This window comes from Scyliorhinus torazame, chromosome 24 (genome assembly GCF_047496885.1).
Source record: "Scyliorhinus torazame isolate Kashiwa2021f chromosome 24, sScyTor2.1, whole genome shotgun sequence".
NCBI lineage: Eukaryota > Metazoa > Chordata > Chondrichthyes > Carcharhiniformes > Scyliorhinidae > Scyliorhinus > Scyliorhinus torazame.
In genome coordinates, this window is record NC_092730.1 from 40877155 (window position 1) to 40948292 (window position 71138).

At 46.1% G+C, this 71138-nt stretch overlaps 15 non-coding genes across 15 annotated transcripts; 14 read left to right on the plus strand and 1 right to left on the minus strand.

The window, feature by feature from the left end:
* Positions 1–13406: 13406 nt before the first annotated feature.
* Positions 13407–13474, minus strand: trnas-uga (transfer RNA serine (anticodon UGA)). Its single transcript has one exon. It is a non-coding gene; the product is annotated as a tRNA-Ser (tRNA).
* Positions 13475–27916: 14442 nt separating this feature from the next.
* trnam-cau (transfer RNA methionine (anticodon CAU)) lies at positions 27917–27988 on the plus strand. The gene has a single exon. It is a non-coding gene; the product is annotated as a tRNA-Met (tRNA).
* Positions 27989–36507: 8519 nt separating this feature from the next.
* On the plus strand, positions 36508–36590 carry trnal-cag (transfer RNA leucine (anticodon CAG)). The gene has a single exon. It is a non-coding gene; the product is annotated as a tRNA-Leu (tRNA).
* Positions 36591–37292: 702 nt separating this feature from the next.
* Positions 37293–37375, plus strand: trnal-aag (transfer RNA leucine (anticodon AAG)). Its single transcript has one exon. It is a non-coding gene; the product is annotated as a tRNA-Leu (tRNA).
* Positions 37376–38050: 675 nt separating this feature from the next.
* Positions 38051–38122, plus strand: trnag-ucc (transfer RNA glycine (anticodon UCC)). The gene has a single exon. It is a non-coding gene; the product is annotated as a tRNA-Gly (tRNA).
* A 1161-nt stretch (positions 38123–39283) lies between these two features.
* trnal-aag (transfer RNA leucine (anticodon AAG)) lies at positions 39284–39366 on the plus strand. Its single transcript has one exon. It is a non-coding gene; the product is annotated as a tRNA-Leu (tRNA).
* A 675-nt stretch (positions 39367–40041) lies between these two features.
* Positions 40042–40113, plus strand: trnag-ucc (transfer RNA glycine (anticodon UCC)). Its single transcript has one exon. It is a non-coding gene; the product is annotated as a tRNA-Gly (tRNA).
* Positions 40114–41274: 1161 nt separating this feature from the next.
* Positions 41275–41357, plus strand: trnal-aag (transfer RNA leucine (anticodon AAG)). Its single transcript has one exon. It is a non-coding gene; the product is annotated as a tRNA-Leu (tRNA).
* A 666-nt stretch (positions 41358–42023) lies between these two features.
* Positions 42024–42095, plus strand: trnag-ucc (transfer RNA glycine (anticodon UCC)). The gene has a single exon. It is a non-coding gene; the product is annotated as a tRNA-Gly (tRNA).
* A 1161-nt stretch (positions 42096–43256) lies between these two features.
* Positions 43257–43339, plus strand: trnal-aag (transfer RNA leucine (anticodon AAG)). The gene has a single exon. It is a non-coding gene; the product is annotated as a tRNA-Leu (tRNA).
* Positions 43340–44014: 675 nt separating this feature from the next.
* Positions 44015–44086, plus strand: trnag-acc (transfer RNA glycine (anticodon ACC)). The gene has a single exon. It is a non-coding gene; the product is annotated as a tRNA-Gly (tRNA).
* Positions 44087–45247: 1161 nt separating this feature from the next.
* trnal-aag (transfer RNA leucine (anticodon AAG)) lies at positions 45248–45330 on the plus strand. The gene has a single exon. It is a non-coding gene; the product is annotated as a tRNA-Leu (tRNA).
* Positions 45331–46005: 675 nt separating this feature from the next.
* Positions 46006–46077, plus strand: trnag-ucc (transfer RNA glycine (anticodon UCC)). Its single transcript has one exon. It is a non-coding gene; the product is annotated as a tRNA-Gly (tRNA).
* Positions 46078–47238: 1161 nt separating this feature from the next.
* trnal-aag (transfer RNA leucine (anticodon AAG)) lies at positions 47239–47321 on the plus strand. The gene has a single exon. It is a non-coding gene; the product is annotated as a tRNA-Leu (tRNA).
* A 676-nt stretch (positions 47322–47997) lies between these two features.
* On the plus strand, positions 47998–48069 carry trnag-ucc (transfer RNA glycine (anticodon UCC)). The gene has a single exon. It is a non-coding gene; the product is annotated as a tRNA-Gly (tRNA).
* Positions 48070–71138: the final 23069 nt, after the last annotated feature.

The window sequence follows — 71138 nt, forward strand, 5'->3', positions numbered from 1 at the left end:
AAAATGAATTCCCATCACATTCAGGGACTTTTTTGAATGGACTGATGTGAAACACTTCAATATTATTTCCAATATGTTTCCACACAGTGTGAAAGGCCCCCGCTGAAAGACTGGAATCAACCAGCATTTGACAGCAAAAACAAACGCTCCTGGCTTCACAGAGGAATCCGTCGATCATCGGAACACACATTTCACGATGGACATTTTCTGATCATTCAGTTACAGGTTTCTACTCCTGCCTGGCTTTATTCCCCAGGAAATAGGGATTATATTCTTTCAGCGAGTCGTGAAAGTATACTTGGAGCAGATTAATGATAAATTATTGTGGTACGATGAGACTATTGCTGGTTGAAAGGTAAACTTTCCAGAAAGTGCCTTCATATTGTGGTTGATAGCAAATCGGCACCACATTTAAAACAAAACACAGCTTAACTCGTAAACTTAAATTAAACTAATTAATTAATTAGTGATGGCTGGTCAGGTGATGTGCTTGAGCTGCTTGATATGGGAGCTGGCAGATCCCATTGCGAGCTGCAGCGACCACATCTGCAGTAAGTGTTGGCTGCTCGAAGAGCTCCGGCTCAGAGTTGATGAGCTGGAGTCTGAGCTTCAAACACTGAGGCACATCAGGGAGGGGGAGACTTACCTGGACACTGTGTTTCAGGAGGCAGTCACACCTGTCAGAGTAACTAGTTTAAATCCTGCCAGTGGCCAGGGACAGCAGGGTGTGACTGCAGGTCAGGCAGTTAAAGGGAACCAGCAGTCAGGAACTCAGGAGCCTCAGCCCTTGACCATGTCCAACAGGTATGAGGCACTTGCTCCCTGTGTGGATGGCGAACAGGGCTGCAGGAAGGATGAGTCAGCTGACCAAGGCACCATGGTTCAGCAGGCCATTCAAGGGGAGGGAGTAAATAGGCAAGTTGTAGTTGTAGGGGATTATATTATCAGGGGGATAGATAGTATCCTTTGTGAGGAGGATAAAGAGTCCCGCATGGTACGTTGCCTGGTATATCTGACCGGCTTGAAAGGATACTGAGAGGGAGGGGGAGGATCCAGTTGTTGTGGTCCATGTCGGTACCAACAACATAGGCAAGTCTAGGAAAGAGGAACTGTTTCGAGATTATAAAGAGCTAGGATTCAAATTAAAAAACAGGTCCTCAAGGGTCATAATCTCCGGATTACTGCCCGAGCCACGTGCAAATTGGCATAGGGAGGCAAGAATAAGGGAAGTTAACACGTGGCTGAAAGAGTGGTGTGGGAAAGAGGGGTTCCTTTTCATGGGACACTGGCATCAGCTTTGGGACAGGGGGGACCTATACCGTTGGGATGGTCTCCACCTGAACCGAGCTGGGACCAGTGTTCTGGCGAAAAGAGTAAATAGGGTGGTCAATAGGACTTTAAACTAAAGATTGGGGGGGGGGAAGGGAAAGTCAGGGAACCAAGCGGTGAAGTAATCAATGGGAAGCGTAGCTGCTTAGGAATACAAAAAAGCACGAAAAGACAAAACTCAGGAGAGGTTACGATAGTCCCCATCCCACAAAATATGACACAGTGTACGGAAAGGCTCAGTAAACCAAGGTCCACCACACTAAGAAAACAAAAGGGACGGTCAATAGAGAATTAAAGGTGCTATATTTAAATGTGCGCAGTGTACGGAACAAGGTAGATGAGCTTGTGGCCCAGATTGTGACTGGCAGGTATGATGTGGTAGGCATCACAGAGACATGGTTGCAGGGGGTTCAGGACTGGCATTTAAACATCCAGGGATTCACAACCTATCGAAAAGACAGGGAGGAGGGCAGAGGGGGCGGGGTTGCCTTGTTAATTAGGAATGAAATTAAATCAAAAGCACTAAACGACATAGGGTCAGATGATGTGGAGTCTGTGTGGGTAGAGTTGAGGAACCACAAAGGCAAAAAAACCATAATGGGAGTTATGTACAGGCCTCCTAACAGTGGTCAGGACCGTGGGCACAAAATGCACCGCGAAATAGAAAGTGCATGTCAGAAAGGCAAGGTCACAGTGTTCATGGGGGACTTCAATATGCAGGTGGACTGGGTAAATAATGCTGTCAGTGGACCCAAGGAAAGGGAATTCATTGAATGTTTACAGGAGGGCTTTTTGGAACAGATTGTGATGGAGCCCACGAGGGAACAGGCCATACTGGACTTAGTGTTATGTAACGAGGCAGACTTGATTAAAGATCTTAAAGTAAGGGAGCACTTAGGAGGCGGTGATCATAATATGGTAGAATTCAATCTCCAATTTGAAAGAAAGAAGGTAGAATCAGATGTAAAGGTGTTACAGTTAAATAAAGGTAACTACAGGGGCACGAGGGAGGAACTGACGAAAATCGACTTGGAGCAGAGCCTAGTGGGAATGACAGTAGAACAGCACTGGCAGGAGTTTCTGGGAGTAATTGAGGACACAGTACAGAGGTTCATCCCAAAGAAAAGAAAGATTATCAGAGGGGGGATTCGGCAGCCATGACTGACAAAGGAAGTTAGGGAATGCATCGAACCAGAAGAGAAAGCCTATAAATGTGGCAAAGAGTAGTGGGAAGTCAGGTGATTGGGAAGGCTACAATAACAAACAGAGGATAACAAAGAGAGAAATAAGGAAAGAGAGGATCAAATATGAAGGTAGGCTAGCCAGTAACATTAGGAATGATAGTAAAAGTTTCTTTAAATACATTAAAAACAAACGGGAGGCAAAAGTTGACATTGGGCCGATCCAAAATGACACTGGTAATCTAGTGATGGGAGACAAGGAAATAGCTGAGGAACTAAATAAGTACTTTGCGTCAGTCTTCACTGTAGAAGACATGAGTAAAAGCCCAACAATTCCGGAGAGTCAAGGGGCAGAGTTGAATATGGTAGCCATCACAAAGGAGAAAGTGCTAGAGAATCTAAGAGGTCTAAAAATTGATAAATTTCCGGGCCCAGATGGGCTACATCCCAGAGTTCTAAAGGAGATTGCTGAAGAAATAGTGGAGGCGTTAGTTATGATCTTTCAAAAGTCACTGGAGTCAGGGAAAGTCCCAGAGGATTGGAAAATCGCTGTTGTAACCCCCTGTTGAAGAAGGGAACAAGGATAAAGAGGGAGAACTATAGGCCAATTAGCCTAACCTCGGTTGTTGGCAAGATTCTAGAATCCATTGTTAAGGATGAGATTTCTAAATTCTTGGAAGTGCAGGGTCGGATTAGGACAAGTCAGCATGGGTTTAGTAAGTGGAGGTCGTGCCTGACAAACCTGTTAGAGTTCTTTGAAGAGATAATAAATAGGTTAGACCAAGGAGAGCCAATGGATGTTATCTATCTTGACTTCCAAAAGGCCTTTGATAAGGTGCCTCACGGGAGACTGCTGAGTAAAATAAGTTCCCATGGTATTCGAGGCAAGATACTAACATGGATTGACGATTGGCTGTCAGGCAGAAGGCAGAGAGTTGGGATGAAAGGTTATTTTACGGAATGGCAACCGGTGACGAGTGGTGTCCCGCAGGGTTCAGTGTTCTCTTTATATATTAACGATCTAGATGACGGGACTGGGGGCATTCTGGCTAAGTTTGCCGATGATACAAAGATAGTTGGAGGGGCAGGTAGTATGGAGGATCTCAATCTCCAGAAAGATTTAGACAGTTTAGGAGAGTGGTCCAAGAAATGGCTGATGAAATTCAACGTGGGCAAGTGCGAGGTCTTGAACTTTGGAAAAAAGAATAGAGGCATGGACTATTTTCTAAACGGTGACAAAATTCATAATGCTGAAGTGCAAAGGGACTTGTGGGTCCTAGTCCAGGATTCTCTAAAGGTAAACTTGCAGGTTGAGTCCGTAATTAAGAAAGCAAATGCAATGTTGTCATTCATCTCAAGAGGCTTGGAATATAAAAGCAGGGATGTTCTTCTGAAGCTTTATAAAGCATTAGTTAGGCCCCATTTAGAATACTGTGAGCAATTTTGGGCACCACGCCTCAGGAAGGACATACTAGCACTGGAGCGGGTCCAGCGGAGATTCACACGGATGATCCCAGGAATGGTAGGCCTAACATACGATGAACGTCTGAGGATCCTGGGATTATATTCATTGGAGTTTAGGAGGTTGAGGGGAGATCTAATAGAAACTTACAAGATAATGAATGGCTTAGATAGGGTGGATGTAGGGAAGTTGTTTCCATTAGCAGGGGAGACTAGGACAGGGGGGCACAGCCGTAGAATAAAAGGGAGTCACTTTAGAACAGAGATGAGGAGAAATTTCTTCAGCCAGAGAGTGGTGGGTCTGTGGAATTCATTGCCACAGAGGGCGGTGGAGGCCGGGACGTTGAGTGTCTTTAAGACAGAAGTTGATAAATTCTTGATTTCTCGAGGAATTGAGGGCTGTGGAGCGAGAGCGGGTAAATGGAGTTGAAATCAGCCATGATTGAATGGTGGAGTGGACTCGATGGGCCGAATGGCCTTACTTCCGCTCCTATTTCTTATGGTCTTATGGTCTTATATTTAGCGGATTCGTCCATGACAAGACTTAAGAACGATCACTGGTCTATCCAATCGGTGAGGTCTGCCTCAGCGTGAGACAATATTAACAGAGTGAGAACCAGGTTATTTAGATTCAGATCACACGGTTACAATAGAACTGAATCAGGAAAACCCCGCCTTCACAGCCTTGCCATTCGCCTGAGGTATCGTGATCCTCAGGTTAAATCACCATCAGTCAGATCTCACCGTCAACGGGGAAAGCAGCCTATGGTTATCAGGGACTGAAGCGACTTAATTTACTTTGGAACTGGATCAATTTATGATGTTTCCAGGATGCGACTTCCCTCAGACTGATCAAATGATTGGCAGCCGGAAAATTAGCGCCCATTGAGGAGTTACTGGTACCTGAGGCTTAGTTGGAGTATTGGTTTTAAAGATTAATCATGAAATCTCGAGATGAAAAGCCGGGAAAGTGGGCATGAGGATCATCATGAAATCATTAAAATGTAAAAGGTGGCCATTCGGCCCATCGACTCTGCACCGACCCTCTGAAAGAGTCCCTATGCCCCAACCACATCCCTGTAACGCACTACCCAACTTTATAAACACAAAGGGGCAATTTAGCATGGGCATTCCACCTAACCCACACACATTTGGACGTGCGAGGCAATCGCAGCACCCGGAGGAAACCCATAGACACAGAAAAAATGTGCAAACTCCATACAGTCAGTGACCAAAGGCTGGAATTGAACCCGGATCGCGGGCGCTGTGAGGTAGCCACTGTGACAACGTGCCACCGTATGAGGTCATCACACGTCACATATCAGATCAAGCATGATCTCATTGAAATACAGAGCACATTCGATAGGCTGAATGGTCTACTTCTGCTCCTCCGTCTTATACCCTGATATTGTGTAAATGTGTTCCGGTTCTTGTGTAAAACTCTTGTTAAAACAACACAGACACCGTATGTCGACTGCCTCTGATTATCTGGCGCAGAGAAGGTGATTGTGGAATACATGTCGTCCCCATCAAACTCTGCTACTCACCTGACTGAGATTTGTTCTGTATCTGTAAATCACAGGTAGTGTTCGCGAGTGGAGGGAACACTCTGCACCTCAGTCTCTGGAACAGATTGTGATAGCAGGATGCCTTTATTATGAGTCAATGTCTGGTACTTTTTGTGAGAGTGGAATTCAGTCTCTATCAGACATTGGTACTGAATGTCAGTGTGGAAATATTTCTGTATCTGTCAATCACAATTACTGTTTGGGAAAAGTAAGATGAATCCGTATCATCATCACGGCTGTGACAGACAGAGAAAGACACAGAGAAATGCAGGAAGAGACTATCAGGACACACACACAATGACACACAGAAAAGGTGCCGATATGAAGAAACTGTTTTTTTCGGAAAATGTGTTTTCTGCTGTGTAACTGTGCTCTCTGCTGTGTGACCGTGCTCTCTGCTGTGTAACTGTGCTTTCTCTGTCGGAACCGTCACTCTGCTGGTGACAGATCTTCACTGTGGTTGTGTCAAATCGTTCCCTGTTGTGCAAATGTGTTCCCAGTTGTGGAAATTGATCCGCCTGAAGCAGAACCTTCCTGCGCCATTACTGAGACGAAATTTCAATTCCAGATTTGTTAAATCTTGTTACCAAGGGTTAGTTCAGACCTCTGGATTCTCAGCCCAGCGACATAACCTTGCCTTCTTGTTGTGAAGACAGTTCATTCAGCATCAATCTTTTCCGATAATAGTAAGGAAGCGCCCAACATGAGGCTCGAACCCACGACTCTGGGATTAAGAGTTCCATGCTCTAACGACTGAGCTAGCCGAGCTGGTGCTGCATTGCCCATTAAACCTCTTCTTGTGGAGAGTGGCTGCGGTGCTCATTCGGAGGGTAAGTAATGACTTGTTGGGCCGAATGGCTTTCTGCGCTGGAGAATCTACGATTATATGAAGCAAGGAGGCTGATGCGTTCAAATGCTTCTGCTATAATGTCCACTCCTGACACCATGTAGAAATGGTCGTCTTTGAATGACTGGAAACCAAGGAGTTGTAATAAAAAATAATTGATTTAATAATTGAGCTGCTCCTCCTGGCTTGTGCTCTGACCGCGATCCGGGAAGAATTGCAGGAATCCAGACACGTGATAATTTTAGTTGCGTCATCACGTGACCATTCGGTCTCCACTGGTCTCCCTCGGTGCTCTAATTTCTAGATTCATCATTTTAACTTTCATCCAGACTGGGAAGTTTAGTGCTGCTGCATTTGAAAAGGAACATGAATTTCTAATATTTTTCCAATGTAACTGATGTTGTTACACAAACTATTTAATCAGTGGAATTGTGCGTTTAGGGAACTCAGATTTTCGAATATCTAAAGGCTTCTTTCCAAATCGAATGGTTATTTTCCACAAGATTCAACCCCTCCTCACATAAACCCCGGGGACGCTTTGATCGCTTGAATGCAATGACTTCCTGGAGTAATTCCAGGCCGGCTTTCGAATGTATTCTATCGACCAAATTACTGTTGAATGATGCAGCTGTGATGGCCGAGTGGTCAAGTCGTTGGACTTCAAGTCCAATAGCGTTTCCCACCCCCGCAGATTCGAGTGTGATTCGAAATGTTTATTCAACTCCCCGGAAAAGCTGCCGGCTCGACAATGAATCGGAATTTCGGTTGGTTGTCTGTTAACGGTGCTCACATTTATCGAATTCAGTTTTTTAGAAAAACGTTCTTTTTGGAAACTAAACGAAACATAAAGATAAATAAGGAGTTCACACTCAAAGCAACAATCAATAAATAATAAAGTTTCCTGCAACGTTCGGAAGGAGAAGCAGCAACGGCAGCGAATGGAAACGTGGTTTGGTTTCATTCTGGTGAATGTATTTCTGGGTAAAAAGATCGTGGCAGAAATGGAACATTTAAAAAAAATATTTTCTTGTTCTCTTTCTGTTGTCTCTCTATATGTTTCTTTCTCTCTCCCTCACTCACTGTTTTTGTGCTTCTCCGGGGACTGATTGGATACACAGTGAAACTCAGCCCCATCTCATCCCAACTCTTTTGGACGAATACGTCCTGGTGATGGACGGTCGTGAATCAGTGGAAGAATCGCAAACTATTCCATTCTTGCTCTGTAGGAAGTTCCATTCCTGGTTGTGAGGTGGCTCTGGGATAAAGGGATCGAAAGAGAACGAGTCTGACTCTTACTCTGCAAATCTGTTTTGTCCAGTAGTATGGGGAATCTATTTGGAGCGGGTGCAGTTGGTCAATATCTGTGCCTCTTGCTTGCCCAGCTCCCCGGGCAGCAGCAGCTCCATTCCTCGCCAAATGTGTGGACACAAACGGCAAACCCACGTTATTGTATCCCCGTGGAGGTTCGAACCCCGCTCGCAGCGGCTCTGCTCCGGAATATTTACTCAGCTCCATAAACAATCCACTGACCACACAAATGATCGGGGCTCCCTTTGCATCTCATTGATGGTTTTCACCCAATTTGGCTGTTTTGTGAATGAAAGTAAAAATTTATCGCGTCTGGTAATTAGTATTTTTAAATAAACTACACTAAACATATGAAACAATACTTAATAAATGATAATTAACGAATATTAATCATTATTTAAAAAGTGTTCTGCAACGATTGGCAGGAAAAGCCCATCCCATCAGATCAGGAAATGTTGGGAATGGACCGGAGTGAAACATTCCCAGACCATGTCCAACATGTTTCTCCTCAGCATGAAAACTCCCTGCGGAAACACTGAAACAGACACTCATTTGATCACATCATGATTAACATCACTCACACCTTAACCATGAGGCCACTGATGAAGTCATGATGACTTCGAATTTCTCCTAAAATGCCAACTGAACCCACTGACTGGCAGAAATACATTACCCAAGTGATTGGCGAAGCGCATCCACAGACCGACTTGCCGAGTGGTGCAAACTGACATCACTGCTTCTGATCAGCTCCAGAACAGAGAGATAAATGTCACATTGTCCTTTCATATTTCTAATTTATAATTGTGTGGGGAAACTGATGGGCTTTGGACGCAATTAAAAGTTGCTTCAAGTGTGATCAAATCAGCGGCTGGCTCGTTGGTCTGGGGAGACCCGTGCCACACAATGCAACAGAGTCTGCAGATAGAGAATGAATCGAATATTCACATGTCACACCAGAGAACACGTAGGAGAACAATTCAGCAGTCAAGGGCATTGAGCCTCTGATCTCCGGGTCAGCGTTCTGCAAGGCGGCCTTCAGGACGCGCGACAAGGAAAATCGCCGAACAAAAACTTCTAGCCAAATTCCGCATACATGAGTACGGCCTCAACCGGGACCTTGGATTCATGTCGCATTACATTTATCCCCCACCATCTGGCCTGGGCTTGCGAAATCCTACCAACTGTCCTGGTGTGAGCCAATTCACACCCCTTTAACCTGGGGTTAGCCCTATCTGGTTTAGCACAGGGCTAAATCGCTGGCTTTAAATGCCGACCGAGTCAGATCAGAAGCACGGCTCAATTCCCGGATCAGCCTCCCCGAACAGGCGACGGAATGTGGCTTTTCACGGTAACTTAATTTGAAACCAACTTGTGACAATAAGCGATTTTCATTTCATCTCTGGACCTGTAAAGACTTAATTACCTGCAAATGCTGGCATTCAAAGCATTGTCTTGCATTTTTGACTTTGCCTATATATATATGTTTCCGGAACATACCTCTTCATTCACCTGAGGAACGAGCATTGCTCCGAAAGCTAGTGTTTGAAACACACCTGTTGGACTTTAACCTGGTGTTGTCAGACTTGTTACTGTGCACAGCAGGGGCTGACATATAAAGAGTCATTCACCACCCAAATGTCTTTCTGCACCTCCCCCAACACACGCGCATGCCCACTGCCACTGAAAGTTTTGTCATGATTCTGATATGCAGACGTTTTAACGGAAACTAGCAAACAACATAATGATTTTATTCACTCAATAACAATATTAGAGATTGATCATTACAGATTTAGTTCAACCTTCACACAGATTTTCAGAGTATGAAAGATATTGAATGAATGACAGACTCTCATACAGTCCCAGAGACTCTCGCAAAGCGATTTAACTGAATCCCAAAGACAGATAGTTGCAGAAGATATGTAACAATCCGAAGAATGATTGGTATATTACAAATATGGAATGAATCTGACTCTGCGCTATAGTGTCAGGGACTGAAATATGCAGCAATTGTATTTCAAAATTGATCGCACTTAGCAGGGTGGTAGTGTCAAATAACCGGATGGTGCGAATCCTCAATGTGCAAATGGGACCTTGTCGCCACAAGGACTGTGTAATGGTCACTCTGAACGTCAAGACTATGGGAGACAGAGCGCCACAGACTGACTCCTACTTTCCACCGACCACCACTGACTGAATCATGGTGAATACCAAGAGCTGAATTATGTTGTCAACACTCATATAGAAATGGCACACAGAATAAAATGGCGAGATCATTGTGACGTGGCTCTTTATCTCAGAGCCACGTCACAACCAGGAATGGGACTTCTCACAGAGCCAAGAATGGAATAGGTTGTCGATTCTTCCACTCATTCAGGACCGCCCATCACCAGGACGTGTTGGTCCAAAAGAGTTGGAATGAGATGGGGCTGAGTTTCGCTGTGTATCCAGTCAGTCCTCGGAGAAGCACAAAAACAATGAGCGAGGGAGAGAGAAAGAAACAAAGAAACATATAGAGACGCAAAGGAAAAGAACAAGAAAATATTTTAAAAATATGTTCGATTTCTGCCACGATCTTTTTACCCAGAAATACATTCAGCTGAATGAAACCAAACCACGTTTCCATTCGCTGCCGTTGCTGCTTCTCCTTCCGAACGTTGCAGGAAATATTAAGACCATAAGACCATAAGACATAGGAGCGGAAGTAAGGCCATTCGGCCCATCGAGTCCACTCCGCCATTCAATCATGGCTGATTTCAACTCCATTTACCCGCTCTCTCTCCTTAGCCCTTAATTCCTCGAGAAATCAAGAATTTATCAACTTCTGTCTTAAAGACATTCAACGTCCCGGCCTCCACCGCCCTCTGTGGCAATGAATTCCACAGACCCACCACTCTCTGGCTGAAGAAATTTCTCCTCATCTCTGTTCTAAAGTGACTCCCTTTTATTCTAAGGCTGTGCCCCCGGGTCCTAGTCTCCCCTGCTAATGGAAACTACTTCCCTACATCCACCCTATCTAAGCCATTCATTATCTTGTAAGTTTCTATTAGATCTCCCCTCAACCTCCTAAACTCCAATGAATGTAATCCCAGGGTCCTCAGACGTTCATCGTATGTTCGGCCTACCATTCCTGGGATCATCCGTTTGAATATCCGCTGGACCCGCTCCAATGCCAGTATTAGAAAATAGTCCATGCCTCTATTGTTTTTTCCAAAGTGCAAGACCTCGCACTTGCCCACGTTGAATTTCATCAGCCATTTCTTGGACCACTCTCCTAAACTGTCGAAATCTTTCTGCAGCCTCCCCACCTCCTCCATACTACCTGCCCCTCCACCTATCTTTGTATCACCGGCAAACTTAGCCAGAATGCCCCCAGTCCCGTCATCTAGATCGTTAATATATAAAGAGAACAGCTGTGGCCCCAACACTGAACCCTGTGGGACACCACTCGTCACCGGTTGCCATTCCGAAAAATAACCTTTTATCCCAACTCTCTGCCTTCTGCCTGACAGCCAATCGTCAATCCATGTTAGTACCTTGCCTCGAATACCATGGGCCCTTATTTTACTCAGCAGCCTCCCGTGAGGCACCTTATCAAAGGCCTTTTGGAAGTCAAGATAGATAACATCCATTGGCTCTCCTTGGTCTAACCTATTTATTATCTCTTCAAAGAACTCTAACAGGTTTGTCAGGCACGACCTCCCCTTACTAAATCCATGCTGACTTGTCCTAATCTGACCCTGCACTTCCAAGAATTTAGAAATCTCATCCTTAACAATGGATTCTAGAATCTTGCCAACAACCGAGGTTAGGCTAATTGGCCTATAAGTTTCCATCTTTTTCCTTGTTCCCTTCTTGAACAGGGGGGTTACAACAGCGATTTTCCAATCCTCTGGGACATTCCCGGACTCCAGTGACTTTTGAAAGATCATAATTAACGCCTCCACTATTTCTTCAGCTGTCTCCTTTAGAACTCTAGGATGTAGTCCATCTGGGCCCGGAGATTTATCAATTTTTAGACCTCTTAGTTTCTCTAGCACTTTCTCCTTTGTGATGGCTACCATATTCAACTCTGCCCCCTGACTCTCCGGAATTGGTGGGATATTACTCATGTCTTCTACTGTGAAGACTGACGCAAAGTACTTATTTAGTTGCTCAGCTATTTCCTTGTCCCCCATCACAAAATTACAAGCGTCATTTTGGAGCGGCCCAATGTCAACTTTTGCCTCCCGTTTGTTTTTAACGTATTTAAAGAAACTTTCACTACCATTCCTAATGTTACTGGCTAGCCTACCTTCATATTAGATCCTCTCTTTCCTTATTTCTCTCTTTGTTATCCTCTGTTTGTTTTTTTAGCCTTCCCAATCTTCTGACTTCCCACTACTCTTTGCCACATTTATAGGCTTTCTCTTTTGCTTTGATGCATTCCCTAACTTCCTTTATCAGCCATGGCTGCCTAATCCCCTCTCTGATAACCTTTCTTTTCTTTGGAATGAACCTCTGCACTGTGTCCTCAATTGCTCCCAGAAACTCCTGCCATTGCTGTTCTACTGTCTTTCCCACTAGGCTCTGCTCCCAGTCGATTTTCGTCAGTTCCTCCCTCATGCCCCTGTAGTTACCTTTTTTTAACTGTAACACCTTTACATCTGATTCTACCTTCTTTCTTTCAAATTGGAGATTGAATTCTACCATATTATGATCACTGCCTCCTAAGTGCTCCCTTACTTTAAGATCTTTAATCAAGTCTGGCTCATCACATAACACTAAGTCCAGAATGGCCTGTTCCCTCGTGGGCTCCATCACAAGCTGTTCCAAAAAGCCCTCCTGTAAACATTCAATGAATTCCCTTTCCTTGGGTCCACTGGCAGCATTATTTACCCAGTCCACCTGCATATTGAAGTCCCCCATGATCACTGTGACCTTGCCTTTCTGACATGCACTTTCTATTTCGTGGTGCATTTTGTGCACCCGGTCCTGACCACTGTTAGGAGGCCTGGACATAATCCCATTATGGTTTTTTTGCCTTTGTGGTTCCTCAACTCTACCCACACAGACTCCACATTATGTCATTTAGTGCTATTGATTTAATTTCATCCCTAATTAAGAAGGCAACCCCGCCCCCTCTGCCCACCTCTCTGTCTTTTCGATAGGTTGTGAATCCCTGGATGTTTAAATGCCAGTCCTGAACCCCCTGCAACCATGTCTCTGTGATGCCTACCACATCATACCTGCCAGTCACAATCTGGGCCACAAGCTCATCTACCTTGTTCCGTACACTGCGCACATTTAAATATAGCACCTTTAATTCTCTATTGACCGTCCCTTTTTGTTTTCTTAGTGTGGTGGACCTTGGTTTACTGAGCCTTTCCATACACTGTGTCATATTTTGTGGGATGGGGACTATCGTAACCTCTCCTGAGTTTTGTCTTTTCATGCTTTTTTGTATTCCGAAGCAGCTACGCTTCCCACTGATTACTTCACCTCTTGGTTCCCTGATTTTCCGTTCCCTTATTATTTCCTGATTGCTGTTTTGGGTGTGAGTTCCTTATTCATCTGAATATTTCGTTCAGTGTCCCCCCCCCCCCCCGAAAATGTTAAATATCTGACTGAACTTGATTAACGTTGAAACCGCTTATTTACAAACAATCGGAAAACGTATTAATTTTCGAGTCAGCGGCTTGTGCGGGGAGTAGAACAAACATTTCGAATCACAGTCGCTGCGAGCAGGATTCGAACCCCATTGGATTTCAAGTCCAACGCCTTAACCACTCGGCCATCGCAGCTGCGTTTATTGCGTCATTCATTAGTTATTTGGTCGATGGAATACATTCTAAAACCAGCCTGGAATCACTCCAGGAAGTTATTCCATTCGAGCGACCAATAGTCGGCCGGTGCAGACACGGTGGGCCGAATGGCCTCCTTCTGCACTGTAAATTCAATGATAATCTATGATTAATCTAGGAAAAAGGTTCGGCACAACATCGTGGGCCGAAGGGCCTGTTCTGTGCTGTATTTTTCTATGTTCTAATAGTGTTTATGTGAGGTGGGGTTGAAACTTCGTGGAAAATGGCCATTGGATTTGGAGAGAAGCCTTGAGAGACTCGAAAATCTCAACTCCCTAAACGCACAATTCCACTGATTAAATAGTTTGTGTAACAACATCAGTTACGTTGGAAATATATTAGAAATTCAAATGGAACAGGACCACACTTCCCAGTCTGGGAGAAAATTAAAATGATGGAATCTAGAAATTACGGCACAGAAGGAGACCTGTGCAGGCCGAATAGTCACGTGATGACCTGATGACGCAACTAACATGATCACGTGTCTGGATTCGAGCAGTTCTCCCCGGATCGCGGCCAGAGCACAATCTAGGAGGGGCTGCTCAATTATTAATTTAATTATTTTTTATTACAAGACCTTGGTCGCCAGTCATTGAGAGACCAGCATTTTTACATGGTGTCAGGAGTGGGCAGTATGGCAGAAGGACTCCACCGCATCAACCTCCTTGTATCATCCAATCGTAAAATCTCCAGCGCAGAAGGAGGCCATTCGACCCAACGAGTCAACACTGACCCTCCGAATGAGCACCGCCGCTACTCTGCAAGAAGAGGTTTAATCAACAGGGCAGCACCATCCCCGCTAGCTCAGTCGGTAGAGCATGGTACTTTTAATTTCAGGATCGTGGGTTCGAGCCCCACGTTGGGCGCTTCCATATTAGTATCTTCAAATATTCATGCTGAATTAACTGTCTTCAATATATTATGTCGCTTGACTGGGAATCCAGGGGTGTGAACTAACCCTTGGTGACAAGATTGAATAAATCTGGAATTGAAATTTCGTCTCCGTAATGGCGCAGAAAGGTTCTGCTTCAGACGGATCGATTTCCACAACCGGGAACACATTTACACAACAGGGAATGATTTGACACAACCAAAGAACAAAGAAATGTACAGCACAGGAACCGGCCCTCCAAGCCTGTGCCGACCATGCTGCCCGACTAAACTACAACCTTCTACACTTCCTGGGTCCGTATCCCTCTATTCCCATCCTATTCATGTATTTGTCAAGATGCCCCTTAAATGTCACTATCGTCCCTGCTTCCACCACCTCCTCTGGTAGCGAGTTCCAGGCACCCACTACTCTCTGCGTAAAAAACTTGCCTCGTGCATCTACTCTAAACGTTGCCCCTCTCACCTTAAACCTAGTAATTGACCCCTCTACCCTGGGGAAAAGCCTCTGACTATCCACTCTGTCTGTGCCCCTCATAATTTTATAGACCTCTATCAGGTCTCCCCTCAACCACCTTCGTTCCAGTGAGAACAAACCGAGTTTATTCAACCGCTCCTCATAGCTAATGCCCTCCATACCAGGCAACATTCTGGTAAATCTCTTCTGCACCCTCTCTAAAGCCTCCACATCCTTCTGGTAGTGTGGCGACCAGAATTGAACACTATACTCCAAGTGTGGCCTAACTAAGGTTCTATACAGCTGCAACATGACTTGCCAATTCTTATACTCAATGCCCCGGCCAATGAAGGCAAGCATGCCGTATGCCTTCTTGACTACCTTCTCCACCTGTGTTGCCCCTTTCAATGACCTGTAGACCTGTACTCCTAGATCTCTTTGACTTTCAATACTCTTGAGGGTTCTACCATTCACTGTATATTCCCTACCTGCATTAGACCTTCCAAAATGCATTACCTCACATTTGTCCGGATTACACTCCATCTGCAATCTCTCCGCCCAAGTCTCCAAACAATCTAAATCCTGCTGTATCCTCTGACAGTCCTCATCGCTATCCGCAATTCCACCAACCTTTGTGTCGTCTGCAACCTTACTCAACAGACCAGTTACATTTTCCTCCAAATCATTTATATATACTACAAAGAGCAAAGGTCCCAGCACTGATCCCTGTGGAACACCACTGGTCACAGCCCTCCAATTAGTGCAGTGCAGTGCAGTTCTGTCACCGGCAGAGTCATTGTTCCACGACAGAGAGAACAGTCACACAGCAGAGAGCTCAGTTACACGGCTGAGAGCTCAGTTACACATCAGAGAGTACGGTTACACAGCAGGATATACATTTACAAACAGGGCCTCTCTGTGTGCAGCAGAAAACACATTTTCCTAAATACCCAATTTCTCCATCTCAGTATCTTGCTGGTTTGCACTGAACCTTTTCTGTGTGTCACTGTGTGTATCCTGATAGTCTCTTTCTGTGTGACTTTCTCTATCTCTTACAGCCATGCGGATGTTACGTATTCATCTCACGTTTCCCAAACAAGAATTGTGATTGATAAATACAGAAAGATTTCCACACTGACATTCAGTACCAATGTCTGATAGAGACTGAATCCCACCCTCACATACAGTACCAGACTTTGACTGAGAGGGAAACCGAGAATGGGAGGCAGTGTCATACTGGACTCGGAACTGTAACTTTCTCTCTCCACAGGTGTTGCCAGACCAGCCGAGTTATCCAACATTTTATATTTCTCTTTCAGGATTTTATGAAGAATCTCCATAGCGGCATTGCCCTTGTGCTCGACGCTTCTATTTATAAAGATTGGCCCCGGATGTCTATTGTTCTGTTCGCAGCGGAGGACAACAAACCAGAAAGAACCAAATTGACCCAATGACCCCGATAAGAAAAGCAAGGGACAAAAAAGAGTTTCTTTCGATTTTACTTTAACAACCAAACCAAATTGAACAGGAATTAAAAAGCCCATTGAGTTAATAAAATAAATTTTGCTTGGGAGGTAATGGTAAAATGGTGTCAGCGGCACGCTGACCACCGGCTGGCTCGTTGGTCTAGTGGGATGATTCTCGCTTAGGATCTTCTGCTGCCATAAAATGAGAGAGATCCCGGGTTCAGATTGCGGACTGTGCAAATAACTTTTTAAAATCTGTACGATCGATATGGTGCCATTGACTGAAATCGGGAGTAGTTTGGAGGAAAGGGAGGGAGGGAGCGAGGGTCATGTTTAGAGCTTAACCACTTCTTCACGCCAGTTCTTCGGCTGCCAACAGTACAGTCGAGGTGACCCAGTTGACCTCTTCCAGAATCCTCCTCTGCCGCTTCCACTGGATGAATTTCCTCATGTTTGTCCACTGGAGGGGTTCTTCGGCTACTTGTCTGTGAAAGCAGCACCGGAAGCAGCTGTGGAGACAGATTCCAATCTCCAGGATGCAACTCTCCAATTGGATACTTCACTTTGATCAGATCTTACACTCTCGTTTAGAGAATCATTGAATAGTTACAGATCAGGCGAAATCCATTCCGCCCACCGTATCCACGTTGGTCGCCGAGAGCTGGCGGTAGTCCCGTGATAAAAACAGAAAATGCTGGAAAATCCCAGCAGGCCTGGCAGCATCTGTAGAGAGGGAAACAGAGTATGAGAAGCAGGGTCATACTTGACTCGGAACTGTAACTCTCTTTCTCTCTCCACAGATGTTGCCAGACCAGCCGAGTAATCCAACATTTTCCAATTCTCTTTCAGGATTTTATGAAGAATCTGCATTATGAAGAATGTGCTCGACTCTCCTATTTATAAAGACTGGTCCCGGATGTCTATTGTTCTGTTCGCAGTGGAGGCCAACAAACCAGAAATAACCAAATTGACCCAATGATCCCGATAAGATAAGCAAGGGACAAAAAATAGTTTATTTGGATTTTACTTTAACAACCAAACCAAATTCAACAGGAATTAAGAAGCCCATTGAGTTAATAAAATAAGCTTCGGTTGGGAAGTAATGGTAAGATTGTTTCAGCTGGACGTTGATCAGAAGGTGGCTCGTTTGTCTAAGTGTATGATTCTCGCTTTGGCGATTCTCACGTAGGCAATTCTGCTGCCATAAAATACCAGAGGTCCCGGGTTCCAATCCCGGACGAACTCTGCAAAGCACTTTTTAACATCTGTGCGATCGATATGGTGCCATTGACTGAACGCGGGAGCAGTTTTGAGGAAAAGTAGGGAGGGACGTGTTTGGCGCTTAACCGCTCCTTGACACCTGTTCTTCGGTTGCCCACAGTACAGTCGAGGTGACTCAGTTGACCTCTTCCAGAATCCTCCTCTGCTGCCTCCACTGAATGAAGTTCCTCCTGTTTGTCCACTGGAGGCGTTCTTCACTGAGTTCTGAATTTGGTGCATTTGCGTGCTATAGTGAGAGTTTCGTGACTGAGGGTGTATAAGGGTTAATTTTGATCTAAAGTCTAGTCTTTCTTTTATTTAGTTAATTAACTTAACAGTTCCTGTTTGGTTGAGAAGGTGAATTTTCATCAAGCTTCAAACAAAGGTTCTATTTGTAGGTACTTGCAGCTGGAGCTTATTAATTAGCTAATTGGATTAGGCCAGTCTCCAGAGGCGAGATTCACGGTATAAAAGTGATCCAGCTACAGTGCACACTTTGTTTCCTCTGAGTGATGAATTTGGTGCATTTGACTGCTACAGTGAGTGTTTGGTGACTGAGGGAGTTAGGTGAGGAGTTAGTAAGGTGCTCCTTTAATTTCATTTCAGCAAAGAGCGAGAACGGAACCAGGAGTTTATAGAGTGTGCAGCTGACTGGGAGCAGAGTCAGAGGCCGGAAGTCCAGTTGATCCACAGGGCAGCTATATTCTGTAAGATAAGAAGGGTTGGAGGCTAGGGCAGTTACATGCTCATCCTGTAGGATGTGGGTGGTGAGGGATACGGTGTCCACGCTGACTGTACCTGAGGGAAGTGCACCCAACTTCAGCTCCTCAGAGACCGTGTTAGGGAACTGGAGCTGGAGCTGGATGAACTTCGGATCATCTGCGAGGCAGAGCGGGTTATAGAGAATAGTTACAGGGAGGTAAGCACACCCAAGGTACAGGACAAGAGTAGCTGGATTACAGTCAGGGGAAAGAAAACAAACAGGCAGACAGTGCAGGGATCCCTCGTGGCCGTTCCTCTTCAAAACAAGTATACCGTTTTGGATGCTGTTGGGGGGGGGGGGGGTGACCTACCGGGGGAAGGCCTTAGCGGCCAGCTCTCTGGCACTGAGTCTGGGTCTGGGGCTCAGAAGGGAAGGGGGAGAAGAGAAAAGTAATCGTAATAGGAAATTCAATGGTTAAGGGAATAGATAGGAGATTCTGTGGTCGCGAGCGAGACTCCCAGAAGGTATGTTGCTTTCCGGGTGCCTGTGCCAGGGATGTCTCGTATCGTGTCTTCAGGATCCTTAAGGGGGAGAGTGAGCAGCCAGAAGTCGTGGTGCACATTGCTATCAACGAGGTAGGTAGGAAAAAGGGTGTGGAGGTAATAAACGGAGTTAGGCTGGAAGTTAAAAGCCAGAACAGACAGAGTTGTCATCTCTGGTTTGTTGCCGGTGCCACGTGATAGCGAGGCTAGGAATAGGGAGAGAGTGCAGTTAAACACGTGGCTGCAGGAATGGTGTAGGAGGGAGGGCTTCAGGTATTTGGATAATTGGAGTGCATTCTGGGGGAGGTGGGACCTGTACAAGCAGGATGGGTTGCATCTGAACCAGAGGGGCACCAATATCCTGGGAGGGAGGTTTTCTAGTAATCTTCGGGAGGGTATAAACTAATTTGGCAGGGGGATGGGAACCGGATTTGTAGTCCAGCAACTAAGGTAGCCGATATTCAGAACGCCAAAGCGTGTAATGAGGCAGTGGGGAAGGTAACACTGACAAAGGAGAGTACTTGCAGGCACGGAGATGGGTTGAAGTGTGTATACCTCAACGCAAGAAGCATCAGGAATAAGGTGGGTGAACTTAAGGCATGGATCGGTACGTGGGACTACGATGTGGTGGCCATCACAGAAACTTGGATAGAAGAGGGGCAGAAATGGTTGTTGGAGGTCCCTGGTTATAGATGTTTCAATACGATTAGGGAGGGTGGTAAAAGAGGTGGTGGTGTGGGGGGGGGGGGGTGGCATTGCTAATTAGAGATAGTATAACAGCTGCAGACAGACAATTCGAGGAGGATCTGCCTACTGAGGTAGTATGGGTTGAAGTCAGAAATACGAAAGGAGCGGTCACCTTGTTGGGAGTTTTCTGTGGGCCCAAATATTAGCAGAGATGTGGAGGAACAGATTGGGAAACAGATTTTGGAAAGGTGCAGAAATCACAGGGTAGTAGTCATGGGTGACTTCAACTTCCCAAACATTGAGTGGAAACTCTTTACAAAGAACAAAGAGCAAAGAAAATTACAGCACAGGAACAGGCCCTTCGGCCCTCCCAGCCTGCGCCGATCCAGATCCTTCACCAAAACCTGTCGCCTATTTTCCAAGGATCTACTTCCCTCTGTTCCCCGCCCATTCATATATCTGTCTAGATGCATCTTAAATGACACTATCGTGCCCGCCTCTTCCAGCTCCGCTGGCAAAGCGTTCCAGGCACCCACCACCCTCTGCGTAAAATACTTTCCACGCACACCTCCCTTAAACTTTCCACCTCTCACCTTGAAATCGTGACCCCTTGTAATTGACACCCCCACTCTTGGAAAAAGCTTGTTGCTATCCACCCTGTATATACCTCTCATAATTTTGTAGACGTCAATCAGGTCCCCCTTCAACCTCCATCTTTCCAATGAAAACAATCCTAATCTACTCAACCTTCCTTCATAGCTAGCACCCTCCATACCAGGCAACATCCTGGTGAACCTCCTCTGCACCATCTCTAAATCATCCACATCCTTCTGGTAATGTGGCGACCAGAACTGCACGCAGTATTCCAACTGTGGCCTGACCAAAGTTCTAGACAACTGTAACATGACCTGCCGACTCTTGTACTCAATACCCCGTCCGATGAAGGCAAGCATGCTGTATGCTTTTTTGACCACTCGATCGACCTGCGTTGCCACCTTCAGGGTACAATGGACCTGAACTCCCAGATCTCTCTGTACATCAATTTTCCCCAGGACTCTTCCATTGACCGTAAAGTCCGCTCTTGAATTAGATCTTCCAAAATGCATCACCTCGCATTTGCCTGGATTGAACTCCACCTGCCATTTCTCTGCCCAACTCTCCAATCTATTTATATTTCCCGGTATTCTCTGACAGTCCTCCACGGTATCTGCAACTCCACCAATCTTACTATCATCTGCAAACTTGCTAATCAAACCACCTATTCCTTCGTCCAGATCATTTCTGTATATCACAAACAACAGTGCTCCGAGCACGGATCCCTGTGGAACACCACTAGACACCTTTCTCCGTTTTGAGACACTCCCTTCCACCACTACTCTCTGTCTCCTGTTGCCCAGCCAGTTCTTTATCCATCTAGCTAGTACAGCCTGAACCCCATACGACTTCACTTTTTCCAGCAACCTGCCATGGGAAACTTTATCAAACGCCTTACTGAAGTCCATGTATATGACATCTACAGCCCTTCCCTCATCAATTAACGTTGTCACTTCCTCAAAGAATTCTATTAGGTTTCTAAGTTATGACCTTCCCTGCACAAAACCATGCTGCCTATCACTGATAAGTCTATTTTCTTCCAAATGTGAATAGATCCTATCACGCAGTATCTTCTCCACAGTTTGCCTACCACTGACGTCAAGCTCACAAGTCTATAATTCCCACGATTATCTCTGCTACCCTGCTTAAACAAAAGGACAACATTAGCAAACCTCCAGTCCTCCGGGACCTCACCAGTGCTCAAGGATGCTGCAACGTTATCTGTTAAGGCCCCAGCTATTTCTTCCCTCGCTTCCCTCAGTAACCTGGGATAGATCCCATCCGGACCTGGGGACTTGTCCACCTTAATGCCTTTTAGAATACCCAAACTTCCCCCTTCCTTATGCCGACTTGACCTAGAGTATTTAAACATCCATCCTTAGCCTCAACATCCGTCATGTCTCTCTCTTTGGTGAATACCGATGCAAAGTACTCATTAAGAATCTCACCCATTTCCTCTGACTCCACGCATAAATTCCTTCTTTTGTCTTTGAGTGGGCCAATCCATTCTCTAGTTACCCTCTTGCTCCTTTCTACGAATAAAAGGCTTTGGGATTTTCCTTAACCCTGTTAGCCAAAGATATGTCATGACCCCTTTTAGAACTCTTTATTGCGCGTTTGAGATGTGTCCTACTTTCCCGATATTCCTCCAAAGCTTCATCAGATTTAAGTCGCCTAGATCTTATGTATGCTTCCTTTTTCATCTTCGCAAGTCTCACAATTCCACCCGTCATCCATGGTTCCCTAATCTTGTCATTTCGATCCCTCAATTTCACAGGGACATGTCTGTCCTGCACTCGAATCAAGCTTTCGTTAAAATACTCCCACATTTCAAATGTGGATTTACCCTGAAAGAGCTGCTCCCAATCCACATTCCCTAGTTCCTTCCGAATTTTGTTATACAAAGAACAAAGAACAAAGAAATGTACAGCACAGGAACAGGCCCTTCGGCCCTCCAAGCCAGTGCCGACCATACTGCCCGACTAAACTACAATCTTCTACACTTCCTGGGTCCGTATCGTTCTATTCCCATCCTATTCATATATTTGTCAAGATGCCCCTTAAATGTCCCTATCGTCCCTGCTTCCACTACCTCCTCCGGTAGTGAGTTCCAGGCACCCACTACCCTCTGCGTAAAAAACTTGCCTCGTACATCTACTCTAAACCTTGCCCCTCTCACCTTAAACCTATGCCCCCTAGTAATTGACCCCTCTACCCTGGGGAAAAGCCTCTGACTATCCACTCTGTCTATGCCCCTCATAATTTTGTATACCTCTATCAGGTCGCCCCTCAACCTCCTTCGTTCCAGTGAGAACAAACCGAGTTTATTCAATCACTCCTCATAGCTTATGCCCTCAATACCAGGCAACATTCTGGTAAATCTCTTCTGCACCCTCTCTAAAGCCTCCACATCCTTCTGGTAGTGTGGCGGCCAGAATTGAACACTATACTCCAAGTGTGGCCTAACTAAGGTTCTATACAGCTGCAACATGACTTGCCAATTCTTATACTCAATGCCCCGGCCAATGAAGGCAAGCATGCCGTATGCCTTCTTGACTACCTTCTCCACCTGTGTTGCCCCTTTCAATGACCTGTGGACCTGTACTCCTAGATCTCTTTGACTTTCAATACTCTTGAGTGTTCTACCATTCACTGTATATTCCCTACCTGCATTAGCCCTTCCAAAATGCATTACCTCACATTTGTCCGGATTAAACTCCATCTGCCATCTCTCCGCCCAAGTCTCCAGACAATCTAAATCCTGCTGTATCCTCAGACAGTCCTCATCGCTATCCGCAATTCCACCAACCTTTGTGTCGTCTGCAAACTTACTAATCAGACCAGTTACATTTTCCTCCAAATCATTTATATATACTACAAAGAGCAAAGGTCCCAGCACTGATCCCTGTGGAACACCACTGGTCACAGCCCTCCAATTAGAAAAGCATCCCTCCATTGCTACCCTCTGCCTTCTATGGCCTAGCCAGTTCTGTATCCACCTTGCCAGTTCACACCTGATCCCGTGTGACTTCACCTTTTGTACTAGTCTACCATGAGGGACCTTGTCAAAGGCCTTACTGAAGTCCATATAGACAACATCTACTGCCCTACCTGCATCAATCATCTTAGTGACCTCCTCGAAAAACTCTATCAAGTTAGTGAGACACGACCTCCCCTTCACAAAACCGTGCTGCCTCACACTAATACGTCCATTTGCTTCCAAATGGGAGTAGATCCTGTCTCGAAGAATTCTCTCCAGTAATTTCCCTACCACTGAAGTAAGGCTCACCGGCCTGTAGTTCCCGGGATTATCCTTGCTACCCTTCTTAAACAGAGGAACAACATTGGCTATTCTCCAGTCCTCCGGGACATCCCCTGAAGACAGCGAGGATCCAAAGATCTCTGTCAAGGCCTCAGCAATTTCCTCTCCAGCCTCCTTCAGTATTCTGGGGTAGATCCCATCAGGCCCTGGGGACTTATCTACCTTAATATTTTTTAAGACACCCAACACCTCGTCTTTTTGGATGACAATGTGACCCAGGCTATCTACACCCCCTTCTCCAGACTCAACATCTACCAATTCCTTCTCTTTGGTGAATACTGATGCAAAGTATTCATTTAGTACCTCGCCCATTTCCTCTGGCTCCACACATAGATTCCCTTGCCTATCCTTCAGTGGGCCAACCCTTTCCCTGGCTACCCTCTTGCTTTTTATGTACGTGTAAAAAGCCTTGGGATTTTCCTTAACCCTATTTGCCAATGACTTTTCATGACCCCTTCTAGCCCTCCTGACTCCTTACTTAAGTTCCTTCCTACTTTCCTTATATGCCACACAGGCTTCGTCTGTTCCCAGCCTTTTAGCCCTGGCAAATGCCTCCTTTTTCTTTTTGACGAGGCCTACAATATCACTCGTCATCCAAGGTTCCCGAAAATTGCCGTATTTATCTTTCTTCCTCACAGGAACATGCCTGTCCTGTATTCCTTTCAACTGACACTTGAAAGCCTCCCACATGTCAGATGTTGATTTGCCCTCAAACATCCGCCCCCAATCTATGTTCTTCAGTTCCCGCCTAATATTGTCATAATTAGCCTTCCCCCAATTTAGCACATTCATCCTCGGACCACTCTTATCCTTGTCCACCAGTACTTTAAAACTGACTGAATTGTGGTCACTGTTACCGAAATGCTCCCCTACTGAAACATCTACCACCTGGCCGGGCTCATTCCCCAATACCAGGTCCAGTACTGCCCCTTCCCTAGTTGGACTGTTTACATATTGTTTTAAGAAGCCCTCCTGGATGCTCCTTACAAACTCCGCCCCGTCTAAGCCCCTGGCGCTAAGTGAGTCCCAGTCAATATTGGGGAAGTTGAAGTCTCCCATCACCACAACCCTGTTGTTTTTACTCTTTTCCAAAATCTGTCTACCTATCTGCTCCTCTATCTCCCGCTGGCTGTTGGGAGGCCTGTAGTATACCCCCAACATTGTGACTGCACGCTTCTTATTCCTGATCTCTACCCATATAGCCTCACTGCCCTCTGAGGTGTCCTCTCGCAGTATACGTGGCCTTTCCCCAATTTAGCACTCTTTCTTTAGGACCACTCTCGTCTTTGTCCATGAGTAATCAAATAGTTTGGATGGGGTGGTGTTTGTGCAGTGTGTCCAGGAAGCTTTTCCAACACAGTATGTAGATTGTCCGACCAGTGGGGAGGCCATATTGGATTTGGTACTTGGTAATGAACCAAGGCAAGCGATAGATTTGTTAGTGGGGGAGCATTTTGGAGATAGTGACCACAATTCTGTGACTTTCACTTTAGTAATGGAGAGGGATAGGTGCGTGCAACAGGGCAAGGTTTACAATTGGGGGGAAGGGTAAATACGATGTTGTCAGGCAAGCATTGAAGTGCATAAGTTGGGAACATAGGCTGGCAGGGAAGGACACAAGTGAAATGTGAAACTTGTTCAAGGAATAGGTACTACGTGTCCTTGATATGTATGTCCCTGTCAGGCAGGGAAGAGATGGTCGAGTGAGGGAACCATGGTTGACAAGAGAGGTTGAATGTCTTGTTAAGAGGAAGAAGGAGACATCTGTAAGGCTGAGGAAACAAGTTTCAGTCAGGGCGCTGGAGGGATACAAGATAACCAGGAGGGAACTGAAGAAAGGGATTCGGAGAGCTAAGAGAGGGCAAGGAAAATCTTTGGCGGGTAGGATCCAGGTAAATCCCAAGGCCTTTTACACATGTGTGAGAAATATGAGAATGACTAGAGCGAGGGTAGGTCCGATCAAGGACAGTAGCGGGAGATTGTGTATTGAGTCTGAAGAGATAGGAGATGACTTGAACGAGTTCTTTTCTTCAGTATTTACAAATGAGAGGGGCCACATTGTTGGAGAGGATAGTGTGAAACAGTAAGCTCGAGGAAATACTTGTTAGGAAGGAAGATGTGTTGGGCATTTTGTAAAAGTTGAGGATAGACAAGTCCTCCGGGCCTGACGGAATATATACAAGAATTCTATGGGAAGCAAGAGATGAAATTGCAGAGCCGTTGGCAATGATCTTTTCGTCCTTACTGTCAGCAGGGGTGGTACCAGGGGATTGGGGAGTGGCGAATGTCGTTCTCCTGTTCAAAAAAGGGAATAGGGATAACCCTGGAAATTACAGTCCAGTTAGTCTTACTTCGGTGGTAGGCAAAGTAATGGAAAGGGCACTGAGCGATAGGATTTCTGAGTATCTAGAAAGACATTGCTTGATTAGGGATAGTCAGCATGGATTTGTGACAGGTAGGTCTTGCCACCAAGTCTTATTGAATTCTTTGAGGAGGTGATGAAGCATGTGGATGAAGGTAAAGAAGTGGATGTAGTGTACATGGATTTTACTAAGGCATTTGATAATGATCCCCATGGTAGGCTTATGCAGAAAGTAAGGAGGCATGGGATAGTGGGACATTTGGCCTGTTAGATAACGAACTGGCTAACCGATAGAAGTCAGAGAGTGGTGATGGATAGCAAATATTCAGCCTGGATCCCAGTTACCAGTGGCGTACCGCAGGGATCAGTTCTGGGTCCTCTGCTGTTTGTGATTTTCAATAATGACTTGGATGAGGGAATTGAAGGGTGGGTCAGTAAATTTGCAGACGATACGAAGATTGGTGGAGCTGTGGATAGTGAGGAGGGCTATTGTCGGTTGCAAATAGACATAGATAGGATGCAGAGCTGGGCTGAGAAGTGGCAGATGGAGTTTAATCCTGAAAAGTGTGAGGTTGTCCATTTTGGAAGGACAAATATGAATGCGGAATAATGGGTTAACGGTAGGGTTCTTGGCAATGTGGAGGAGCAGAGAGATCTTGGGGGCTATGTTCATAGATGTTTGAAAGTTGCCACTCAAGTGGATAGAGCTGTGGAGAAGGCCAATGGTGTGCTAGCGTTCATTAAAAGAGGGGTTGCATTTAAGAGCCGTGTGGTGATGATGCAGCTGTACAAAACTTTGGTAAGGCCATATTTGGAGCACTCGGATACAGGACTCTGGCTGGGGTTCAAAAGGAGGAAACGCATGTCTTGTTTGAAATGAAACGACGATGGAGATTGAATTTAAGTCGATTTGTGCACGGAGCTTAGTTTTGACGACGACGCATCAGGATGGCCAGGCGGTCTAAGATGCTGCGTTCAGCTCGCTGTCTCTTTTGGAGACGTGGGTTAGAATCTCTCTCCTGATATTCACTTTTCCTCCACGAGATTTAATTTCTCCAGACAGATTTTCAACCTCAGGAAGATCATTGGACAAGCGTTGGCCTGAGGTCATGGGATTGCTGCTTAAATACGCACAGCAAGACCCCACAGGCAAAAGCCCAGTTAATGACTCGATAATCTGCTTCAGTGACTCTGGTTGAGGAATTCATATTGATCCCAGGACCCCGTGTAAAATTCGTCTTCTCAACTTATAAATAGTGTGGCTGGTTAGATTGTTCACATGCGTCCGAGAGGGGAAGTTGGGATCTCGGTTTCTATTGTGATTTATTGCTCGATAAACCTTATTTCCTTATTGCCTCACTGTGAGGTATTACTGGATATCGTTATATATCAATATTGCCCCTCTGTGGAGTACTACTGGATAACGTTTCCCGTGCAGCTTTGACAAATTGTCACGTGGACTAGAAACGTTAGCTCTTTTCTCTCCCTGCAGATGCTGCCAGGCCTGCTGAGACTTTAAAACATTTTCTCCGTGGTTCCCTATGTGTGAGCTTTACAATGTTGCACTGTGTCATGCTGTCTCCTTCATTCTTGGGACTAATGTCGGGATGAGACTGCAAGAAATTTCTGATAGGTATTTGCTGCAAAGCAAACAGGAACGTGAGTTCTGTTTACTTTTGGTGCGAGGGAGAATGTAAATAGAAGAGAACAGCCTCGATTCCTCGTCCTCAGGGTAATGGCCCAGCACGGTTTCCCTACCGCACTCTGCTCCTTAAACCAGGAGGTACGTCATTACTGCCCTGCGGCAGCCACACAACTATTCACTTCCTCATTTTTTCTTTCAACAAGAATACACGTTTGAGCTCACTGATTCTGGTCAGCATGGTTCAGATAATTCAGTTTCGTGCTGAATGGTTGTTCTGTGAAGGTGACGTGAATTCTTCTGTGACGTTGATCAGATGGGAAAGTGGGGAATGACTGCAATCACCTTCATAGAATGACGTTCGGCGCGACAGATTCACCGCTCTGGGAACATTGATCACGTTGCTACTGATTTCTTCAAACTTTACCTCAAGTCCGACCCCGCAAAGGATCAACCACGAGCAGAGTGGCGCAGCGGCAGCGTGCTGGGCCCATAACCCAGAGGTCAATGGATCGAAACCATTCTCTGCTATTTATTTTCTAATTCACACCAAAAGCAAACAAGTCGCTATTTGTCAGCAACACATCTGCCTTTTTCTTTATTCGTATCAAAGTTTTGCTTTCAGTCTGATCCGCTCCTTGATACCTGTTCTTCAGCGACCCACAGTGCAGCGAGGTGACTAAGTTGACTTCTCCCAGAACACTCTTCTCCCTCTACTGGATGAACGTTCACCTGTTTGGACACTGGAGGATTTCTCTCGGCGACTTGTCTGTGCAAGCAGCACCGGAAGCAGCTGTGGAGAGAAATTCCAGTCGTCAGGATGCAACTCTCCAGTTGGATACTTCACGTCGCTCCGATCATAGACTCTCAGTGCCTTCGTGTGAGGAACGGATAGAGCCGGAATTCGGTCCTTGTTGATCGGAGCAACTGATCAATGCAGCAATGAGAAGCTGCTTAACCCCCAGCGGCTTGGGGAAGGATGGCACTCAGATACAGGACTCTGGCTGGGGTTCAAAAGGAGGAAACGTATGTCTTGTTTGAAATGAAACGACGATGAAGATTGAATTTAAGTCGATTTGTGCACGGAGCTTAGTTTTGACGACGACGCATCAGGATGGCCAGGCGGTCTAGAATGCTGCGTTGAGCTCGCAGTCGCTTTTGGAGACGTGGGTTAGAATCCCACTCCTGATATTGACTTTTCCTCCACGAGATTTAATTTCTCCAGCAAGATTTTCAACCTCAGGAATTTCATTGGAAAAGCGTTGGCCTGAGGTCATGAGATTCCTGCTTAAATATGCACAGCAAGACCCCACAGGCAAAAGCCCAGTTAATGACTCGATAACCTGCTTCAGTGACTCTGGTTGAGGAATTCATATTGATCTCAGGACCCCGGGTAAAATTCGTCTTCTCAACTTATAAATAGTGTGGCTGGTTGGATTGTTCACATGCGTCCGAGAGGGGAAGTTGGGAACTCGGTTTCTATTGTGATTTATTGCTCGATAAGCTTTATTTTCTTATTGCCCCACTGTGAGGTATTACTGGATATCGTTATATATCAATATTGCCCCTCTATGGGGTACTACTGGATAACGTTTCCCGTGCAGCTTTGACAAATTGTCACGTGGACTCGAAACGTTAGCTCTTTTCTCTCCCTGCAGATGCTTTCAGACCTGCTGAGACTTTAAAACATTTTCTCCGTGGTTCCCTCTGTGTGAGCTTTACAATGTTGCAATGTTTCATGCTGGACGCTTTGTTTCAGGATGCAGTCACACCCGGTAGAATAAGTACTGTTAATTCGGACAGTGGTCTGGGACAGAGTGGTGTGACTGCAAGGGAGTCATGTAGGAGGATCCTGAGTTTAGGAGTTGAGGAGCCTCTGCCCTTGACCTTGTCCAACAGGCAGGAGGTACTTACTCCCTGTGTGGATGAGGAAGAGGGCTGTAGGGAGGATGCGTTGACTGACCACTGCACCGTGGTACAGGAAGCCATTCAAGAGTGGCGAGCAAAAAGACAAGTGGTAGTTGTAGGGGATTCTATAATTAGGGGGATTGATGTCACCCTTTGTAAGCCAGATCGAGAGTCCCACATGGTATGTTGCCTGCCCGATGCCAGGGTGAGGGACATCTCTGATCGGCTTGAAATGATTTTGGAGAGGGGGAGGGTCCAGTTGTTGTGGTCCACGTGGGGACTAACAACATAGGTAAGACTAGGAAAGAGCACCTGTTTGGGGATTATCAAACACGAGGGACTAAATTAAAGAACAGGTCTTCCAGGGTTATAATCTCTGGATTACTACCCGAGCCACGTGCCAATTGGCATAGGGTTGAGAAAATTAGAGAAGTTTCCCGCACTGAAGGAGTGGTGCGGTAAAGAGGGATTCCATTTCATGGGGCATTGGCATCAGTAATAGGGCAGGAGGGACCTGTACCGTTGGGACGGACTTCACCTGAACCATTCTGGGACCAGTGTTCTAGCGAATAGGATAAATAGGTTGGTCACAAGGACTTTCAACTAGCAAGTTGGGGGGGAAGGGAAATGTAAAGCTCTGGACAGTATGATGGTTAATGGAGATTAAGGCAGCAGGTTACGTGACAGGTTATTATGTAGAGATATGGGTTCAAAGACAAGGAAACATGGGAGAAATGGTAAGAGGAAAAATAAATTGCGAAAAGTTACTGATCAAGGTGTTAGGATTCAGAACAAAGACGTAAGAAACAGCATAAGTGTACTTTACCTGAATGCTCGGAGTATACGAAATAAGGTAAATGAGTTGATGGCGCCAATCATCGTGAATGACTATGATTTAGTGGCCATTCCTGAAACATGGTTAAAAGATGGTGACGACTGGGAGTTAAATATTCAAGGGATTCAGACTATACGAAAGGATAGAATGGACGGTAAGGGCGGTGGTGTAGCGTTGTTGTTTAAGGATGGCGTCCGGGCAATAGTAAGAGATGATATTGGTGCTATGGAGGACAAGGTTGAATCAATTTGGGTGGAAATCAGGAATAGTAAGGCGAAAAGGGCACTGATAGGAGTAGTCTATAGGCCACCAAATAGTAACAGGATGGTAGGGAAGGCAATAAGCAAAGAAATAACAGATGCATGTAGAAATGGTACAGCGGTTATCATGGGAGATTTTAATCTGCATATCGATTGGTTTAACCAGGTTGGTAAAGGCAGCCTTGAGGAGGAGTTTATAGAATGTGCCCGGGATAATTTCCTGGAACAGTATGTAATAGAACCTACAAGGGAACAAGCGGTCCTAGATCTGGTCCTGTGTAATGAGGCAGGATTGATTAATGATCTCATAGTTCGGGATCCTCTTGGAAGGAGCGACCAGAATATGGTGGAAATTAAAATACAGTTGGAGGATGACAAGGTAAAATCAAACACTAGTGTTTTGTGCTTAAACAAAGGCGATTACAATGGGATGAGAGAAGAACTAGCTAAGGTAGACTGGGAGCAAAGACTTCATGGTGAAGCAGTTGAGGAACAGTGGAGAACCTTCCGAGCGATCTTTCACAGTGTTTCGAAAAGGTTCATACCGACAAAAAAGAAAGACGGTAGAAAGGGGATAAATCGACCGTGGATATCTAAGGAGGTGAGGGAGAGTATCAAATTGAAGGAAAAACATACAAAGTGTCAAAAATTAGTGGGAGACTAGAGGACTGGGAAGTCTTTAGGGGACAACAGAAAACTACTAAAAAAAGGCATAAAGAAGAGTAAGGTAGACTATGAAAGTAAACTGGCTGAGAACATAAAAGCAGATAGTAACAGCTTCTACAAATATATAAGACAAAAAAGAGTGGCTTAGGTAAATATTGGTCCTTTGGAAGACGAGAAGGGAGATTTAATAATAGGAGACGGGGAAATGGCTGAGGAGCTGAACAGGTTTTTTGGGTCAATCTTCACAGTGGAGGACACAAATAACATGCCAGTGACTGATAGAAATAAAGATATGATTGGTGAGGACCTTTGAGATGATTGTAATCACTAAGGAGGCAGTATTGGGCAAGCTAATGGGGCTAAAGGTAGACAAGTCTCCTGGCCCTGATGGGCTCCATCCCTGAGTGTTAAAAGAGATGGCTAGGGAAATTGTAAACGCACTAGTGCTAATTTACCAAAATTCACTAGACTCTGGGGTGGTCCCAGAGGATTGGAAAGTAGCAAACGTGACACCACTGGTTAAAAAAGGAGGTCGGCAGGAAGCGGGTAATTATAGGCCGGTAAGCTTAACTTCGGTTGTAGGGAAAATGGTGGAATCTATCATTAAGGATGAAATAGCGGGGCACCTGGAGGGAAATTGTCCCATTGGGCAGACGCAGCATGGGTTCGCAAAGGATAGTTCGTGTCTGACTAATTTGGTAGAATTTTTTGAGGACGTTACCAGTGCAGTAGATAACGGGGAGCCAATGGATGTGGTATATCTGGATTTCCAGAAAGCTTTTGACAAGGTGCCGCACAAAAGGTTGCTGCATAAACTAAAGATGCATGGCATTGAGGGTAAAGTGGTAGCATGGGTAGAGGATTGGTTAACTAACAGAAAGCAGAGAGTGGGGATCAAAGGGGTGTTTCTCTGGTTGGCAACCTGTAACTAGTGGGGTCCCTCAAGGATCAGCGTTGGGCCCGCAGTTATTCACAATTTACATAGACTATTTGGAGTTGGGGACCAAGTGCAATGTGTCAAAATCTGCAGACGACACTAAGATGAGTGGTAAAGCAAAAAGTGCAGAGGATACCGGAAGTCTGTAGAAGGATTTGGATACGTTAGGTGAATGGGATAGGGTCTGGCAGATGGAGTTCAATGTTGCCAAGTCTGAGGCTATCCATTTTGGGAGGAATAACAGCAGAATGGATTATTATTTAAATGGTAAGATGTTAAAACATGCTGCTGTGCAGAGGGACCTGGGTGTGCTGGTGCACGAGTCGCAAAAAGTTGGTGTGCAGGTGCAACAGGTGATTAAGAAGGCGAATCGAGTTTTGTCTTTCATTGCTAGAGGGATGGAGTTCAAGACTAGTGAGTTTATGCTGCAATTGTATAGGGTGTTGGTGAGGCCGCATCTGGAGTATTGTGTTCAGTTTTGGTCTCCTTACCTGAGAAAGGACATATTGGCACTGGAGGGACTGCAGAGGAGATTCACTAGGTTGATCCCAGAGTTGAGGCGATTAGATTATGACGCGAGGTTGAGCAGACTGGGACTGTACTCATTGGAGTTTAGAAGGATGCGGGGGGGGGGATCTTATTGAGACATATAAAATTATGAAGGGAATAGATAGGATAGATGTGGGCAGGTTGTTTCCACTGGTCGGGGAAAGCAGAATCAGGGGGCATAGCCTCAAAATAAGGGGAGGTAGATTTAGGACGGAGTGTAGGAGGAACTTCTTCACCCTAAGGGTTGTGAATCTCTGGAATTCCTTGCCCAGTGAAGCAGTTGAGGCTCCTTCTTTAAACGTTTTTAAGAAAAAGATTAATGCCTTTCTAAAGAATAAAGGGATTCGGGGATATGGTGAACGGGCCGGAGAGTGGAGCTGAGTCCACAAAGATCAGCCATGATCTCATGAAATGGCGGAGCCGGCTCGAGGGGCCAGATAGCCTACTCCTGTTCCTAGTTCTTATGTTCTTATGTCTTCTTCATTCATGGGACTAATGTCGGGATGAGACTGCAAGAAACATTCTGATAGGTATTTGCTTCAAAGCAAACAGGAACGTGTGTTATGTTTACTTTTGGTGTGAGGGAGAATGTAAATAGCAGAGAACAGCCTCGAATCCTCGACCTCAGGCTAATAACCCAGCACGCTTCCGCTGCGGCACTCTGCTCCTTAAACCAGGAGACACAACATTACTGCCCTGCGGTAGCCACACAACTATTCACTTCCTCATTTATTATATTCAACAAGAACACACTTTTTCGCACACTGATTCTGGTCAGCATATTTCAGTTAATTTACCTTCGTGCTCAGTGGTTGTTCTGTGAAGGTGATGTGATTTCTTCTGTGACGTTGTTCTGATGGGAAAGTGGGAGTGACTGGAATCACCTTCATAGAATGAAGTTCGGGAAGAAAGTTTCACCTCTTTGGGAACGTTGTTCACGTTGTTACTGATTTCTTCAAACTTTGCCTCAAGACCGACGCCGAAAAGCGTCAACCACGAGCAGAGTGGCGCAGCGGAAGCGTGCTGGGCCCATAACCCAAAGGTCGATGGATCGAAACCATCCTCTGCTATTTATATTCTCACTCACACCAAACGGAAACAAGTTGCTATTGGTCAGCAGCACATCTGCGATTTTCTTTATTGGTATCAAAGTTTTACTTTCAGTCTGATCCGGTCTTTGACACCTGTTCTTCAGCTACCCACACTGCAGTCGATGTGACTAAGTTGACTTCTCCCAGAACACTCTTCTGGCGCCTCTCCTGGGTGACCGTTCACCTGTTTGGACACTGGAGGGGTTGTTCGGCTCCATGTCTCTGAAACCAGCACAGGGAGCAGCTGTGGAGAGATATTGCAGTCGCCAGAATGCAACTCTCCAATTGGATACTTCACGTCTCTCAGATCTTAGACATTCAATACCGTCGTGCGAGGAACAGGTTGAGCGGGACTTTGGTCCTTGTTGATTGGAGCAAACTGATGAATGCAGCAATGAGAAGCTCCTTAACCCCCAGCAGTTTGGACAACGATGGCACTCAGATACAGGACTGCCTGGGGTTCAAAATTAGGAAAAGCATATCTTGTTTGAAAGGAAATGACGATGAAGATAGAATTTAAGTCGATTTGTGCACGGATCTTAAATTTGACGCGAGCGCATCAGGATGGCCGAGCGGCTAAGGAGCTACGTTCAGGTCGCAGTCTCTTCTGGAGGCGTGGGTTCCACTCACACCCCTGATTTTGACTTTTCCTCCACGAGGTTAAATTTTTCCAGGAAGATCCAATAGCTTCCTTTCAGTGGAAAAACATTGGTCTCAGGGCATCAGATCCCGCTTAAATACGCACAGCAAGACTCCACAGGCAAAAGCGCAGTTAATGACTCTATAACCTGCTTTAGTAAACTGGTTGAGGAATGAATATTGATCCCAGGACTCCGGGACAAATTCGTCTTCATTTCTTGTAAGTAGTCTGGCAGGTTGGATTGTTCACATCCGTCCGAGAGGGAAAATGGGAAATCTGTTTCTATTGTGATTCATTGCTCGATAAAGCTTTATTTCCTTGTTGGCCCCCTGTGAGTTATTACTGGATATCGTTCTATATCTATATTGCCCCTCTGTGGGGTACTGCTCGATAACGTTTCCGTCCAGCTTTGACAAAGGGTCACCTGGACTCGAAACGTTAGCTCTTTTCTCTCCCTTCAGATGCTGTCAGACCGTCTGAGACTTTAAAGAATTTTCTCTGTGGTTCCCTATGTGTGAGCTTTACAATGTTGTAATGTGCCATGCTGCCTCCTTCATTCCTGGGACTAATGTCAGGATGAGACTGCAAAAAGTTTCTGATAGGTATTTGCTGCAAAGCAAACATGAATCTGCGTTCTGTTAACTTTTGGTGTGAGGGAGAATGTAAATAGCAGAGAATAGCCTCGATTCCTCTACCTCGGGCTAATGGCCCAGCACGCTTCCACTGCGCACTCTGCTCCTTAAACCAGGAGCTACAACATTACTGCCTTGCGGTAGCCACACAACTATTCACTTCCTTATTTTTTCTTTCAACAGGAACACACTTTTGAACACACTAATACTGGTCAGCATAGTTCAGATAATTTATTTTCGTGCTGAATGGTTGTTCTGTGAAGGTGATGTGATTGATTCTGTGACGTTATTCTGATGGGAAAGTGGGGAGTGACTGGAATCACCTTCATAGAATGAAGTTCGTGACGGAAGTTTCACTCTCTGGGAACATTAATCACGCTGTTACTGATTTCTCCTCTGGAGACGTGTGTTCGAATCTCACTTCAGACATTCAACTTTCATCCGCGAGGATCCATTTCTCCAGCGAAGTGTTGAACCCGAGGATAATCCAATACCTCCGATTCAATGGGGAAGCGGTGGCCTCAGGACGTGAGATTCTTGCTTAAATACGCACAGCAAGACCGCGCAGGCAGAAGCCAAGTTCATGACGGGATGATCTGCTCAGTGACTCTGGTTGAGGAATTAATAATGATCACAGGTCTCCTGGTAAATTTTCACTTCCCTTGTTGGAAATAGTCTGGCTGCTTGGATTGGCGCAGGTGAATCCGTTGGCTTCTCCCAGAAAGTTCTTCTGCCGCCTTGACAGCATGAACTTCCTCGTGTTTGGACACTGGAGGCGTTATTCGGCTACTTGTCTGTGAAAGCAGCACCAGATGCAGCTGTGGAGAGAGATTCGAGTCGCAAGCATGCAACTGTATAATTGGATCCTTCACGCCGCTCAGATTTTAGACTCTCAATACCTTCGTGTGAGGAACAGGTCGGCGGGAGTTCGGTCTTTGTTAATTGCAGCAAACTGATCAATGCAGCAATGCGAAGCTCCTTAACCCCCAGCGGCTTGGAGAAGGACGGCACTCAGATAGAGGACTCTGGCTGGTGTTCAAAAATAGGAAAAGCACAACTGATTAAAAATGAAATGACAATGAAGATCGAATTTAACGTCCTTAGGTGAGCGATGGTGGTCTAGTGGTGAGCATAACTGCCTTCCAAGCAGTTGATCTAGGTTCGATTCCCGGCCGTCGCAGAAAAAACTTATTTCGAAAATTTGGGCAGCAAGGTAGCACAGTTGTTTCACAGCTCCAGGGTTCCAGGTTCGATTCCCGGCTTGGGTCACTGTCTGTGCGGAGTCTGCACGTTCTCCCCATGTCTGCGTGAATTTCACCCCGGGTGCTCCGGTTTCCTCCCACAGCATAAAGACGAGCTGGCTAGGGGAATTGGTCATGCGTAATTGCCCTTAGTGTCCAAAAAGGTAGGAAGGATTATTGGGTTGCGGGGTCAGGGTGATAGGATGGAATTGAGGTCTTAAGTGGATCGGTGCAGACTCGATGGGCTGAATATGTCTATTTGTGCACCGAGCATAACAGTTTCTGCAGCTCGTCAGGGTGGCCGAGCGGTCGAAGGCGCGGCGTTCAGGACGCAGTCTCCTCTGGAGGCGTGGGTTAGAATCCTACTTCTGACATTGCATTTTTTTCCACGAAGTTACGTTCCTCCAAAAATTGTTCAACCCCAGTAAGATCTCATACCTCCCATTCAATGGGGAAGCGGTGGCCTCGGGACGCGAGATTCGTACTAGAATTCGCACAGCAAGACCCCACAGTCAGAAGCCCAGTTCATGACTGGATGATCTGCTCAGTGACTCTGGTTGAGGAATTAATACTGATGCCAGGACTCCGGGTAAATTTCCACTTCCATTGTTGTAAATAGTCTGGCTGGTTGGATTGTCGGACGTGAATCAGCTGGCTTCTTCCAGAAAGTTCTTCTGCCGCCTTTACAGCATGAACATCCTCGTGTTTGGACACTGGAGGCGTTATTCGGCTACTTGTCTGTGAAAGCAGCACCAGATGCAGCTGTGCAGAGAGATTCCAGTCGCCAGGATGCAACTGTCTCATTGGATCCTTCCCGCCACTCAGATCGTAGACTCTTAATACCTTCGTGTAAGGAACAGTTAGACGGCAGTACGGACTTTGTTGATTGGAGCAAACTGATCAATGCAGAAATGAGAGCTCCTTAACACACAGCGTGTTGGAGAACGATCGCACTCAGATGCAAGAGTCTGGCTGGCGTTCAAAAATAGTAAAACCACATCTAGTTTGAAATGAAATGAAGATGAAAATTAAATTTAAATCGATTTGCGCATGGAGCATATCTTTGGCCACAGTGCGTCAGGATGGCCGAGCGGTCGAAGGCGCTGCGTTAAGGTCGCAGTCTCCTCTGGAGGCGTGGGTTCGAATCCCACTTCTGACATTCCCTTTTCCTCCACGTGGTTACGTTTCTCCAGCAAAATTTGCAACACCAGGACGATCCAATACCTCCCATTCAATGGGTAAGCGGTGGCCTCCTGGAATGAGATTCCTGCTGATATTCGCACAGCAAGACCCCACAGGCAGAAGCCCAGTTCATCACTGGATAATTTGCTCATGACTCTATTTGAGGAATTAATAATGATCCCAGGATTCCGGGTAAATGTCTCGTCTCTTGTTGAAATTTGTCTGGCTGGTTGGATTGTCGAGGTGTCTCAGTCGACATCTCCCAGAAAACTCATCTGCCGCATTTACTGGATGAATGTCCTCCTGCTTGGACCCTGAAGGGTTTTCTGGCTACTTGTTTGTGAAAGCAGCACCAGAAGCAGCTGTGGAGAGAGATTCCAGTCGCAAGGATGCAACTGTATAATTGGATCCTTCACGCCGCTCAGATCTTAGACTCTCAATACCTTCGTGTGAGGAACAGGTCGGCGGGAGTTCGGTCTTTGTTGATTGCAGCAAACTGATCAATGCAACGACGCGAAGTTCCTTAACTCCCAGCGGCTTGGAGAAGGCCGGCACTCAGATACAGGACTCTGGCTGGTGTTCAAAAATAGGAAAAGCACAACTGATTAGAAATGAAATGACAATGAAGATAGAATTTGAAGTTCTTCAGTGAGCGATGGTGGTGTAATGGTGAGCATAGCTGCCTTCCAAGCAGTTGACCTGGGTTCGATTTCCAGCCATCGCAGAAAAAGCTTATTTCGAAATTTTGGGCAGCAAGGTAGCACAGTTGTTTCACAGCTCCAGGGTTCCAGGTTCGATTCCCGGCTTGGGTCACTGTCTGTGCGGAGTCTGCACGTTCTCCCCATGTATGCGTGAATTTCACCCCGGGTGCTCCGGTTTCCTCCCACAGCAAAAAGACGAGCAGGCTCGGGGAATTGGTCATGCGTAATTGCCCTTAGTGTCCAAAAAGGTCGGAAGGATTATTGGGTTGCGGGGTGAGGGTGATAGGATGGAATTGAGGTCTTAAGTGGATCGGTGCAGACTCGATGGGCCGAATGGACTCCTTCTGCACTGTATGTTCTATGTCTATTTGTGCACCGAGCATAACAGTTTCTGCAGCTCGTCAGGGTGGCCGAGCGGCCGAAGGCGCGGCGTTAAGGACGCAGTCTCCTCTGGAGGCGTGGGTTAGAATCCTACTTCTGACATTGCCTTTTTTTCCACGAGGTTACATTTCTCCAAAAATTGTTCAACCGCAGGAATATCTCATACCTCCCATTCAATGGGGAAGCGGTGGCCTCGGGACGCGAGATTCGTACTTAAATTCGCACAGCAAGACCCCACAGTCAGAAGCTCAGTTCATGACTGGATGATCCGCTCAGTGACTCTGGTTGAGGAATTAATACTGATCCCAGGACTCCGGGTAAATTTCCACTTCCATTGTTGTAAATAGTCTGGCTGGTTGGATTGTCGGACGTGAATCAGCTGGCTTCTTCCAGAAAGTTCTTCTGCCGCCTTTACAGCATGAACATCCTCGTGTTTGGCACTGGAGGCGTTATTCGGCTACTTGTCTGTGAAAGCAGCACCAGATGCAGCTGTGCAGAGAGATTCCAGTCGCCAGGATGCAACTGTCTCATTGGATCCTTCCCGCCACTCAGATCTTAGACTCTTAATACCTTCGTGTAAGGAACAGTTAGACGGCAGTACGGACTTTGTTGATTGGAGCAAACTGATCAATGCAGAAATGAGAGCTCCTTAACACACAGCGCGTTGGAGAACGATCGCACTCAGATGCAAGAGTCTGGCTGGCGTTCAAAAATAGTAAAACCACATCTAGTTTGAAATGAAATGAAGATGAAAATTAAATTTAAATCGATTTGCGCATGGAGCATATCTTTGGCCACAGTGCGTCAGAATGGCTGAGCGGTCGAAGGCGCTGCGTTAAGGTCGCAGTTTCCTCTGGAGGCGTGGGTTCGAATCCCACTTCTGACATTCCCTTTTCCTCCACGTGGTTACGTTTCTCCAGCAAAATTTGCAACACCAGGACGATCCAATAGCTCCCATTCAATGGGGAAGCGGTGGCCTCCTGGAATGAGATTCCTGCTGATATTCGCACAGCAAGACCCCACAGGCAGAAGACCAGTTCATCACTGGACAATCTGCTCATGACTCTATTTGAGGAATTAATAATGATCCCAGGATTCCGGGTAAATGTCTCGTCTCTTGTTGTAAATAGTCTGGCTGGTTGGATTGTCGAGGTGTCTCAGTCGACATCTCCCAGAAAACTCTTCTGCCGCCTTTACTGGATGAACGCCCTCCTGTTTGGACACTGAAGGGTTTTCTGGCTACTTGTTTGTGAAAGCAGCACCAGAAGCAGCTGTGGAGAGAGATTCCAGTCGCAAGGATGCAACTGTATAATTGGATCCTTCACGCCGCTCAGATCTTAGACTCTCAATACCTTCGCGTGAGGAACAGGTCGGCGGGAGTTCGGTCTTTGTTGATTGCAGCAAACTGATCAATGCAACAATGCGAAGCTCCTTAACGCCCAGCGGCTTGGAGAAGGACGGCACTCAGATACAGGACTCTGGCTGGTGTTCAAAAATAGGAAAAGCACAACTGATTAGAAATGAAATGACAATGAAGATGGAATTTAAAGCTCTTCAGTGAGCGATGGTGGTATAGTGGTGAGCATAGCTGCCTTCCAAGCAGTTGACCTGGGTTCGATTCCCGGCCATCGCAGAAAAAACTTATTTCGAAATTTTGGGCAGCAAGGTGGCACAGTAGTTTCACAGCTCCAGGGTTCCAGGTTCGATTCCCGGCTTGGGTCACTGTCTGTGCGGAGTCTGCACGTTCTCCCCATGTCTGCGTGAATTTCACCCCGGGTGCTCCGGTTTCCTCCCACAGCAAAAAGACGAGCAGGCTCGGGGAATTGGTCATGCGTAATTGCCCTTAGTGTCCAAAAAGGTCGGAAGGATTATTGGGTTGCGGGGTGAGGGTGATAGGATGGAATTGAGGTCTTAAGTGGATCGGTGCAGACTCGATGGGCCGAATGGACTCCTTCTGCACTGTATGTTCTATGTCTATTTGTGCACCGAGCATAACAGTTTCTGCAGCTCGTCAGGGTGGCCGAGCGGCCGAAGGCGCGGCGTTAAGGACGCAGTCTCCTCTGGAGGCGTGGGTTAGAATCCTACTTCTGACATTGCCTTTTTTTCCACGAGGTTACATTTCTCCAAAAATTGTTCAACCCCAGGAATATCTCATACCTCCCATTCAATGGGGAAACGGTGGCCTCGGGACGCGAGATTCGTACTTAAATTCGCACAGCAAGACCCCACAGTCAGAAGCTCAGTTCATGACTGGATGATCCGCTCAGTGACTCTGGTTGAGGAATTAATACTGATCCCAGGACTCTGGGTAAATTTCCACTTCCATTGTTGTAAATAGTCTGGCTGGTTGGATTGTCGGACGTGAATCAGCTGGCTTCTTCCAGAAAGTTCTTCTGCCGCCTTTACAGCATGAACATCCTCGTGTTTGGCACAGGAGGCGTTATTCGGCTACTTGTCTGTGAAAGCAGCACCAGATGCAGCTGTGCAGAGAGATTCCAGTCGCCAGGATGCAACTGTCTCATTGGATCCTTCCCGCCACTCAGATCTTAGACTCTTAATACCTTCGTGTAAGGAACAGTTAGACGGCAGTACGGACTTTGTTGATTGGAGCAAACTGATCAATACAGAAATGAGAGCTCCTTAACACACAGCGCGTTGGAGAACGATCGCACTCAGATGCAAGAGTCTGGCTGGCGTTCAAAAATAGTAAAACCACATCTAGTTTGAAATGAAATGAAGATGAAAATGAAATTTAAATCGATTTGCGCATGGCGCATATCTTTGGCCACAGTGCGTCAGGATGGCTGAGCGGTCGAAGGCGCTGCGTTAAGGTCGCAGTTTTCTCTGGAGGCGTGGGTTCGAATCCCACTTCTGACATTCCCTTTTCCCCCACGTGGTTACGTTTCTCCAGCAAAATTTGCAACACCAGGACGATCCAATACCTCCCATGCAATGGGTAAGCGGTGGCCTCCTGGAATGAGATTCCTGCTGATATTCGCACAGCAAGACCCCACAGGCAGAAGACCAGTTCATCACTGGACAATCTGCTCATGACTCTATTTGAGGAATTAATAATGATCCCAGGATTCCGGGTAAATGTCTCGTCTCTTGTTGTAAATAGTCTGGCTGGTTGGATTGTCGAGGTGTCTCAGTCGACATCTCCCAGAAAACTCTTCTGCCGCCTTTACTGGATGAACGCCCTCCTGTTTGGACACTGAAGGGTTTTCTGGCTACTTGTTTGTGAAAGCAGCACCAGAAGCAGCTGTGGAGAGAGATTCCAGTCGCAAGGATGCAACTGTATAATTGGATCCTTCACGCCGCTCAGATCTTAGACTCTCAATACCTTCGCGTGAGGAACAGGTCGGCGGGAGTTCGGTCTTTGTTGATTGCAGCAAACTGATCAATGCAACAATGCGAAGCTCCTTAACGCCCAGCGGCTTGGAGAAGGACGGCACTCAGATACAGGACTCTGGCTGGTGTTCAAAAATAGGAAAAGCACAACTGATTAGAAATGAAATGACAATGAAGATGGTATTTCAGTGTGCGATGGTGGTATAGTGGTGAGCATCGCTGCCTTCCAAGCAGTTGACCTGGGTTCGATTCCCGGCTATCGCAGAAAAAACTTATTTCGAAATTTTGGGCAGCAAGGTGGCACAGTAGTTTCACAGCTCCAGGGTTCCAGGTTCGATTCCCGGCTTGGGTCACTGTCTGTGCGGAGTCTGCACGTTCTCCCCATGTCTGCGTGAATTTCACCCCGGGTGCTCCGGTTTCCTCCCACAGCAAAAAGACGAGCAGGCTCGGGGAATTGGTCATGCGTAATTGCCCTTAGTGTCCAAAAAGGTCGGAAGGATTATTGGGTTGCGGGGTGAGGGTGATAGGATGGAATTGAGGTCTTAAGTGGATCGGTGCAGACTCGATGGGCCGAATGGACTCCTTCTGCACTGTATGTTCTATGTCTATTTGTGCACCGAGCATAACAGTTTCTGCAGCTCGTCAGGGTGGCCGAGCGGCCGAAGGCGCGGCGTTAAGGACGCAGTCTCCTCTGGAGGCGTGGGTTAGAATCCTACTTCTGACATTGCCTTTTTTTCCACGAGGTTACATTTCTCCAAAAATTGTTCAACCCCAGGAATATCTCATACCTCCCATTCAATGGGGAAACGGTGGCCTCGGGACGCGAGATTCGTACTTAAATTCGCACAGCAAGACCCCACAGTCAGAAGCTCAGTTCATGACTGGATGATCCGCTCAGTGACTCTGGTTGGGGAATTAATACTGATCCCAGGACTCTGGGTAAATTTCCACTTCCATTGTTGTAAATAGTCTGGCTGGTTGGATTGTCGGACGTGAATCAGCTGGCTTCTTCCAGAAAGTTCTTCTGCCGCCTTTACAGCATGAACATCCTCGTGTTTGGCACAGGAGGCGTTATTCGGCTACTTGTCTGTGAAAGCAGCACCAGATGCAGCTGTGCAGAGAGATTCCAGTCGCCAGGATGCAACTGTCTCATTGGATCCTTCCCGCCACTCAGATCTTAGACTCTTAATACCTTCGTGTAAGGAACAGTTAGACGGCAGTACGGACTTTGTTGATTGGAGCAAACTGATCAATACAGAAATGAGAGCTCCTTAACACACAGCGCGTTGGAGAACGATCGCACTCAGATGCAAGAGTCTGGCTGGCGTTCAAAAATAGTAAAACCACATCTAGTTTGAAATGAAATGAAGATGAAAATGAAATTTAAATCGATTTGCGCATGGCGCATATCTTTGGCCACAGTGCGTCAGGATGGCTGAGCGGTCGAAGGCGCTGCGTTAAGGTCGCAGTTTCCTCTGGAGGCGTGGGTTCGAATCCCACTTCTGACATTCCCTTTTCCCCCACGTGGTTACGTTTCTCCAGCAAAATTTGCAACACCAGGACGATCCAATACCTCCCATTCAATGGGTAAGCGGTGGCCTCCTGGAATGAGATTCCTGCTGATATTCGCACAGCAAGACCCCACAGGCAGAAGCCCAGTTCATCACTGGATAATCTGCTCATGACTCTATTTGAGGAATTAATAATGATCCCAGGATTCCGGGTAAATGTCTCGTCTCTTGTTGTAAATAGTCTGGCTGGTTGGATTGTCGAGGTGTCTCAGTCGACATCTCCCAGAAAACTCTTCTGCCGCCTTTACTGGATGAACGTCCTCCTGTTTGGACACTGAAGGGTTTTCTGGCTCCTTGTTTGTGAAAGCAGCACCAGAAGCAGCTGTGGAGAGAGATTCCAGTCGCAAGGATGCAACTGTATAATTGGATCCTTCACGCAGCTCAGATCTTAGACTCTCAATACCTTCGTGTGAGGAACAGGTCGGCGGGAGTTCGGTCTTTGTTGATTGCAGCAAACTGATCAATGCAACAATGCGAAGCTCCTTAACGCCCAGCGGCTTGGAGAAGGACGGCACTCAGACACAGGACTCTGGCTGGTGTTCAAAAATAGGAAAAGCACAACTGATTAGAAATGAAATGACAATGAAGATGGAATTTAAAGTTCTTCAGTGAGCGATGGTGGTATAATGGTGAGCATAGCTGCCTACCAAGCAGTTGACCTGGGTTCGATTCCCGGCCATCGCAGAAAAAACTTATTTCGAACTTTTGGGCAGCAAGGTAGCACAGTTGTTTCACAGCTCCAGGGTTCCAGGTTCGATTCCCGGCTTGGGTCACTGTCTGTGCGGAGTCTGCACGTTCTCCCCATGTCTGCGTGAATTTCACCCCGGGTGCTCCGGTTTCCTCCCACAGCAAAAAGACGAGCAGGCTCGGGGAATTGGTCATGCGTAATTGCCCTTAGTGCCCAAAAAGGTCGGAAGGATTATTGGGTTGCGGGGTGAGGGTGATAGGATGGAATTGAGGTCTTAAGTGGATCGGTGCAGACTCGATGGGCCGAATGGACTCCTTCTGCACTGTATGTTCTATGTCTATTTGTGCACCGAGCATAACAGTTTCTGCAGCTCGTCAGGGTGGCCGAGCGGCCGAAGGCGCGGCGTTAAGGACGCAGTCTCCTCTGGAGGCGTGGGTTAGAATCCTACTTCTGACATTGCCTTTTTTTCCACGAGGTTACATTTCTCCAAAAATTGTTCAACCCCAGGAATATCTCATACCTCCCATTCAATGGGGAAGCGGTGGCCTCGGGACGCGAGATTCGTACTTAAATTCGCACAGCAAGGCCCCACAGTCAGAAGCTCAGTTCATGACTGGATGATCCGCTCAGTGACTCTGGTTGAGGAATTAATACTGATCCCAGGACTCTGGGTAAATTTCCACTTCCATTGTTGTAAATAGTCTGGCTGGTTGGATTGTCGGACGTGAATCAGCTGGCTTCTTCCAGAAAGTTCTTCTGCCGCCTTTACAGCATGAACATCCTCGTGTTTGGCACTGGAGGCGTTATTCGGCTACTTGTCTGTGAAAGCAGCACCAGATGCAGCTGTGCAGAGAGATTCCAGTCGCCAGGATGCAACTGTCTCATTGGATCCTTCCCGCCACTCAGATCTTAGACTCTTAATACCTTCGTGTAAGGAACAGTTAGACGGCAGTACGGACTTTGTTGATTGGAGCAAACTGATCAATGCAGAAATGAGAGCTCCTTAACACACAGCGCGTTGGAGGACGATCGCACTCAGTTGCAAGAGTCTGGCTGGCGTTCAAAAATAGTAAAACCACATCTAGTTTGAAATGAAATGAAGATGAAAATTAAATTTAAATCGATTTGTGCATGGAGCATATCTAAGGCGACAGTGCGTCAGGATGGCCGAGCGGTCGAAGGCGCTGCGTTAAGGTCGCAGTCTCCTCTGGAGGCGTGGGTTCGAATCCCACTTCTGACATTCCCTTTTCCTCCACGTGGTTACGTTTCTCCAGCAAAATTTGCAACACCAGGACGATCCAATACCTCCCATTCAATGGGGAAGCGGTGGCCTCCTGGAATGAGATTCCTGCTGATATTCGCACAGCAAGACCCCACAGGCAGAAGCCCTGTTCATCACTGGACAATCTGCTCATGACTATATTTGAGGAATTAATAATGATCCCAGGATTCCGGGTAAATGTCTCGTCTCTTGTTGTAAATAGTCTGGCTGGTTGGATTGTCGAGGTGTCTCAGTCGACATCTCCCAGAAAACTCTTCTGCCGCCTTTACTGGATGAACGTCCTCCTGTTTGGACACTGAAGGGTTTTCTGGCTACTTGTTTGTGAAAGCAGCACCAGAAGCAGCTGTGGAGAGAGATTCCAGTCGCAAGGATGCAACTGTATAATTGGATCCTTCACGCCGCTCAGATCTTAGACTCTCAATATCTTCATGTGAGGAACAGGTCGGCGGGAGTTCGGTCTTTGTTGATTGCAGCAAACTGATCAATGCAACGACGCGAAGCTCCTTAACCCCCAGCGGCTTGGAGAAGGACGGCACTCAGATACAGGACTCTGGCTGGTGTTCAAAAATAGGAAAAGCACAACTGATTAGAAATGAAATGACAATGAAGATGGAATTTAAAGTTCTTCAGTGAGCGATGGTGGTATAATGGTGAGCATAGCTGCCTTCCAAGCAGTTGACCTGGGTTCGATTCCCGGCCATCGCAGAAAAAAATTATTTCGAAATTTTGGGCAGCAAGGTGGCACAGTAGTTTCACAGCTCCAGGATTCCAGGTTCGATTCCCGGCTTGGGTCACTGACTGTACGGAGTCTGCACGTTCTCCCCATGTCTGCGTGAATTTCAACCCGGGTGCTCCGGTTTCCTCCCACAGCATAAAGACGAGCTGGCTCGGGTAATTGGTCATGCGTAATTGCCCTTAGTGTCCAAAAAGGTAGGAAGGATTATTGGGTTGCAGGGTGAGGGTGATAGGATGGAATTGAGGTCTTAAGTGGATCGGTGCAGACACGATGGGCCGAATAGACTCCTTCTGCACTGTATGTTCTATGTCTATTTGTGCACGGAGCATAACATTTTCTGCAGCTCGTCAGGAGGGCCGAGCGATCGAAGGCGCTGCGTTAAGGACGCTGTCTCCTCTGGAGGCGTGGGTTAGAATCCTACTTCTGACATTGCCTTTTTTTCCACGAGGTTACATTTCTCCAAAAATTGTTCAACCCCAGGAAGATCTAATACCTCCCATTCAATGGGGATGCGGTGGCCTCGGTTCGCGAGATTCGTACTTCAATTCGCACAGCAAGACCCCACAGTCAGAAGCCCAGTTCATGACTGGATGATCTGCTCAGTGACTCTGGTTGAGGAATTAATACTGATGCCAGGACTCCGGGTAAATTTCCACTTCCATTGTTGTAAATAGTCTGGCTGGTTGGATTGTCGGACGTGAATCAGCTGGCTTCTTCCAGAAAGTTCTTCTGCCGCCTTTACAGCCTGAACATCCACGTGTTTGGACGCTGGAGGCGTTATTCGGCTACTTGTTTGTGAAAGCAGCACCAGAACCAGCTGTGAGAGAGATTCCAGTCGCCAGGATGCAACTGTCTCATTGGATCCTTCCCGCCACTCAGATCTTAGACTCTTAATACCTTCGTGTAAGGAACAGTTAGACGGCAGTACGGACTTTGTTGATTGGAGCAAACTGATCAATGCAGAAATGAGAGCTCCTTAACACACAGCGTGTTGGAGAACGATCGCACTCAGATGCAAGAGTCTGGCTGGCGTTCAAAAATAGTTAAACCACATCTAGTTTGAAATGAAATGAAGATGAAAATTAAATTTAAATCGATTTGCGCATGGAGCACATCTTTAGCCGCCGTGCTTCAGGATGGCCGAGCGGTCGAAGGCGCTGCGTTAAGGTCGCAGTTTCCTCTGGAGGCGTGGGTTCGAATCCCACTTCTGACATTCCCTTTTCCTCCACGTGGTTACATTTCTCCAGCAACATTTGCAACACCAGGAAGATCCAATAATTCCCATTCAATGCGGAAGCGGTGGACTCCGGGAATGAGATTCCTCCTGATATTCGCACAGCAAGACCCCACAGGCAGAAGCCCTGTTCGCAACTGGATAATCTGCTCAGTGACTCTATTTGAGGAATTAATAATGATCCCAGGATTCCGGGTAAATGTCTCGTCTCTTGTTGTAAATAGTCTGGCTGGTTGGATTATTGAGGTGTCTCAGTCGACATCTCCCAGAAAACTCTACTGCCGCCTTTACTGGATGAGCGACCTCCTGTTTTGACACTGAAGGGTTCTCTGGCTACTTGTTTGTGAAAGCAGCACCAGAATCAGCTGTGGAGAGAGATTCCAGTCGCAAGGATGCAACTGTATAATTGGATCCTTCACGCCGCTCAGATCTTAGACTCTCAATACCGTCGTGTGAGGAACAGGTCGGCGGGAGTTCGGTCTTTGTTGATTGCAGCAAACTGATCAATGCATCAATGCGAAGCTCCTTAGCCCCCAGCGGCTTGGAGAAGGACGGTACTCAGATTCAGGATTATGGCTGGTGTTCAAAAATAGGAAAAGCACAACTGATTAGAAATAAAATGCGAATGAAGATCTAATTTAAAGCGGGTCTGTGAGCGATGGTGGTACAGTGGTGAGCATAGTTGCCTTCCAAGCAGTTGACCCGTGTTCGATTCTCGGCCATCGCAGAAGAAATTTATGTCGAAATTTTGGACAGCAAGGTAGCATCGTGGTTAGCTCAGTTGCTTCACAGCACCAGGGTTCCAGTTTCGATTCCCGGCTTCGGTCACTGTCTGTGCGGAGTCTGCATGTTCTCCCTGTGTCTGCGTGAATTTCACCCGGATGCTCCGGTTTCCTCCTCCAGCCCATAGACGTGCAGGCTAGGTGAATTGGCCATGCAAAATTGCCCTTCGTGTCCACAAAGGTAGGAAGGATTATCCGGTTGCGGGATGAGGGTGATAGGGTGGAATTGAGGGCTTAAGTGGGTCGCTGCAGACTCGATGGGCCGAATGGCCTCCTACAGCACTGTATGTTCTATGTCTATGTCTATTTGTGCACGGAGCATAACATTTCCCCCAGCTCGTCAGGATGGCCAAACTGTCTTGCTGGAGGCGAGGGTTCGAATGCCACCTCTGACATTAACTTTTCTTCCACGTGCTTACATTTCTCCAGCAAAATGTTCAGGCCCAGGAAGATCCAATACCTCCCATTCAAAGGGGAAGCGGTGGCCTCGGGACGTGAGATTCGTTCTTAAATTCGCACAGCAAGTTCCCACAGGCAGAAGCCAAGTTCATGACGGCATGATCTGCTCAGTAACTCTGGATCAGGAATGAATAATGATCCCAGGACTCCGGGTAAATTTCCACTTCCCTTGTTGTAAATAGTCTGGCATGTTGTATTGGCGGATGTAAATAAGTTGGCTTCTCCCAGAATGTTCTTCTGCCGCCTTTACAGCATGAACATCCTCGTGTTTGGACACTGGAGGGGTTATTAGGCTACTAGCCTGTGAAAGCAGCACCAGAAGCAGCTGTGCAGAGAGATTCCAGTCGCCAAGATGCAACTGTCTCATTGGATCCTTCCCGCCACCCAGATCTTAGACTCTTAATACCTTCGTGTAAGGAACAGTTAGACGGCAGTACGGACTTTGTTGATTAGAGCAAACTGATCAATGCAGAAATGAGAGCTCCTTAACACACAGCGCGTTGGAGAACGATCGCACTCAGATGCAAGAGTCTGGCTGCCGTTCAAAAATAGTAAAACCACATCTAGTTTGAAATGAAATGAAGATGAAAATTGAATTTAAATCGATACGCCGATGGAGCATAGCTTTGGTTACAGCGCGTCAGGATGGCCGAGCGGTCGAAGGCGCTGCGTTAAGGTTGCAGTCTCCCCTGAAGGCGTGGGTTCGAATCCTAGTTTTGACATTAACTTTTCCTCCACGTGGTTACGTTTCTCCAGCAAAATGTGCAACCCCAGGAAGACTCAATGGGGAAGCGGTGGCCTCCGGGAATGAGATTCCTGCTTACATTCGCACAGCAAGACCTCACAGGCAGAAGCCCAGTTCATAACTGGATAATATAAGAACTAGGAGCAGGAGTAGGCCATCTGGCCCCTCGAGCCTGCTCCACCATTCAATGAGATCATGGCTGATCTTTTGTGGACTCAGCTCCACTTTCCGGCCCGAACACCATAACCCTTAATCCCTTTATTCTTCAAAAAACTATCGATCCTTATCTTAAAAACATTTAATGAAGGAGCCTCTACTGCTTCACTGGGCAAGGAATTCCATAGATTCACAACGCTTTGGGTGAAGAAGTTCCTTCCAAACTCAGTCCTAAATCTACTTCCCCTTATTTTGAGGCTATGCCCCCTAGTTCTGTTTTCACCCGCCAGTGGAAACAACCTGCCCGCATCAATCCTTTCTATTCCCTTCATAATCTCATATGTTTCAATAAGATCCCCCCCTCATCCTTCTAAATTCCAATGAGTATAGTCCCAGTCTACTCAACCTCTCCTCGTAATCCAACCCCTTCAGCTCTGGGATTAACCTAGTGAATCTCCTCTGCACACCCTCCAGTGCCAGTACGTCCTTTCTCAAGTAAGGAGACCAAAACTGAACACAATACTCTAGGTGTGGCCTCACGAACACCTTATACAATTGCAGCAGAACCTCCCCAGTCTTAAACTCCATCCCTCTAGCAATGAAGGACAAAATTCCATTTGCCTTCTTAATCACCTGTTGCACCTGAAAACCAACTTTTTGAGACTCATGCACTAGAACACCCAGGTCTCTCTGCACAGCAGCATGTTTTAATATTTTATCATTTAAATAATAATCTCTTTTGCTGTTATTCCTACCAAAATGGATAGCCTCACATTTGTCAACATTGTATTCCATCTGCCAGACCCTAGCCCATTCACTTAGCCTATCCAAATCCCTCTGCAGACTTCCAATATCCTCTGCACTTTTTGCTTTACCACTTATCTTAGTGTCGTATGCAAACTTGGACACATTGCCCTTGGTCCCCAACTCCAAATCATCGATGTAAATTGTGAACAGTTGTGGGCCCAACACTGATCACTGAGGGACACCACTAGCTACTGATTGCCAACCAGAGAAACACCCATTAATCCCCACTCTTTGCTTTCTATTAATTAACCAATCCTCTATCCATGCTACTACTTTCCCCTTAATGCCATGCATCTTTATCTGATGCAACAACCTTTTGTGTGGCACCTTGTCAAAGGCTTTCTGGAAATCCAGATATACCAGATATACCACATCCATTGGCTCCGCGTTATCTACCGCACTGTTAATGTCCTCAAAATATTCCACTAAATTAGTTAGGCGCGACCTGCCCTTTATGAACCCATCCTGCGCCTGTCCAGTGGGACAATTTCCATCCAGATGCCTCGCTATTTCTTCCTTGATGATAGATACCAGCATCTTCCCTACTACCGAAGTTAAGCTCACTGGCCTATAATTACGCGCTTTCTGCCTACCTCCTTTTTTAAACAGTGGTGTCACGTTTGCTAATTTCCAATCCGCCGGGACGGCCCCAGATAATTTTGGTAAATTATCACTAGTGCATTTGCAATTTCCCTAGCCATCCCTTTTAGCACTCTGGGATGCATTCCATCATGTCCAGGAGACTTGTCTACCTTTAGCCCCATGAGCTTGCCCATCACTACCTCCTTGGTGATAACAATCCTCTCAAGGTCCTCACCTGTCATAGCCTCATTTCCATCAGTCACTGGCATGTTATTTGTGTCTTCCACTGTGAAGACCGACCCAAAAAACCTGTTCAGTTCCTCAGCCATTTCCTCATCTCCCATTACTAAATCTCCCTTCTCATCCTCTAAAGGACAAATATTTACCTTAGCCACTCTTTTTTGTTTTATGTATTTGTAGAAACCTTTACTATCTGTTTTTATATTCTGAGCAAGTTTACTCTCATAATCTATCTTACTCTTCTTTATAGCTTTTTTAGTAGCTTTCTGTTGCCCCCTAAAGATTTCCCAGTCCTCTAGTCTCCCACTGATCTTTGCTACTTTGTCTGTTTTATCCTTCAATTTGATACTCTCCCTTATTTCCTTAGATATTGACGGTCGATTTTCCCTCTTTTTACCGCCCTTCCTTTTTGTTGGCATCTACCTTTGCTGAGCACTGTGAAAAATCACTTGGAAGGTTCTCCACTGTTTCTCAACTGTTTCACAATAAAATATTTGCTCCCAGTCTACCTTAGCTAGTTCTTCTCTCATCCCATTGTAATCTCCTTTGTTTAAGCGCAAAACACTAGTGCTTGATTTTACCTTCTCACCCTCCATCTGTATTTTAAATTCCATCATATTGTGATCGCTCCTTCCGAGAGGTTCCCTAACTATGAGATCCTGAATCAATCCTGTCTCATTACACAGGACCAGATCTAGGACCGCTTGTTCCCTCGTAGGTTCCACCTAGGAAACTATCGCGGATACATTCTATAAACTCCTCCTCAAGGCTGCCTTGACTGACCTGGTTAAACCAATCAACATGTAGATTAAAATCCCCCATGATAACTGTTGTACCATTTCTACATGCATCTGTTATTTCATTGTTTATTGCCTGCCCCACCATAATGTTACTATTTGGTGGCCTATAGATTACTCCTATCAGTGACTTTTTCGCCTTACTATTCCTGATTTCCACCCAAATGGATTCAACCTTATCCTCCATAGCACCGGTGTCACCCCTTACTGTTGCCCGGATGTCATCCTTAAATAACAGAGCTACACCACCTCCCTTACCATCCACTCTGTCCTTCCGAAAGGTTTGATACCCTCGGATATTTAACTCCCAGTCGTGACCATCCTTTAACCATGTTTCAGTAATGGCCACGAAATCATAGTCATTCACGACGATTTGCGCCATCAACTCATTTACCTTATTCTGAATAATACGAGCATTCAGGTAAAGTACACTTATGGTGGCTTTTTTACCTCTGTTCTGCATCTTAACACCTCGATCAGTAACCTCTCCTTAGTTATATTTCCTCTTAACCTTTCTCCTAATTTTCCTTGTCATCGAACCCATATCTTCCTGTAACAACCTGCCGCGTTGCTTAACATTAATGTTTTCACTTCCCGTTTTATTTCTTTTAGTATTCGTGGTCCTATTCACTGAGCTCCCCTCAGTCACTGTACCTTGTACTGTCGCCCTTTTAGATTTTTGACTATGGCTTCTCTGCCTTACACTTTCCCCATTACTGCCTTTTGTTTCTGTCCCTGTTTTACTACCTTCCAACTTCCTGCATCGGTTCCCATCCCCCTGCCACATTAGTTTAAACTCTCCCCAACAGCTCTAGCAAACACCACCCCCCCCCCCCCCCACTAGGGCATCAGTTCCAGTCCTGCCCAGGTGCAGACCGTCCGGTTTGTACTGGTCCCACCTCCCCCAGAACCGGTTCCAATGTCCCAGGAATTTGAATCCCTCCCTCTTGCACCATCTCTCGAGCCACGTATTCATCCTCTCTATCCTGACACTCCTACTCTGACTAGCTCGTGGCACTGGTAGCAATCCTGAGATTACTACCTTTGAGGTCCTACTTTTTAGTTTTCCTCCTAGCTCCCTAAATTCAGCTTGTAGGACCTTGTCCCGTTTTTTACCTATATCGTTGGTGCATATGTGCACCACGACAGCTGGCTGTTCACCCCCCCCCCCCCCCCCCCCAGAATGTCCTGCAGCCGCTCCGAGACATCCTTGACCCTTGCACCAGGGAGGCAACATACCATCCTGGAGCCTCGATTGCGTCCGCAGAACCGCCTGTCTATTCCCCTTACAATTGAGTCCCCTATCACTATAGCCCTGCCATTCTTCTTCCTGCCCAGCTGCGCAGCAGAGCCAGCCACGGTGCCATGAACCTGGCTGCTGCTGCCTTCCCCTGGTGAGCCATCTCCCTCAACAGTATCCAATGCAGTATATCTGTTGTGCAGGGAGATGACCGCAGAGGACACCTGCACTGCCTTCCTACTCTTGCTCTGTCTTTTGGTCACCCATTTACTATCTCCCTCAGTACCTTTCACCTGCTACTTGTTTCTAGCTTGAAATTAAATGACGACGAAGATAGAATTTTAATCCATTTGTGCACGCAGCATATCTTTTGCGACAGCGCGTCAGGATGGTCGAGCGTTCGAAGGCACTGCGTTAAGGTCACAGTCTCCTCTGGAGGCATGGGTCCGAATCCCACTGCTGATATTAACTTTTCCTCCACGAGGTTACATTTCTCCAGCAAAATGTTCACCCCAGGAAGATCCAATGCCTCCCATTCACCGGGGAAGAGGCGGCCTCAGGACGTGAGAATCCTGCTTAAATTGGCACAGCAAAACCCAACAGGAAAAGATCAGTTACTGACTGGATAATCAGATCTGTGACTCTGGCACTCAGATACAGGGTTCAAAAATAGTAACAGCACATCAAGTTTGAAATGAAATGACGATGAATATAGAATTCAAATCGCTTTGTGCATTCCACTGAAACAATTTACCATTTCCTCCGAAGCAAAGCTTATTTTATCAAGTCAATGTGCTTCTTAATTCCTGTTAAATTTTGTTTCCTTGCTGATGTAAAATCAAAAGAAAGACTTTTTGTCCCTTGGTTTTATATCGGGATCACTGGGTCAATTTGGTTCTTTCTGGTTTGGTGGCGTCCACTGCGAACAGAACAATAGACATAAGTGAGCAGTCTTTACAAATAGAAGAGTCGAGCACAAGAGCAATGCCGCTATGCAGATTCTTCATAAAATCCTGAAAGAGAAATAGAAAATGTTGGATAACTCGACTGGTATGGCAACATCTGTGGAGAGAGAAAGACAGTTACAGTTCCGAATCCAGTACGACACTCCCTCCCATTCTCTGTTTCCATCTCCATAGCTGCTGCCAGGCCTGTTAAGGATTTCCAGCATTTTCTGTTTTTATCACGGGATTACACGCCAGCTCTAGGCGGCTGTCATGGGCACGGTGGGCGGAATGGACTCATCCTGATCTGTAACCATTTTTTGATTCTCTAAACAAGAGTTAGCAACGGGAAGTATCCAATTGGAGAGTTGCACCCTGGCGTATGTAATCTCCCTCCACAGCTGCTGCCGGTGCTACTTTCACAGACATGTAGCCGAAGAACACCTCCAGTGGACAAAACAGAAGGAAATTCATCCAGTGGAGGCGACAGAGAAGGATTGTGGAAGAGATCAACTGAGTCACCTTGACTGTACTGTGGACAGCCGAAGAACTGATGTCAAGGAGCGGTTAAGCTCCAAACATGACCTTCGCCCCTCCCTCCTTTTCCTCCAAACTGCTCCCGAGTTCAGTCAATGGGACCATATCGATCGCACAGATGTTATAAAGTCCTTGCAGGGCTCGGCGGGGGTTTGAACCCGGGACTAATCGCATTTTGCCGATCAGAAGACCTTAAGCGAGAATCATACCCCTAGATCAACGAACAAGCCGGAGATCAGTATTCCGCTGAAACCATCTTACCATTACCTCCCAAGCAAAGCTTATTTTATCAACTCAACGGACTTCTTAATTCCTGTTGAATTTGGTTTGGTTGTTAAAGTAAAATCAAAAGGAACTCCCTTTTGCCCCTTGCTTTCCTTATCGGGATTATTGGGTAAATTTGTTTTTTTCTTGTTTGTTGGCCTCCACAGGGAGCAGAACAATAGACAGAAGGGACAAGTCTTTGTAAATAGAAGCGCCGGGCACAAGGGCAATGCCGCTATGGAGATTCTCCATAAAATCCTGAAAGACAAATAGAAATTGCTGGACAAATCGTCTGGTATGGTAACATCTGTGGAGAGAGGAAGAGAGTTACCATTCCGAATTCAGAATGACCCTGCTTCCCATTCTCTGTTTCGCTCAACACAGCTGCTGCCAGGCATGTTGGGATTTTCCAGCATTTTCTGTTTGTATCACGGTACTATACGCCAGCTCTAGGCGATTGTCATGGACACGTTGGGCGGAATGGACTCACCCTGATCTGTTACCATTTAATGATTCTCTAAACGAGTGTGAGCAACGTGAAGTATCCAATTGGAGAGTTGCATCCTGGCGATTGGAATCTCTCTCCCCCGCTGTTTACGGTGCAGCCTTCACAGATACTTAGCAGAAGAATCCCTCCAGTGGACAAACAGGAGGAAATTCATCCAGTGGAGGCGGTAGAGGAAGGTTCTGGGAGTGGTCAACTGTGTCACCTCGACTGCACTGTGGGCAGCCAAAGAACTGGTGTCAAAGAGCGGTTAAGCCCCAAACATGACCCTCGCTCCCACCCTCCTTTTTCTCCAAACTGCTCCCTCATTCAGTCAATGGCACCATATCGATCGCACAGATATTAAAAAGTGCTTTGCAAGGCTCGTCCAGGATTTGAACACGTGACCTCTAGCATTTTATTGCAGCAGAAAACCCCAAGCGAGAATCATACCCCTAGACCAACGAACCAGGTGTGCTCAACGTACCGCTGAAACCACCATTACGTCCCAAGCAAAGTTTATTTGAGCAACTCAATGGACTTCTTAATTCCCGCTGAATTTGGTTTGGTTGTGAAAGTAAAATCAAAAGAAAGTCTTCTTTGTCCCTTGCTTTTCTTATCGGGATCATTGCGTCAATTTGGTTCTTTCTGGTTCGTTGTCCTCCTCTGCGAACAGAACAATAGACATACGGGACCAATCTTTATAATTAGAAGCGCCGAGCACAAGGGCAATGCCGCTATGGCGATTCTTCATAAAATCCTGAAACAGCAATAGAAAATGGTGGATAACTCGGATGGCCGGGCAACACCTGTGGAGGGAGAAAGAGAGTTACAGTTCCGAATCCAGTCTGACCCTCCTTCCCATTCTCTGTTTCCCTCCCCACATCTGCTGCCAGGCCTGTTGAGATTTTACAGCATTTTCTGTCTTCATCACAGGACTACACGCCAGCTCTAGGCGACTGACATGGACACGATGGGCGGAATGGATTCACGCTGATCTTTAACCATTCTATGATTCTCTAAACGAGCGTGTAAGTTCTGAGCAACGTGAAGTATCCAATTGGAGAATTGCATCCTGGCGACTGGAATCTCTCTCCCCCGCTGCTTCCGGGGCTGCTTTCACAGGCACGTAGCCGAGAAACACCTCCAGTGGACAAACAGGAGGAAATTCACCCAGTGGAGGCGGCAGAGAAGGGTTCTGGGCGAGTGTATCAGTGCCTATCACTGTCTGTAAGTGTGCGATTGTATCATTCAGTGTCTGTGACTGTGAGTGTATGAAAATGAAATGAAATGAAAATCGCGCGCGTATTGTCACAAGTAAGCTTCAAATGAAGTTACTGTGAAAAGCCCCTAGTCGCCACATTCCGGCGCCTGTTCGGGGAGGCTGTCACGTGAATTTAACTGTGCGGCTGGCCTGCCTTGGTCTGCTTTCAAAGCCAGCGATTTAGCCCTGTGCTAAACAGCCACACGCTGATTGGATGTATCAGCGTGTGTAAATGTCTGTGAGTTGTGATTGTAACTGTCAGTATCTGTTAATGCCTGTTTGTGTGTGATTGTAGCTATCAGTGTATTTCAGTGTATGTGAGTTGTGATTGTATCTTTCAGTGTTTGATACTGTGTGTGAATGTACAATTGTATCTGTCAGTGTGGGTTACTGTCTGTAAGTGTCTGATTGTATCTGTCAGTCTCAGTTCTTATCTGTGAATGTGATTTACCTGTCAGATTGTTACTTTCTGTCAGTCTCTGTTGCTGTCAGTATCTGTCAGTGTCTGAAAATACTGCAAATTGTTATTCGTCCTCTCCATAATGCTCATAATTGAAAACAGACACTTCTCTAATTGTTACAGTGCTCCAGGAGATCCTACACCCAGACTAAAGAATTGGTGGATTCTATGGACTACTTCATGCAACATTATTTGTTTGTCTCTGAAATCCATTCTCACTCCTGTACTCGTCCAGATTTCACTTAAAAACATTTCTGCTATTCGTCTTAATTGATCCTCAAGATAAACACTTCCAAATTCTACCAACTCCATTGGGAAATACATGAATATAGATTGTTTAAATTGTACTTACTTCTAACACCTCTCAGTCCTGCCGATCACATTCTATCACCGGTTCTTCATGTTGACCTGTTTCTGCAACACCGACAGTTCATGTGAATCTCCCCCGCTCTGTTGCGGTTCTGTGTCGTGGCCAATAGATGTCAGCACACTCTGGTGGAACGAAGTTCGCAGGTCAGAGTGACACACAACTGATAACAATTGTTTATATTATATTGAACTTGGGACGGCGGGATTTATGAGAACATAATATTTGGTGATGATCTTTTCTTATATTTTGGTTGTGTTGAATCCGTCAACATGTTGTATGTGGGAGTGAGGTGCATTCGCTCTGCCCTTCTCTGGTCCCGTTTGTAAATGGGGGGTTCCTGTCACTCTCAGGTAATGAGTGAGAGTGAAAGAGACAATCTGAACCTGTCAGTCTTCGTCACTATATGTGCCTGTGGATACGTTGTCAGTGGAACAGCTCCTTGACACCAGTTCTTCGGCTACCCACAGTACAGTTGAGGTTACCGGGATGACTTCTCCCCTAATTCTCTTCAGCCAGCTCTCCAGGATGAACCACCTCCTGTTTGTAGACGGGAGGGGTTCTTTAGCTACTTGCCTGTAAGAAGATCGCGTATTAAAATTCAATAAAGTAAAGGAGTTGTATCATGTGGTTAATGAGATGCACAATAATCCATTGTACTCTACACACGTGGAATGAAATCCCATCCTCGTCTGTAATGTGTCTGTTGTGTCTCTGTTTGGTCCACTTCATGAGCAAAAATTAAAAATGCTGTGATTTTTCGCATTTGTTCAAGGGCTTGGAGGGTGGTGAATTCGTCCAACACTGTACATGTTGATACCACGTTATAAAAAGGTGAGAAAGTTACTTATTTCACTCCCTGCCCTAATTGCGCATAAATCCTGAGTTCGAAATTGCTTCTTCCTCTCAATTTGAAACTCACAAAGTCGCGCAAAAGATAAGTTCACAAGGTATAGGAGCAGAATTAAGCCAGTAGACCGATCGAGTCTGCACGCCATTCTATCATGGCTGAGTTGTTCCTCATCTGCTACCTACAAAGTTACAGATGAAGTGGTCGATTGCAATATCAGCCAGAGCACCTCCTCCCGAGAACACACGTCTTCGGAGCGGGAGTAGGCAATTTAGCCTACTGAGCCTAACACCTTCCAGGTGATCCTGGCTTATGCCATCCTGGCCTCAACTCCACCATCCTGCCCGTTCTCCATAACCCATCAACTCATTACCAATAAACATCTCTCTAACCCCTCCTTAACTTTCCTCACTCTCCCTGTATGCAACGCACCCTGGGGTAGCGAATTCCACGGAATCACAACCCTTTGGGAGAAGTAGTTTTTCCTCAAATCTTTTTTAAATTTGCAATCTCTTATTCTAAAACTATGACCTCTCGTTTTAGAATGCTCCATAAGAGGAAGCATCAGCCCCACGTCTACTTTATCCATACCTTTTGGCATCTTATACACCTCAATTAGATAATTGCGCATAGATTCTGAGTGAGAAACTGTTGGCCAGTCTTCCTCAGTTTGAAACTCATGGTGTCGCGCAAAATCATCCGATACAACTATTACTGCGATGGCCGGGATCCGAACCCGGTACAACTGCTTGGAAGAAAGCTGTGCTGACCACTGCACCACCATCGCTGCATTTCCAAATTTGAACACCAGGTGGAATAGATGGAGGCCGATACTTTCCATCTGTTCATGGATGCAAAACGAGTGAAGACACATTAACTTGCGCGCTTGTGGGCCGCGGTAAAGGTGATCGACTGATGATCTATTGTGCTCTGCACACTGGGGTTCGAATCCCATACTCCTTGAAATTGTATCCACTGTTTCCGCGAAATGTGACTCATTTTTCCAAGGTGGATCCATAATCACTGATGTGACAGTCTATTACAAGTTGTCAGGCCAGAATGCATCCAGTTGGGTTAGAGGAGGGAGGAACGGAGGCAGACGTGTTTGGGGCTGAACAGCTCATTGACACCAGTTCTTCTTCGGCTACCCACAGTCTCGGCGAGGTGACCGGGTTGACTTCTCCCACAATTACCTTCTGCTACCTCTCCTGGATTAATTTCATTCTATTTGTCCACTGGAGGAGTGCGTCGGCTGCTTGTCTGTGAGAAGATCGGACATTAGTGTTTCATGAAGTAAAGTAGTTGTACCACGTGGTTAAGGGGCTGCACAATAATCCTTGTTGCTCTGCGCACGTGGGTTCGAATCCCATCCTCGGCTGAAACGTGTCTGCTGTGTCTCTGTTTGGTCCATGTCACGAGCATAAAGTAAAAATGCTGTGATTTTTAGCTTTTGTTTAAGGGCTTGGGGGTGGTTAATAGTCGAACACTATTCATGTTGAAATCACATTACAAATAGGTGAGAAAGTTACTTATTTAACTCACTGCTCTAATTGCGCATAAATTCTGATTTGGAAACTGTTTCTTCCCCTCAGTTTGAAACTCACGAAGTCGCGCAAAAGTTACGTTCATAAAATATCAGGAGCAGAATTAAGCCATTAGACTCATCGAGTCTGCCCCGCCATTCTATCGTGCTGATATGTTCCTCATCTGCTACCGACAATGTTTCAGATGAAGAGGTCGATTGCGCTTTAGCCAGAACACATCCTCTCTGGAAAACAAGACTTCGGAGCTGGAGTAGGCAATTTAGCTTCGTGAGCCTAACACATTTCATGTGATCTTGGCTGATCCCATCCTGGCCTCAACTCCACCGTCTGGCCCGTTCTCCACAATCCTTCAACTCCTCACCAATAAAAATCTCTCTAACACCTCATGAAATTTACTTAGTCTCCCTGCATCCAACACACTCTGGGGTACCGAATTCCACAGACTCACACCCTTTGCGAGAAGTAGTTTTTCCTCCACTCTTTTTTAATTTGCGATCTTTTATTCTAAGGTCATGACCTCTCGTTTTAGAATGCGCCACAAGAGGAGGCATCAGCTCCATGTCTACCTTTCGGCATCTGATACACCTCAGTTAGATAATTACACATACACTCAAGTGAGAAACTGTTGACCAGTTTTTCTCAGTTTGAGATTCACGATTTCAAGACATCCGAGCTAACAATTACTGCGATGGCTGGGAAGCGAACCCGAATCAACTGCTTGGAAGGCAACTGTGCTCACCACTATACCACCATCGCTTCATTTCCATCGTTGAACACCAGTTTGAAACGAACGAGGCAGATAATTTCCATCAGTTCATGGATGCAAAACAAATTGAGACGTATTGACGTCTGAACCAGCGGGACGAAGTGGCTGAGTGATTAAAGCGATGGACTGTTTATCTTTTGTGCTGTGTACACCTGGGTTCGAATCCCGTCCTCGTCGATTTTTCATTCACACATTTTTCGGAAGTGGAATTCAGTTTTCCACGATCGATCTGCAATCACTGATGTGACAATCCTTTCCAGTTTGTCAGGCCAGATTGCATCGAGTTGGATTCAAGGGACGAATGGAGGCAGACGTGTTTGGGGCTTAACTGCTCATTGCCACCAGTTCTTCGGCTACCCACAGTGCAGTCGAGGTGATCGGATTGACTTCGCCCATAATTCTCTTCTGACGATTCTACTGGATGAACTCCCTCCTGTTTGGACACTGGAGGGATTCTTCGGCTACTAGTATATGAAAGTAGCACCGGAAGCAGCTGTGGAGAGAGATTTCAGTCGCCAGGTTGCAACGCTCCATTTGGATGCGTCACGTCGCTCAGATCTTAGACTCTCAATACCTTGGTGTGAGGAACAGGTAGAGTGGGAATTCGCTCCTTGCTGATTGGTGAAAACTGACCAATGCAGCTTTGAGCAGCTCCTTTATGCCCTGCGGCTTGGAGAAGGTGGCACTCAGATACAGGACTCTGGCGGGGGTTGAGAAATAGGAAAAGCGTCACTGCGCCGAGGTCCCAAGTTCGATCCTGTTCTGGGTAGTTGTCCGCGTAGAGTTTACACATTCGCCCCGTGTTGGCGTGTTGGCATTTGGAGTATTGCGTACAGTTCTGGTCAGCGCATTATAGGAAGGACGTGGAGGCTTTGGAGCGGGTGCAGAGGAGATTTACCAGGATGTTGCCTGGTATGGAGGGAAAATCTTATGAGGAAAGGCTGATGGACTTGAGGTTGTTTTCGTTGGAGAGAAGAAGGTTAAGAGGAGACTTAATAGAGGCATACAAAATGATTAGGGGGTTGGATAGGGTGGACAGTGAGAGCCTTCTCCCGCGGATGGAAGTGGCTGGCACGAGGGGGCATAACTTTAAACTGAGGGGTAATAGATATAGGACAGAGGTCAGAGGTAGGTTCTTTACGCAAAGAGTAGTGACGCCGTGGAATGCCCTACCAGCTACAGTAGTGAACTCGCCAACATTGAGGGCATTTAAAAGTTTATTGGATAAACATATGGATGATAATGGTATAGTGTAGGTTAGATGGCTTTTGTTTCGGTGCAACATCGTGGGCCGAAGGGCCTGTACTGCGCTGTATTGTTCTATGTTCTATGTTCTATCACCCAAAGATGTGCCAAGTAGGTGGATTGAACACGCTAAATTGCCGCTTAGTTGGAAAAAATGAATTAGGTGCTCTAAATTTATTTTTAAAATAAATAAATGGGAAAAGCAGATCTAACTTGAAATGAAATGGCGTTGAAGATATAATTTAAATCGATTTGTATCTTCTATCGCAACGTGTTCTGATGGTTGGGCGGCCAAAGGCGCTGTGTTAAAGTCGAAGCCTACTCTGGTGCTCTGGGTTCGAATTCCACTCCTGATATGGACTTGTGTTCCACGAGGTTACATTTCTCGAGCAAGATTTTCAAACCTGGGAAGATCTAATACCTCCCATTCAAGGGAAATCCTAGGTCTCAGGACATGCCTAACCTGTTGAGATTTTACAGCATTTTCTCCGTGGTTCCCTATGTTGTAATGCTGTCTCCTTCATTCCTGGGACAAATGTCGGGATGATAGGTATTTGCTGCAAAGCCAACAGGAACGTGCGTTACGTTTACTTCTGGTGTGAGTGAGAATGTATACAGCAGAGAACAACCTCGAACTAGGGCTAATGGCCCAGCACGGTTCCGCTGCGGTCCTCTGCTCCTTAAACCAGGAGCTACGGCATTACTGCCCTGCGGTAGCCAGACAACTATGCACTTCCTCATTTTTTCTTTCACCAAGAACACACGTTTGAGCACACTGACTCTGGTCAGCATCGTTCAGATATTTTAGTTTCGTGCTGAATGGTTGGTCTGTGAAGGATCTGCGATTTCTTCTGTGCAGTTGTTCTGATGGGAAAGTGGGAGTGACTGGAAACACCTTCACAGGAGGAAGTTCGTGGCGGAAGTTTCACCTCTCTGGGAACATTGATCAACCTGTTACCGATTTCATCAAACTTTGCCTCAAGTCCGATCACAGACAGACTCAACCACGAGAAGAGTGGCGCAGCGGAAGCGTGCTGGGCCCAGAAACCAGAGGTCGATGGATCTAAACCATCCTTTGCTATTTGTATTCTCACTCACACCAAAAGCAAACAAGTCGCTGTCACCCAGCAGCACATCTGCCGTTTTGTTTATTAGTATCAAAGTTTTGCTTTCAGTCCGATCCGCTCCTTGACACCTGTTCTTCAGCTACCCACAGTACAGTCAAGGTGACTCAGTTGACTTCTCCCAGAATGATCTTCTGCGGCCTCTGCTGGATGAACTTCCTCCTGGTTGGACACTGGAGGGGTTCTCCGTCTACTCGTCTGTAAAATCAGCATCAGGAGCAGCTGTGGAGAGAGATTCCAGTCGCCAGGTTTCAACTGTCCAATTGGATACCGCACGTTGCTCAGATCTTTGACTCTCAATACCTTCGTGGGAGGAACAGGTAGAGCAGGAATTCGGTCCTTGTTGATTGGAGCAAACTGATCAATGCAGCGATAAAATGCTCCTTAAGCCGCTGCGGCTTGGAGATGCATGGCACTCAGATACAGGACTCTGGCTATGGTACAAAAATAGTAAAAGAACATTTAGTTTCAAATCAAATGACGATGAAGATAGAATTTAAATCGATTTGTGCACGGAGAATATCTTCGGCCGCAAAGTGTCAGGATGGCCGAGCGATCTAAGGCGCTGCATTAAGGTCGCCGTCACCTCTGGAGGCGTGGCTTCGGATACCATTCCAGAGATTGAGTTTTCCTCCAAGAGATTACATTTCTCCTGCAAAATGTTCAACTCAAGGAAGATCCAGTACCTCCCATTCAATGGGGAAGCGGTGACCTCATGACATGAGATTCCTGCTTAAATACGCACAGCAAGACGCAACAGGCAAAAGCCCAGTTAATGACTGCATAATCTGCACATAAACTCTGATTGAGGAATAAATATTGATTCCTCGACTCCGGGGAAAAATCGTCTTCTCTTGTGGGAAAATGTCTGGCTGGTTGGAGTGTTCACATCCGTCCAAGAGGGGAAGTTGGGGACTCGGTTTCTATTGCGATTCATTGCTCGATAAAGATGTATTTCCTTATTGGCCCCCTGTGAGGTATTACTGGAAATCGTTGTATATCTATATTGCCCCTCTGTGGGTTACTACTGGAAAGCGCTTCGAGTCCAGCATTGACAAAGGGTCAATGCTGGATCAACTTCCTCCTGCTTGGAGATTTTACATCATGTTCTCTGTGGATCTTTGTTTGTGAACTTTACAGTGTTGTAATGCTGTCTCCTTAATTCCTGGGACAAATGTCGGGATGAGACTGCAAGCAAGATTCTGATAGGTATTTGTTGCAAAGTTAACAGAAACGTGCGCTATGTTTACGTTTTTGTCAGTGTGAATGTAACTGCAGAGAATGGCCTCGATTCCTCGACCTCGGTCTAATGGCCCAGCACGCTTCCGCTGCGGCACTCTGCTCCTTAAACCAGGAGCTACAACATTACTGCCCTGCGGTAGCCACACAACTATTCATTTTCTCATTTTTTCTTTCACCAAGAACACGCGTTTGAGCACACTGACTCTGGTCAGCATCGTTCAGATATTTTACTTTCGTGCTGAATGGTTGTTCTGTGAAGGGGATGTGATTTGTTCTGTGACGTAGTTCTGATGCGGAAGTGGGGAGTGACTGGAAACACCTTCATGGAAGGAAGTTCGTGGCGGCAGTTTCACCTCTCTGGGAATATTGATCAACCTGTTACTAATTTCTTAGAACTTTGCCTCAAGTCCAAGCCCAGAGGCATTCAACGAGGTGCAGAGTGGCGCAGCGGAAGCGTGCTGGGCCCATATCCCAGAGGTCGATGGATTGAAACCATTCTCTGCTATTTATACGTTCACTCATTCGAAAAGCCAACAGTTTGGTGTCACCCAGCTGTACTCCTGACTATAACTTTATTAGTATCAAAGTTTTGCTTTCAGTCTGATCCGCTCCTTGACACCTGTTTTTCAGCTACCCACAGTACAGTCGTGGTGACTCAGTTGACTTCTCCCAGAATCGTCTGCTGCCGCATCTCCTGGATGGAATTTCTCCTGTTTGGACACTGGAGGGCGCCTTCGGCTACTTGTCTGTGAAATCAGCTGTGGAGAGAGATTCCAGTCGCCAGGCTGCAACTTTCCTATTGGATCCTTCACGTCGCTTAGATCTTAGACTCTCAATACCTTCGTGTGAGGAACAGGTAGAGCGGGAATTCGGACCTTGTTGATTGGGGCAAACTGGTGAATGCAGCAATGAGAAGCTCCTTAACCACCAGCGGCTCGGAATAGGATGGCACTCAGATACAGGCCTCTGGCTGGGGTTCAAAAATCGTAAAAGTACATCCAGTTTGAAATGAAATGACGATGAAGGTGGAATTTAAATCGATTTCTGCACGGAGCATATATTTTGCCACAACGCGTCAGGATGGCCGAGCGGTCGAAGGTCACAGTCTTCTCTGGTGGCGTGGATCCGAATCCGCCTCCTGATATTGACTTTTCCTCCACGAGGTTACATTTCTCCAGCAAAATGTTCAACCCACGAAGATCAAATGCCTCCCATTCAATGGGGAAGCGGCGATCTCAGCACAAGACATTCCTTCTTAAATTCGCACAGAATGATCCCACAGGTAAAAGCCCAGCCAATGACTGGATAACCTGTTCAGTGACTCTGGATGAGGAATTAATAATGATCCCAGGACTCCGGGTAAAATCCTTCTTCCCTTGTTGTATATAGTCTGGCTGGTTGGATTGTCCGCATCCATCCGAGAGGGGAAGCTGGGCACTCAGTTTCTATTGTGACTTATTCCTCGATAATGTTTTATTTCTTTATTGCTCCCTTGTGACGTATTACTGGTTATCGTTATATATCTATATTGCCCCTCTGTGTGGTACTACTGGATAATGTTTCGTGTCCAGCTTTGACAAAGTGTCACCTGGACTCCAAACGTTAGCTCTTTTCTCTCCCCATAGATGCTGCCAAAGCAGCTGAGATTTAGAACATAGAACATTAGAGCGCAGTACAGCCCTTCAGCCCTCGATGTTGCGCCGACCTGTGAAACCACTCTAAAGCCCATTTACACTATTCCCTTATCGTCCATATGTCTATCCAATGACAATTTGAATGCCCTTAGTGTTGGCGAGTCCAATACTGTTGCAGGCAGGGCATTCCACGCCCTTACTACTCTCTGAGTAAAGAACCTACCTCTGACGTCTGTCTTATATCAATCTCCCCTGAATTTAAAGCTATGTCCCCTCGTGCTAGACATCAACATCCGAGGAAAAAGGCTCTCACTGTCCACCCTATCCAATCCTCTGATCATCTTGTATGCCTCAATTAAGTCACCTATTAACCTTCTTCTCTCGAACGAAAACAGCCTCAAGTCCCTCAGCCTTTCCTCATAAGATCTTCCCTCCATACCAGTCAACATTCTGGTAAATCTCCTCTGTACCCTTTCCAATGCTTCCACATCCTTCCTATAAAGCGGTGACCAGAATTGAATGCAGTACTCTAAATGCAGCCGCACCAGAGTTTTGTTCAGCTGCAACATGACCTCATGGCTCCGAAACTCAATCCCTCTACCAATAAAAACTAACACACCGTACGCCTTCTTAACAACCCTCTCAACCTGAGTGGCAACTTTCAGTGATCTATGTACATGGACACCGAGATCTCTCTGCTCATCCACACTGCCAAGAATCTTACCATTAGCCCAGTACTCTGTCTTCCTGTTATTCCTTCCAAAATGAATCACCTCACACTTTTCTGCATTAAACTCCATTTGCAACCTCTCCGCCCAGAGCTGCAGTTATCTATGTACATGTAAAGGTGTTACAGTTAAAAAAAGCTAACTACAGGGGCATGAGGGAGGAACTGACGAAAATCGACTGGGAGCAGAGCCTTGTGGGAAAGACAGTAGAACAGCAATGACAGGAGTTTCTGGGAGTAATTGAGGGCACAGTACAGAGGTTCATCCTAAAGAAAAGAAAGGTTATCAGGGGGGGGGGGGGGGGGGATTAGGCAGCCATGGCTGACAAAGGAAGTTAGAGAATGCATCAAAGCAAAAGAGAAAGCCTATAATGTGGCAAAGAGTAGTGGGAAGTCAGAAGATTGGGAAGGCTCCAAAAACAAACAAAGGATAACAAAGAAAAATAAAGAAAGAGAGGATCAAATATGAAGGTAGGCTAGCCAGTAACATTAGGAATGATAGTAAACGTTTCTTTAAATACATTAAAAACAAACGGGTGGCAAAAGTAGACATTGGGCCGCTCCAAAATGACGCTGGTAATCTGGTGATGGGAGACAAGGAAATAGCTGAGGAACTAAATAAGTACTTTGCGTCAGTCTTCACAGTAGAAGACATGAGTAATATCCCAACAATTCAGGAGAGTCAGGGGGCAGAGCTGAATATGGTAACCATCACAAAGGAGAAATTGCGAGAGAAACTAAGAGGTCTAAAAATTGATATATCTCCGGGCCCAGATGGGCTACATCCTAGAGTTCTAAAGGAGATAGCTGAAGAAATAGTGGAGGCATTAGTTATGATCTTTCAAAAGTCACTGGAGTCAGGGAAAGTCCCAGAGGATTGGAAAATCGCTGTTGTAACCCCCCTGTTCAAGAAGGGAACAAGGAAAAAGATGGAAAATGATAGGCCAATTAGCCTAACCTCGGTTGTTGGCAAGATTCTAGAATCCATTGTTAAGGATGAGATTTCTAAATTCTTGGAAGTGCAGGGTCGGATTAGGACAAGTCAGCATGGATTTAGTAAGGGGAGGTCGTGCCTGACAAACGTGTTAGAGTTCTTTGAAGAGATAACAAATAGGTTAGACCAAGGAGAGCCAATGGATGTTCTCTATCTTGACTTCCAAAAGGCCTTTGATAAGGTGCCTCACGGGAGACTGCTGAGTAAAATAAGGGCCCATGGTATTCGAGGCAAGGTACTAACATGGATTGACGATTGGCTGTCAGGCACAAGGCAGAGAGTTGGGATAAAAGGTTCTTTTTCGGAATGGCAACCGGTGACGAGTGGTGTCCCGCAGGGTTCAGTGTTGGGGCCACAGCTGTTCTCTTTATATATTAACGATCTAGAGGATGGGACTGGGGGCATTCTGGCTAAGTTTGCCGATGATACAAAGATAGGTGGAGGGACAGGTAGTATGGAGGAGGTGGGGAGGCTGCAGAAAGATTTAGACAGTTTAGGAGAGTGGTCCAAGAAATGGCTGATCAAATTCAACGTGGGCAAGTGCGAGGTCTTGCACTTTGGAAAACAGAATAGAGGCATGGACTATTTTCTAAACGGTGACAAAATTCATAATGCTGAAGTGCAAAGGGACTTGGGAGTCCTAGTCCACGATACTCTAAAGGTAAACTTGCAGGTTGAGTCCGTAATTAAGAAAGCAAATGCAATGTTGTCATTTATCTCAAGAGGCTTGGAATATAAAAGCAGGGATGTACTTCTGAAGCTTTATAAAGCATTAGTTAGGCCCCATTTAGAATAATGTGAGCAATTTTGGGCCCCACACCTCAGGAAGGACATACTGGCACTGGAGCGGGTCCAGAGGAGATTCACACGGATGATCCCAGGAATGGTAGGCCTAACATACGATGAACGTCTGAGGATCCTGGGATTATATTAATTGGAGTTTAGGAGGTTGAGGGGAGATCTAATAGAAACTTACAAGATAATGAATGGCTTAGATAGGGTGGACGTAGGGAAGTAGTTTCCATTAGCAGGGGAGACTAGGACCCGGGGGCGCAGCCTTAGAATAAAAGGGAGTCACTTTAGAACAGAGATTAGGAGACATTTCTTCAGCCAGAGAGTGGTGGGTCTGTGGAATTCATTGCCACAGAGGGCGGTGGAGGCCGGGACGTTGAGTGTCTTTAAGACAGAAGTTGATAAATTCTTGATTTCTCGAGGAATTAAGGGCTAAGGAGAGAGAGCGGGTAAATGGAGTTGAAATCAGCCATGATTGAATGGTGGAGTGGACTCGATGGGCCGAATGGCCTTACTTCCGCTCCTATGTCTTATGGTCTTATGGTCCCTCTGTAACTTGTAACATCCTTCCGCACTATCCACAACTCCACCGACTTTAGTGTCATCTGCAAATTTACTCACCCATCCTTTTTTACAGCATTTTCTCTGTGGTTCCCCATTTTTTACCTTTACAATATTGTAATACTGTCTGCTTCATTCCTGGGACAACTGTCGGGATGCGACTGCAAGCAGGATTCTGATAGGTATTTGCTGTAAAGCAAACAGGAACATTGTTTCTGTTTGCTTTCTTGTGAGGGCGATTGTAAATAGCAGGGAATACCCTCGATTCTTCGTACTCGGGGTAATGGCCCATCATTCCGCTGCAGCACTCTGCTCCTTAAACCAGGAGCTACGACATTACTGCCCTGCGGTTGCCAGTCAACTATTCACTTCCTCAATTTTTCTTTCAACAAGAACTCACGTTTGAGCAGACTGATTCGGGTCAGCATAGTTCACATATTTTACTTTCCTGCTGAATGGTCGTTTCTGTGAAGGTGATGTGTTTTCTTCTGTGACGTTGTTCTGATGAGAAAGTGGGGGAGTGACTGGAGGAACCTTTCTGGAAGGAAGTTCCGGGCGGCAGTCCTCTGGGAACATTGATCAACCCGTGACTGATTTCGTAAAACATTATTTAAAATGTGACTCTTATGGGAGTCAAACCCACAACCATTGAACGTCTCACCACGACAGCAACCAGAAGTCCAACGCACTATCCGTTGCGCCATAGAGCCACACTTGCAGTAATCGCCCATCCCCACATGGGAATTTCCGATGTTGTCCAACAGGCAGTTCAAAAGTTCAGCAATTTGCACAGTTCAAAGAGTACATTTCAAGAGAACATTATTGTCTGAAATGGTTTGGGCCAGCCTGTGGTTGTGAAAAGAGTTCCAGGAATTCTGAACACCGTCGAACACTGAAAGGACATAGACTTGTTGGTGCAACAGGAGAACATGTGGCAGACAAGAAATGAAGTGATTAATTTCTGTACGAAGAACACAAGTAGGCAATATAAAATAAAGGATATAATTCCAAAAGTGTGTGCAGGAACAGCGGGAAATGGATGGACAAGTGCATAAATCATTGAAGCAGGTAGAAAAGGTTGCAAGAGCCGTTAATAAAGCAGACGGTATCCTCGGCTTTATTAATAGGGCACAGAGGACAAGATGACCTCTCTCCCTTTTCAGATTCTGATTGCAGTGTTTGTTGTGAAATATTTTATTGTGAAAACATGTTTTTCCGCTGCCTGAAAGGATGGTGGAGCAAAGACCCTCATAATATTGAAGTATTTAGATGTGCACTTGCCATCCCAGGGCACACAATGCTTTGGGCCAAGTTCTGGAAAATGGGATGAGAATGGTTAGGTGGTTGTTTTTCAGCAGCACAGACGTGACGGGCCGAAGGGCCTTTTCTGTGCTGTATGGTTCTATGACTCTATGAATGAAATGCAATGTGTGTTTTCAACTGTTTCTCTTGATATTCTGTTGTATTCCCAGGAACAAACAAACTGTGCTGGCCACTCAGCCCCTCGAGACTGTTCCACTCTTTATTTAAATTGAATTAGGGCTCGGCTGCATCTTCACTCCAGCTCCCTTACAGGATTTCAGAAACAATCAGACCAGAGCTTGTTAAAAATATGTGAAATATTCAAAACTATATTATTGACTCTGAGTTTCACTGGCTTGTTCGGCGCGAGTTCCTAATTTCCGTTACCTTTTGTGTGAAGAAACGTCTCTTTACCACATTCAACTCTCATGTTCTGCTTTTCTCATTGTTCTGGAGTGAAGTCCACACTGCAGAAAAACAACCTTCCCTCTGACCCTGTCTCTCGGGCTTTGTATTGAGGGACCGGGTTAGCACAGTAGTCGAAACAGCTGCCTTGTTCTGCAAAACAAAGTCAGCAGCGCGGATTCAATTCCCATTCTGGCCTCCCTGAACAGGTGCCGGAATGTGTCGACTTCACAGTAACTTTAAAGAATCCGACTTGTGATAATAAGCGATTATTATTTTTGTTATTTGTCCCATGATGATAATCTAAGTCTGTCTCTGCAATTGCTTTTGTTGCTGGTCACAGGCAGCAGGCGGCTGCAACGAGTGTGACCTGCTCACTGATAGGGAATGCTGCTCCTGAATGCAGTAAATGGGACTAGCTCATGATAAATCGTTCAATGATTCATAAAGATCCCAGAGATGGATAATCAGCGATAATCACA